At 31.2% G+C, this 52,553-nt stretch overlaps 1 protein-coding gene and 1 long non-coding RNA gene across 4 annotated transcripts; one reads left to right on the forward strand and one right to left on the reverse strand.

Annotated features, from left to right (window-relative positions):
- Positions 1-14,932: 14,932 nt before the first annotated feature.
- Positions 14,933-40,582, forward strand: LOC140434409 (uncharacterized). Of its 3 annotated transcripts, XM_072522652.1 has the most exons (7): positions 14,933-15,391; positions 38,681-38,913; positions 38,978-39,144; positions 39,194-39,301; positions 39,353-39,424; positions 39,482-39,728; positions 39,797-40,582. In XM_072522652.1, exons 1-7 carry the CDS (start codon positions 15,344-15,346, stop codon positions 39,801-39,803), a joined length of 882 nt encoding a protein of 293 aa, XP_072378753.1. In that variant the 5' UTR covers positions 14,933-15,343; the 3' UTR covers positions 39,804-40,582. The 3 variants fall into 3 exon arrangements, with proteins under 3 accessions (XP_072378753.1, XP_072378752.1, XP_072378751.1); XM_072522651.1 differs by having other exon boundaries at positions 39,194-39,424; XM_072522650.1 differs by lacking the exons at positions 38,681-38,913; positions 38,978-39,144; positions 39,194-39,301; ... (1 more) ...; positions 39,482-39,728; positions 39,797-40,582 and adding an exon at positions 21,382-23,339 and having other exon boundaries at positions 15,034-15,391.
- A 292-nt stretch (positions 40,583-40,874) lies between these two features.
- On the reverse strand, positions 40,875-42,681 carry LOC140433269 (uncharacterized). Its single transcript, XR_011949913.1, has 3 exons — positions 42,227-42,681; positions 41,986-42,175; positions 40,875-41,930 (listed from the first exon to the last, which is right to left on the reverse strand). It is a non-coding gene; the product is annotated as an uncharacterized lncRNA (long non-coding RNA).
- Between the last annotated feature and the right edge of the window lie 9,872 nt (positions 42,682-52,553).

Here is a 52,553-nt window from a genome sequence, read left to right on the forward strand (position 1 = left end):
CACACATCAAAGACATAAAAACGACTATTAATAATGTTACGATTTAAATTACTGTACTCTCGTGACGTAATTTCGGGCTTAATATTCATTGGTTAGTCGGAAGAGGCAACCGTAGTAAGTCTACGAGCCGTGATTTTAGAGGCAGTAATAGCGCTGACATGACCGCTCCCTAGTGGTATGAATAAGGAACTAAAATCATGATCAACTTTTGGGTTGAGTTTACCGAGAGTACAAGCTGATTATAACCGCAAATGTCAAACATGGAACAAAAAATTTCGGTACAGCAGTGTTGACATGTTTTGATAATGTAGATGTTGTTTGCTTCAAATATAAAAAGATAAAGCTTTAGAAAAGTACATTTTGTTTATATTATGTTATGAATTCTGCAATTTTTGATTTATATAAAACAAGAATCAGTAAATATTTGTTTCTTTGGAGATTAATTGCAGTTAATTATTAGAATTTTTTTTAGCAATTACCCTTTTTGATAGATTAGGGGATAGATTTGGCAATCGTCAAATCAGCAGTTGCCAGATTACAACAGATGTTTGCAATTAATCTCGAAAGGGACAAATATTTACTCGTTATTGCTTCATATAAATTAAAAATTGCAGAATTCATGAAACAGTATAATCAAAATGTACTTTTTAAAAGCTTTATCTCTTTATATTTGAAGCATACAACATATGCGTTATAAAAACATGCCAACAATGCTAAACCGAAATATTTTTGACATTTGCGGCTATCTTCAGCTTCAGCTTGTACTTTCGCTAAACTCAATCAACTTTTGTTTTGATGTTTTGTGACTTTGTGTATATAGTAACACAGTATAGATAACAACCAGTATTCTCACTCTACCGCGGTACCTTTGATCTTTTTAGACAAAATTCGGTGACCTTGACGCCATATTGTCTGGACGAAAACCGTGGACTGGCCCTGCACATATGGACGCGACAGAGCCGACTTTGATTTATTTAACAAAATTGATTTTAATTTCAACCAATTTCAAAACTCTTCTTGCTACTCTTTCATTCTTCGAGAAATTAAAAAAAAAACCTAAAATTGTTTCTTTCTCTGCGTTGTATTTATGATTTTGTTTTCTAACGTTTCACAACTATTTGTTACAGAACTGTCTTATACACTATCGAAAAAAAAAAAAATCAAATTGAGAGTTATGCAACAGTTTTTAATAAATATGCTAGTTTTAAAGCTGTATGGTTATAAAGTAGAATAAAATGCAAAGTTTCATTTCAAAATTCAAATACAGAGTTTGAAATCAGTTAATATATTTTAATTATATCTCACTAAAAACACAATAGGATGTGAACAAAACTCCTAAATATGTATATTGATTAGTGATTGATCTTCTGTTCATTGTAATAGACTATTTTGACTTGTTATTTCGATATAAACGATTAAATAATCGTGTTATTGATGTTTCCAAATAATCGTTTTATTATTTTTTTCTTTTAGTTTTATTTTCATATTTTTGAGTATTGAAATTTCTGTTGTTGAATTTTAATAAATAGTACAAACGTATACGGCTAAATAAAGTTGTACAATATTTTTTGAGTATTGAAATTTCTGTTTTGAATTTTAATAAATAGTACAAACGTACAAGGCTAAATAAAGTTGTACAATATTTGAGTGGTCTTTGTTCAAAAGGTGACTAAAATTTATGGTACTAAATCGAAAAACATGTTTTAATAATATTCGGTTGTACAGCTAATATTTCAAAATTCTTTTGAAATAGAATGTCAAGTATACCTCCTTATAAAGTCAACAGAATCAACAGTAGGGATTTTTAGATTATCAAATGTGTCACCGGTTCTATTTTTATATACATTAACATATGAATATACAGTTTTATCCGACAAATTAGTTACACTTTTTGAGTAGCTGTCTGGTATATTATTTTTAAATAATATATTAGGGCTGGGTAAACAAAATTTGCTACACAAAACATTTTTGTAAAACTTTTGGCCCCTTGAAGTACATTAAGAGACATCCTGTTTAAACTGATTACTGAATCTTCTACCTCTTGCCTTTTTTCTAGACTAAAATTTGAACATTTATGAAATTAGCTAAATTTAACGAAGGACAAAATTTAGATGTAAGTGCCATGTAGTCTTCAATTGTCACATTATCGACACATTTCTTTTCTGTAGAATGTACAGAATGTTTTCTGAATTTTTTATTTAAATAATGGTTTTCCTTCCATAATTTTATAACTGTACTTCATAGCACAATTTTTCTTTGAGTTTTTTCTTACAATCCTTGTTGATGTACATTAGATGTCTAACGGAATCGTACAAAGTGCTAAAAGTAGCGTCATCCTGTTAATGTTAAGAATGTATTTGTGGAAATAAAAAATAAATTTTTAAATGAACTTCATTTATTATTAAATGTTGCATTAGATATTACATTTATTTATTTATTTAATAATAACAAAGGTGACAGACCCACTGTCAAAATTAGACAAAAATACATTGTAGATAAATACAATTACAGATAAAAATCAAATATACATGTATAAAACAAGTACACATTAAGTTTACAAAGTATCATTTTGTAGTTTAAAATTTCAGAAGTTAAACAAATTATATCTCATGATCAATGATTTGCATGTATGAGAAGTCAGATCATACCTATATTTGAACCATAATTAGTTCTGCGATGAGATACATGGAAATGTAAATTCTGAAGAAGTGACCGGGAAAGAATATGAAAAGAAATTAGCTAAAGCAATTTAGGAGTATGGACTATTCTCTATGGATAATTAATTGCTTTTGTTCAAATGTGATTTTGAATGATATTTTACATTGTTGTTTACTTGATCTTGATTAATGTCAATATTAATGTCAATTATTAATTAATTAGAAGAAACGCTCTAATACATTTTTATGGAATATGATCAGATATTTTAGTTACATCTCACTAAAAACATAAGATAATGTGAAGAAAGCCCTTGAATGGGTATATTAATTATTGATTGATATTATCTGTTCATTGTAATAAAAAAGAGTATTTTGACTTATTATATTGTTATAAACAAGTAAATAATGTTTTATTGATGTTTCCAAATAATCAATTATTATTTTTTCTTTTGGTTATATTTTCATGTTTTTCAATCTTGAAATTTCTCTTCATGAATTGTAATGAATAGTACAAACATACACAGCTAAATAAAGTTATACAATATTTTATTTTAATAATATTCGGCTTTGCAATTAATATGCCAAAGGAATATGAAAAGAAATTAGCTAAAGCAATTTAGGAGTATGGATTATTCTATACACAATTGTTTTTGTTCAAATGTGATTTTGAATGATATTTTACATTGTTGTTTACTTGATCTTGATTAATGTCAATATAATTAATTATTAATTAATTAGAAGTAATACTCTAATACATTTTTATGGAATATGATCAGATATTTTAGTTACATCTCACTAAAAACATAAGATAATGTGAAGAAAACGCCTAAATAGGTATATTAACTATTAATTGATATTATCTGATCACTGTAATAAAAAAAGAGTATTTTGACTTTTTATATTGATATAAACAAGTAAATAATGCTTTATTGATGTTTCCAAATAATCAATTTATTATTTTTTCTTTTGGTTATATTTTCATGTTTTTCAGTTTCAAATTTCTCTTCATGAATTTTAATGAATAGTATAAACGTACAAAGCTAAATAAAGTTCTACAATATTTTAGTGGAAATTGTTCACAAGGGTGGCTAAAATTTATGGTACTAAATAGAGAAACATATGTTTTAATAATATTCGGCTGTACAGCTAATATGTCAAAATTCTTGTGAAAGAGACAGTCAAGTATACTAATAAAGTTAACAAAATCACCAGTAGGCATTTTTAGATTACCATATGTCTCACCAGTTCTATTTTCATATCCGTTAAATATGAATATACAATAGTATCTCACAAATTAGTTACACTTTTTGAGTATCTGCCACATATTTCACAACTATGGAATTCTTAAACATTTTTTCATTAAATATCCACACAAATATGTTATAAAATTTTAATTTTTCAATTGTCAATATACTTCTTTTCTGTAGACTGTAACTTCTGAAGTTTTTTTTTTAAATAATGGTTTTCCTTCCTTAATTGTATAACTGTACTTCATAATACATTTTTCAGGGAGTATTTATTGATAATTGTTGTGACACTTGAGTTGAACTTAGTGTTACTGGACGTGTAGTTACATGTTCAGGTTCTCCATGGAATATGTTGTTTTTACCAGGAGTAATAGTAATATCCTGAAGTACAGTTATAGTGGATGGTTTATGTTTAATACTAACATTTTTCTCTATATCCATAGCTGAACTTTTCACTACTTCTAAAAGAAAAAGAGAAAGCTTAGATATGTGTTACATCTTAATTATTTATTTTATTTACCTTCATTAATAGGACATCTTGGAAGACATATGTTTTGGACTACTGCAGAATAAGTATGATCAAAAGTTGATGAGCCCTCCATTAAAGGAAAATTTGTGGGAACTGCTGAAAAATCGATTTTGTCATATCATTCAGAAACATCTTATTGTCGAAATCGATTTTGTCATATCATTCAGAAACATCTTATTGTCGAAATAAGTACCACAAAGACGATGACTTCTATGTAAATGGGTATTTGTTTACATTAGTGAGGGTCCCTAAAAATGCGAATTTTTGTTGGACTTAGCCTGAAAAATAGAAAAAAGGCAAAATTTTCATGTTTACGTCTACGGAAATATACAAAAAGTGAAAAAATGTAACAAAAATTGAAAAAAAAATCATAAAAAGCATAGGAAATCAAAAATTAACAAGAGAAAAATGTTATCAAAAGACGAAATAGCCTTAGTAGTTACATAAAATTTATGGTATATGTAAAGCTTCCAGCTTTTCATAAAAGTTATCAACGTTGTCATCTACATTTTGATGACAATTGTTTCTTAAATTATCTCCGTAACAGGCTTAAGCCTACTGCAGTCCCTACCATTTTTTCATGTATGCAGGGATCCTCAGACAATCACTGTGATCATTCATATTCACTTTTAGGTAAGTCATTTTCTATTAGTGTTTTTTGGTAAATACTTATCTATTATTTTTAAAACTTCACTGTCCAAATGGTAATAGCTACGAAGAGTCTCCAAGTCCAATGTTATTTTAATATTAAATATTTATCATGACCTACTCTTGAATCACATTTGAATCATGAATGGATTATATATAATCCATTTAGCATATAACCACGCTATTTGAATCATATGTGATTCATTGGACAGTGAAGTTTTAACTATGTTGTTTATCCCAAAAAGATATTTATTTTTAATATCAGATATTAATGTTTCATTATAAGACATCAAGTGCAAAACGTTATTAAAATTAAAAGGAGGTTTCTAAACTATTGAAACCTATGTTTCAATTTTAAATAGTGTTCCTTATGTCATTATATATCAAAGTTAAGAATGCTCTACAGGTTATACATGGTTATTTAGTCTGTTTGATCCACTCTATGTATAATCCTATTTTTAAAAAACAGTTAAAAATAAAAGTTGTTGAAAGTTATATGAATTTTAATACTAGTAGTAAACATTCAGAGGATTCATTCATAACAAGTGATAGAATTAGCACTCTTTTTCCAAAAGAAATATACAATGCATTATAACATTTCTAAATTGGACTTTTTTTCTATTATTACAAGAGTATTGACTTATGTATAATACATTTTTTTCTGTTTACAGATAATGTAGATAAATCAGCTTCACCACTGTCAGAATTTTCTCCAACATTGAGCACTCAAACACCTTTACTTCTATCTTCCCATACTCCAAGGAAGGAAGTTCTCAGATCAAAAGTAAAGGAATTGAGAAATGAAAATTATCGTTTGTCCCAAAAAATAAATGAACTTGAGAATCAAGTTATAAAATATTTCAAATAAATCTATAAAAAATAAATTAATCATTTGGATCAATAAATAGATTTTTTTACTACTAACATGAAAAATTACTATTATTTATTTAATTACTACAAGAAGTAAATTTTCTCTCTGTAGGTAAACAGTATTTACTTTTTTACCTAGGTAAATAATGCAAAATAAGTGTTAGTATAGTGCCATGTAGTTGTTTTGATTTGTTGATTTACTTCTAATAAAAGTATTACAATGCCTTTAACTTCTTTTGCCGACACTGTTCACAATAGTGAAGTAAATATTCCCTCAGAGAACTCTGTTACAGGAAATGCAGAAATACATAATGGTTTGTAACAATTGCCCAATTAATTATAATTTTAACCAAATTTCCATGTTCCAAGTCTGGTTAAATACATGTTCATGTTCCAAATATTACAAATAATAGTTTTTTTATAATTGTTTGTTTTTCAATTTTTTTTGTTTATAATAAATTAAGCTAACATTAAGAATAAGCTAATATATAAATGTTAGTAGCAAAAAAATACTATACAGTTGTGGTAATCTGAAAACTGTATATAGCACGCATAATTAGTGCGAAAAGAACAGTATGAGGTTGTTCTACTAGCAAAGAGAAGCCGAATATAGTATGAAACTAGTACCGTCATACGAGCTTGTTTTAACACCCATTAGATTGAATTGTAGTTTTGTTAAAGTGACATTCAGTTTTGATAAGGGAAAAGTCAAATATACATCTACTTTTTCATTAGTAATGAAATCACAATCAATCTAGGTTTCATCACAAGAAATTCTCGAGATATTTCGGTACCCACATATAGAATTTTATATCTTACTTTTATTTGTGGCATCCTGTCTTATGCTTCTAGAGAATGGTCACCATACTATTTTAACCATATTTACACCCTCGAAAAAATTCAAAATAAGTTTTTCCGGATTTGTGCTTATAGATTAAACTTACAGAACTTCGTCTTTGGTTGAACTAAGGTCAAGGCTAAATATCAGTTCCTTAGAAAACTATAGAACTAAAATGCGATCTAGTCTTTCTCTATAAACTACTTAATCATACAACTGACTGTTCTGATTTATTAGGTCCTATCAACTTTAGATGTAGCACTAGAATTCTTAAAGAAATTCTTTGTTCTCTATAAAACACTATCACACTAACTATGCCAAATTCCCATATCAGAATTCAGGTACTGGGAAATGACTTTAGTCAATCTTATGATCTGCTGGATATTTCTTTCTTTCTCCCCTTCCTTTTACCCTATCAGGGTGTCGGATCTGCTGGATATAAAATCTGTAAGATTCAAGCACTGTTTGACTGAGTATATTAGGGATTGAAGATGAGTGACCTTCAACTTGGGAGTTTTCATATAATTTTTATAAGAACTTGGGGGTATTAATTTCATTTTAAAACGATTCCCAGGAAAATTTAATTTATGTAATTTAATAATAATTATGTAATTTAATAATAATTATTGTTTAACAATAATTATTTAATATTTAGTTTTAGTATTTGTGTTATGGTTAGGATATTTTACGTTGTTAATTATTTTGTAAAAAATGGGGTCATCCCGTTAATAAATAAATAAATAAATAATAATTCTGGTTTTATTCGCAAAAAAAATAATGCAATTGATATTTCCAATTAGGAAAATGGTAACCTTTACAACTGAACATAAAATTCAAATTATTAAATGATATTATTCTGGAAGTAGTGCCAACGATATAATCGGTACGTTTTCGTTTTCATTCGAAGGCCCTGTACCATCAAAATCTGCAATTCACAACATTATTTTTAAATTTGAAAAAACTGATTGTGAAAAAATAATTGTAGAAAATGCACGGATAGTGATAGAGATACATCAACCAGCTCGTGCAATTAATCAAGAACAGGAACAGCGTGAAACTGCCTTAAGTAGTCTAACTGAAATCAATTTTCCTTGTAACAACACCCTAATTTCAACAGAAACTGGTATCACTGCTAGAACTGTACGAAATACTTTAAAAACAAATAAGTACCATTGCTACTAAAAACAATTTAAATTCACAACTATTCTACTAGAAACTGTAGTGAATGCAATTTAAAAAGGCAGGTAAAAAACTTATAATAAAAAAGATGGCCTCTGGCTGTCTTTTATGTAATTTCAGATATAACAAGAAAAAATGCATGTTCTTTATAAAAGCGCAAATAGTCAATGTTCTTTGTCTCAAAAACATTTTACGATATTACTCGGTAAAAGTCTTTTGAATGAACATCTGAAAAGAAGAAAAGATATGAAACAGCTCTCTAATGATTTAAAAACCACAATCATAAAAATTCTTGGAACAGGTCAAGACAAGAGTTCAAGAAACCCAACTGAGGAACTTCCAAATCGACAACCTGCTAAGACAAGATGTCCGAAACATAAAGACAGAAAAGTGAAATCGTGTGATGACTGTAAGAGAGCAAGTTGTAAGGAACGTAGTGTCACCCGAAACTTTTGTTAAGATTGTTTTAGAAATTAAGATATATACGTATTCATCACTCCCTATTAATTTTTCCGATATCATTTTTACTTGTTAAAATTTTTTGTAAGTTTACTTTTGTTAAATTATTGTTAAAGTTAGTTAAACGTAAGTCTATTTAAGTTAGTTTACACAAAAAAATTGCCTCCCGAAATAATTGTAAGAGTTGTTTTTTACTTTAGTAGGAATAGAAGTTTTTCAGTTTCTTATTTGGTTATGGTAGAAAAGTTTTATTTTTATATAAAATAAATAAAACATTTTTAATAATAATATTTAACTTTTGTATTTTTTAGTTAATAATAAATATTGTATGAGACGTGTCTTCTTTTTTTCAATGCAGAGATAAATGCTGGTCACTTTAATTTTGGAGTATTTACGCACCCCACGATACCAGTTGTGTGTTTATAAAATAACGATACCAGCTGAGGATTAAAATTAAAACAATATATTGTCGATTGTAATTAATTCAAATTAACTTGTTTACTAACTTTAAAATAATATAAACACAGTTTATTTTTATACTATGATATAAACACGTCTCTGTTCTAACCATTTGTGCCAGTCCGTAACTGATTTGGTCTGTTTTCAATATGGCGTCTGGATACTTTTATACTTCAAAGACGCCGACTCCGAGTGTCCTAACTGTTTGTGGTTAAACTGTGCTATGACTAACAAGATAGGATCTTCCCGTAGCACAAAATCGGTCGTGTTCGCGCATGCCGTCATTGGAGAGCAGAATTTGAATTCTTGTTAAAGTTAAATGGGATTTTTATGCATTCTGTGATAAAATTATTCAATTAGCAAAATAATAATATTAAATAAAGGTTTAATAATTACAGTAATCGTACACAAAAGGATATCTCCAAACTATTTATTAAAGATTATTTATTCACACATACAAAAAATTGACATTACGAACGTGCAAGTCTCCAATTACGTCACGACTTATGCGCAATATCTTATCTTCTTAATCATAGTATCATGGTTATAGGGTTAAGGTTATTACTATCACAGTATAGACAACAACCAGTATTCCCACTCCGCTTTGGCGCGAAAGTTCGCGCATTTTACTCGCGCAGACAGCGACGCCATTTTCTCTGGACTCCGAAAAATTTGACGGCTCTCATTGGCCATTGTCATTTGTCATAGATAAATAATATAGAGGCCATTGTATTTGTTTACTTTTTGTGTATTTATAGATACAAATAATCTTTATACATTTTTTATTTCGCAATTGCGTTGTATAAGTACGTCGATATGTACAAAAATAAAAACAAAAAGACTTGCCACACTTGTGCAGCTATAAAGTGTTGTAATAATTCTAGAAAAAGTAATGTTAGCTTTTTTTCGTTTCCAAAAGATGTTAATAGGTGAGTGTTATTAGGATTAAAATTGTGTATTACAGATGCTAAGATGTTATATTATTTATTAACGGTGGATTTTCATCGTGTATTAAATATATATATATATATATATATATATATATATATATATATATATATATATATATATATATATATATATATATATATATATATATATATATATATATATTATATACAAAAGTAAGTACACAAATATTATTTTAATAGTTGTAGAGGTACAGCAAAAAGTAGGGGTCTTCAAAAATGAACCTGTCTTAAATGATTTAAACTTGTAATTTACGTTTATTAGTTACGGATATTGACAAAAGAAATACATACCTTTGAGGATCCTTGGGAAACGTAAAAAACGTACCTACCGTCTTCGAACGTGAATTTTTGCAAGTGTTCACAGCACAATGGTCTCCAGGTATAATGAAATTACAAATATCTCTTGGAAACCACAAAACTAATATTTACCTACGTATATAATATACGAAGTTGAAATTTGATAATACAATTTAGTTCTAAAAAGAATTATTTTTAGACTTAATTAAACGAAAAATAAAACGACACAGAAATAAACAAACAAATCACGACAGATGACTACGTACACGTCACATTAATACCAGTCTGATGTCAGATGTCACAAGATTTCGGTCTGTTTTCAATATGGCGCATGGCGATATGGCATCGAGTTAGAATCTATGGAGAAGCTATGAGCATATTAACGTGTGTATTAAAAACGGCGTAGGTAGGCGTGGCTAACTGTGAAACCAATATGGCGGTGGGATCATGGCCGGACTCAATAATATTAAAACTACTATAAAAATATGAGTAGTTATTCAGGAGATTTAATCATAATCTACAAAGTGCAATACATTTTTAATAAACTATGATTTATTTATCCCGCGGTAAACACAAAAAACACGATATATTATACATAAAGATAAATTAATACAGTCAAATACTCTTAATTTATTCTCTGAAGTACGGGCCATTCCTTTGTTTACATATTCGTATACTAACCTGTAGAACGTTATTCCTGAAGATTTTTTATTAATATTGCTTCTGCCACTGCAACTACGTTGAGAACAAGAAACCATTATTATACACTATCACAATATATTATTACAGTTTCTATAAAAGTATTATAAAACTAAAAATATTCGAAAAATAACAAAAGTAAATAAACATATACGATCTGTCAAAAGTGGCAAAACAATATGGCCGAAGTGAGGTCGTTTTTAGTCACGTGATGCCCTCTCCATAGATTCTAACTCGATGCGATATGGCCTGCGCTAAATGATGCGCGTACTTTTTCCCGCCTGTCGAGTGTCCATTAGTATCATCAAAGAATATAGACGCTTATAGAAGAATTGTTCACTGTTATTTTTGAAAGTTAGCAAAAAGTGGGACATAGATAAAGAAAAGTGGGACGAGTGGAACGCACGTGTTGCACATGGTACCACTAAGGAGCGGTCATGTCAGCTGTGGCTCTACTATTGCTTCTAAAATATGAAAGAGTGGGGCAATAAATGCAACTTTATATATTTTTATATATAGATGCCGCGTGGTCGTAGAATAGGATTAAATTTTTGCGTTTTATAAAATTTTTTAGAGAAAATAATATTGTTTTAACTTTTAATTAATTAATCTTTTTAGAAAAATTATTATGATTCAAATTTTTAATTGAAATAATGTACAAATCTACAAATAATATAATTAAAACTCTCTTTTTATAAACTATAAATAAAATTAATTAAAAGTCAATCACCGGGAGAGAAAGCTCAAAAAATTGTAAGGTGTTTTGATCAAAAAACAATTCCTGATCTTGTTAGTACGCTAGGATTGCTTTTTAACACATACACAAAAGAATTATTTTTTACAAATGGAGAATTCGAAATTGTGAAGTATTATTCATTCATTCATATATCAATAAAAAAATCGGTTATGAAGATGATATTTTAGTAAATGTCATGCATTTCTAGATAAAATTTGTTTAGGCGTAGATGCAAAGTTACCCGTTCGTACTCCTTTCCCACTTCCCCCTAACTACATATTTCATTATGAAATTTTCGCCACGGCGCCAGGCTTTGAGTTTATGCAGCCACCCTCAGGAGGAGTGTTTTGAAGTATAAACCGTAACCAGGGCCCTGATTCTAATTGAGATTTCGACTCAAAACATGTCGAAATTAATATGGCGACGTCGAAATGCGACTTTGCGAACCTTGTGGATTTCAGCTGAACTAACCAAACGACGTCACTAAATTTCGATTTATCGAAATTAATTTCAACTTCAAGAAAGTGGTTGAAATTTAATTTCGAGTCGAAATTAATCTGACATGACTGACTGGACTGGGAGAAGTGAACTTAGGTTCAGTTTAGGTAGGCGGTGTTTTGATCCTTGCAAGGAAAACTGAGGCAAAAAGTATTAATATGGCTGTGTTTTACGGACATTTGCTAGTTTTGGAGGAATTAGAGAGGATAGATATCCGACGCTCATAACGGAGGATAAGAAGAATGTTACGGGATACCCAAAATTCTTTTTCACTAAGTGATGCTCAATTTAGGCAGCAATTCCGGCTTAATAAACAAGCTGCAAATTATTTAATAAGGGTATTAGAACCATATTTGGAAGAAGATGTTTATGCCTCTAGGATACCCAAAATGTTTAGGGTTAGTATTACTAAGCTGCAGTAAATTTAAAAATATATTAGAATATAACCACTAAGTGAAATCTTAGTGGTTATAACTTAAGGATCTCCCACATCGCCTTTTTTTTTCTTGCCATCTTTTCTTTCAATTCAAAATATAATTGAGAATGGCCACTATTTATGATTTAACAACTCAAACAAGAAAAAAAAGACGTTCACGTAACGTAAACAAAACAAACATTCAACAAGCGTAGTGCAGCCAATAAACAACAGGGCCAACCCAAATTTTCAGCAGTGTCAAAATGATAAAGTAAATATCCCCAGTTTTAACTACAATCGAAATGAATGAGAATCGCTAGCGATTGCGACTGTCATGGCGTAGTCGCTTTTAAATTTCGACATCGAAATGAAATAGAATCAGGGCCCAAATCGCCCATTTGAACAATTCTTCTATAAGCGTCTATATTCTTTGGTATCAGGCCTATAACCAATAACTATCACAACGTGTCAACGTATCGTATACGTATAACCAAAGAGTCTATATTCTTTGGTATAACCTTTGCCGACGCTGAAAAAGACAGTGAAAAATCCTTCTATCGTTCTACCAAAGAATATAGACGCTTAGCGTCTATATTCTTTGGTTCTACGTTCTATCTTCTATATGAGTCTGTATTCTTTGGTTGTATGTTGTTGTAAATTGTAGGTATTTAGCATGATACAAATACAAACAGATAAGATACCGCGCATGTAGGCGTGGCTTATGTGACGTCAGCTTGTGCTAAATTTTGCCATATTGTGTTTTGATATTTATGTACATTTACGGTTCATAGCCAATATTTAGTAAAATAATATTTTGAGAGTGTTAAAGGCTTTAAATTTTTCGTAATATGAGGTGTGCAGTATATGGTTGTGCCGTTGACAATATGTGCAAGAGTTTTGTACCCGGTACAGCATTTTATAGCTTTCCAAAAGGCAAGGAAATGCAAGCTGTTTGGAAACATTTTGTGTAAACGCAAGGATAGTTTTAATGTTAAATTTGCTCATGTTTGCTCTAAGCACGTTATTGAAAGTGATTATGAACGTAATTTAAAAAATGAATTGATGGACCAGCCATACATCGTTCATCGTACAACAGCAAAACATCGTTCTTTAAAAAAGGCGCTGTTCCGTCAATAAATTTATCTAAAACAAATAAACAGAACGAGAAGGCGAATTTTCATAGAACGAACCGACAATATAAAAGGCAACAAAAAAGACTTGTGGATGATTAAATGATTAAATAGGTACGTGATATTTATTATATTGAAGTGCTAAATAATCATGTCTAATGATTTCATTACTAAATATTTGTTTTTGTAAAGCGGAACTTTGTAACAATAGTGGAAACAGTTTTGATGATGGTGCGAAGGCTGGTGCTTCTTGTTTTATCCCCTAGAATGCTGATTTGGAAGAATTATCTACTCGTCAAAGTATTGGGTTAGTTTGTAGTTAAAAATTATAGCACAGATTATATATACTATCTTAACTAGTCTGTGTTTTTTTATATCTAGAATATATTATAGTCCTGTATACTTTAACTCTAATGACTTGTGTTAAGGGTTAATAGTAAAGAAGATAATCGGGAAAAAATAATACTTGCCCTAAAACTGCACCATACTGAAGACGACCAATAGTCAGATATAGGGTTACCTTCCGTCTTATGCACATATTTTATTGTATTTTTTCCTTTGTTGCGAGCTACGCCGATACCTTTTACTTATATATATATATACATATATATATACATATATATATATATATATATATATATATATATATATATATATATATATATATATATATATATATATATATATATATATATGTATATATATATATATATATATATATATATATGTATATATATATATGTATATATATATATATATATATATATATATATATATATATATATATATATATACATAAAGGTGTAGAAAGAGAAAATAATTGTAACCATATTTTAGCATTTTAGCATATACTGAAGAAGCGAATAAATTTTGCGAAAGCTATATAAAAGAACAAAGAGTTTTACTTATCCTGCCCTATTAATGGCTGATACCTCAAAATAAAACGTCAGTTTACCTAACGTGTTATATATATATATATATATATATATATATATATATATACATTGTCTGTAAAAATCACATTCCACGGTTTGCAATTTGTGGCATACGGCCATGGCTCGCTCCATCAAACTTCAACTCATGGAAAAAGTGTTATTTTCTACAATATACTAGTTTAAATACTTAAGCTTAAATTCATGTAGTAAATTAAACATCTACTAAATTATATTAGAATTGCAACAACTCGTTTCATCCGCAAGCATGGATACATTTTGAAAATTTAGCACAAGGTGACGTCATGCGCGAGATTTACGAGTTTAGTGCGTGGCAATATCATATCTTGTATCCTTGTATCATGGGTATTTAGTGTGTGTGGTCGTGGTGTACATTGCAAAGACGCTGAAGACAGATGGTTACGTCCTTACGTCAACGAATTTATATGTGGTGTGTATATTGTATTAATTAAACCACCATTACTGTATTAAAACTGTGTACATATGTAATGTGTGTACTTATAGAATTGTTATAGCGATTTCACTTATTGGGTGTAAAATTATTATTGAAATACATAAAATCAAGTGTATTCAAATGGAAGTAAAACAAGAAATTAGCGATGAAATGTGTAAAGTAGAAGTAGAGTATAATGACCTGGATACTTCTCTTTTGGATGGTTTTAAATGTGAAATTAAGGAGGAATCCAATAGGCAAAGTACAGATGACACAAATGATTATTTAGACTTCAAGGAACATCCTATAAATACTAAAATACATCATGGGAATAAATTTAACCCATTTGAAGAAAACCAAAAAACTGAAAAAGGTTAGTAACAATATATTTTCTTGCGGTAAAAGTGTATAGAACGTTCTGGTTAAGTTAGCTACAAATGGAACATCAAATTTGCTTTTGCATTATTGCCATGTCTTTATTATGTATATGTTTTATCGTTTTATGCCTCAAATGTGTTTTGAAACAGTACATTTTTATATTATTTTATGGAAACTGGTATTTTTTAAATTAACATAAAACACGAAAGAATGAATATTTGTTTCTTTCTATATTAGTTGCAGTTATTAGAAGAAAAAAATTGTAATTGCCCTTTGGTAGATAAGCGGATAAATTTGGCAATAGTGTCAAAACCTTCAAAACAATAGTTGCCAAATTGCAAGATAACAAAGTCAAAATATATATTAAAATCATTACAGCAGAATTTAATTTGTTATTCACTTTCTAACTTTAGTATTTATATATTACTTTTCTCTTTATTTTACCATTTTATGTTTTTCATGTTTAGTAAAATAATAAATATATCACATGCTCTTTCGCGATTTATACAAACGACATGGCAACACTACCAAATACAAAATTTCATTAGTTTGTAGAAAACTCAACAGGAAAGTTCTCTTTACTTTTACCAAAGAATATAGACTCTTTCTCGCTTATTTAGAATTAGTATAAAATAGAAATTATTATATTATATATACTTACTTTATATAACTTTGACCTTAAATACAATTTAAGGATGTATGACAATTACAAATTTGTAATGTAAGTGCTTTCTTTTAATGATATTTTGTTAACAAAAGAAATATCAAAGAATATAGAGGCATATGCCTCTCCTTTGGAAATATGAACCACCAAAAACAACAAATCTGCACCAAATATAGGCAATTTACAGAGTTTTCTTATGGTTTGGGTTGGTCCAGTAATGAAATATGCTCTTTTCTATTCTTACTTTGACGTATGTTTACCAGAAAATTTCAGTAAATGCAGCAAGCTTTGAGCCCATTTTAAAGCATTATAGCTTAAGCTCATTTAAAACAGTGTTTCCCAAAGTTTCTTTGATCAAGGACCCAGAAACCTCTACTCAACTATATAATGTTATCAAATTCTACAATAAAACAAATTGGGTGTATTGTATTTCTCTAGTACAGTGGTTCTTAACCTTTTCAAAGCTGGGAACACTTAACAAATTTTGAAAAAGTCGCGGAACACCATTGTATTATTTTATAGGAAACACTAAATAAGGGGTGCACATGTAAATACAAATGTAAATAAAACACGTTCTTTAACTGCAAATACATGCAAAAACAAAATATAAAAATAAAAACATATTCTAAAAATGGAAATTAACAAAAAATATGTAGATTAGTAAATACATTAACAAATTAGATGTATGGGCATAACTAACATAATAACATAAAAATTACACAAATTTAGTGCGACACTTGAGCCTGATGACTTTGCAAATTTTAGCAATGTCTGGTCTAATATGCGATAACGCTATCCTCATTTCTTCATCAATATTCCCAAGTCTTTCACGTTTCTTTGTTTTTATGTTTGTGAAGGTTGAAAAATCTAATTCACACAAGTATGAAGTTGCAAACTGTAGTAATACCTTTAATGCTCTTGTAGAAAGAAGTGGGTGTTCAGCTTGCACAGAAAACCAAAATTCTTCAAGTGACATTTATCAAGAAAACTTTAGTTTCAGAATGTGATCCTTTGACAAGCCTACTAACTCTTCTTCCTCTTGTAATGATAGCTGGTATTTTTACATAATAATCGAGATAAAAGGATTTCGAATCCAATTGTAATTATCTGTATTTAGGGAAGGAAAGTAGTGATTAATTTTTTCTTCTAATAGCGTCAATTGTTCAATGATAACGGATTTCATCTCTTCAATATTTGTGCTAATACTGGGAAACATATCCAATGTACCTTTTTCTAATATGCGATTTTTCCAAAGAAATATTTTCTTTTGAAACCCTGATAATTTGTCACTACAAGACAAAATATTTTCAGATTTTCCTTGGACAGTCCTGTTAATATTATTGAGGTATTTAAAAATGTCAGTCAAATATCCTAATTTGGCAAGCCAAATATTATTTTCTAAATATATTGCAAATTTATCTGTTGCTGCACCTTCTCCTTGAAAAAAAATGCTAACAATTCGCATTTAAGCTCTAAAACTCGATTCAAGACTTTTCCTCTATTTAACCACCTAACTTCAGTATGCAAAAGCAAAACTTCGTGTTGTGCTTCCATTGCAGAACAAAGCTGTTTAAAAGGCGTGTTTTTAATGGCCTTGATTTTATGTAATTGACCATTCCCACTACTTCATCTAACACAGATTTTAAAGCATTTGGCAACATTTTGCATACTAGTGATTCTCTGTGCAAGAAACAATGCGTAATTATTATGTTTGGGTTTCTCGTTTTCGCAAGTGTAGCAAATCTCTTAATAGAGCATAACATTGATCTGCCCCATCTGTACAAATACCCACGCACATATTCCATGATATATTATTTTCTTCAAAATATGATGTAATGCACTTAAGAATATTTTGACCCGTTGTATGCTCAGTAAGTTCCTTACAACATAAAAACTAATTTACTGTTTTGTTTTCAGAAATAAAACGAATGAATCCTGTTAAGTAGGCTTTGCCACTAAAGTCAGTGGATTCGTCAACTTGCAATGTAAAATTTTCTCGTGTCATAATACCAAAGTGTACTTTCAATATCGTCTGACATATTTTTAATTCTATTTCTTATTGTATCGTCGGAGTGGGGAATTTTGATAATTTCTTTTTTTGCATCCTCACCAACCATAATTTTTAGCATTTCTGCACATGCTGGTAATACCAAAGATTCAGCAATAGTATGTGGTTTCAACCTTATAGCTATTAATTCAGCCATTTTATAAGAAGCTAATTGTGCTTTCTCAGAAATTTTAACAATTTTTTCAAAACTTCTTACTTGCTTTTCTTGCATGTTCAACAATCTTTGAAAATATGCTTTGCTTTTAGAACTAAGATTGGCATGTTTTGTTGAAAAATGGCGTTTTAGTTTAGCCGGAACCATTGCCGAATTTGATAAATTTTCACCACACACAAGACAATTTGGCATGGGACAATCTTCATCACCTTTCCATGTAAAGCCATAACTCAAATATTCTTCCGAATACTGGCGATTAACTTTTTTGGTTGGTTGAGAAATGGGAAGCTGTCCCTCCACAGAGGTACTGGTATCTGCTCCATAGTTTATATCTTGTGCATCGTCAGAACTACATTTTCTTTTAATAAGGAATTTGTCTATTGCTGCAATGCGAAACAAATTTTATTTTAAAAGGTGATTAGTTACAAAAGCAAATTAACAATATTCATCGTTGTTGTTAGCTCTAAGTAACCTTATTTTTCATTGCACTTGCTGTTAAATCTTAAATAAACTAACCTAAATTACTTACCCATCAACTGGAACTTAAAACTCAATAAAAATAGTGCGTCGTTTTCGGCGAGAAACGGTTGCGTGCACGTTACAAATAGGGTGTATTCAAGCAAAACAAATGAACAATCTTAAGCTTGGAGTTCGCACCATTCTCGAAGACCGAGACCAGCAGCGTTGCCAGGTACACCAGAAAACAGGTAACCGAGTAACCGCGACAATAAATACACAAATAGCATGCGCCGATGAGATTGTCAAGAGAATTTTTCATTCTTCCTGATCTCTTGGAAACGACACAATTTCACGGTGGTCTGCGAGATTAACGTATATTTTTCGCGGAACACTTGCAACACATTGGCGGAACACCTGTGTTCCGCGGAACACTGTTTAAGAATCACTGCTCTAGTAATTAATTAATTGACCCCCTCTACAAATTGAAAACTTTTGATTTATTGGAATGGGGCCATTACTTGAACCAACAAACAGAGACAGAACTTCAATAATTATATAGAAAATATGAAAAAAATGCCTCAACCTGGAATCAACAAGGAAGTTGGATATTCGCCTGGGTCCTCTAGTGGCGAGCACTAGAGGACCCAGCAACATCTGTCCCAGTAGAAACGCTATTCTCCAGGGCTGGTTTGACCATGAGGAAACAAAGAAGCTGGCTCAGTGAGGATTCAGTGGAGGTGATCCTTTGTGTCCAAATATGAACAAAAGATAAAATGTTCTTTAATTTGTTTAAAGAATACTTGTAGATATATATAAATGAAGAAATTGAAATAAGTACTTTTTTCTTCAGGTGTGGCTTGTGACTATTATAAACAGTGTGTCTGCCTGTCCAATTAAATTGACACCAAATGGGAGATTTTTTTTATCTTTATAAAAAAAGTTATTCTTTATAAGGTTCTGCATGTTCTAAAACCTAAAATACAATCAACAGATATTAAGATAATTTTTTTCAGTCATATACGCAGTTTGTTAAAAACATGAATTTTATGAAGAGTAAAGTAGGTACCTTTATTTTTAACAATATCGATAGTCATTTTTAAGAAAATTTTATTCCAATTAAAAACTGCTGTCTATAGCATCCATCCAAACCGCAGTTTGTACATACATTAAAGGAAAAATATTATGATAAACTGTCTCAATTGTGTGTTAATAGAGGTGTCATTTTCTTACAAGCTTACAGCGATTTTCAGTCTAACCAAAAGTAATAGTCAATAAAAAGGTACTAAATTAGAAGGTGGAGTAACTTTTACCCTCCCCTTCTGGTCTAAATTTTCAAACATATATGACAATAAAACATTGAAAACTTTTAATTAAATTGTTTTGTGAATGATCTTATATATATATAGTATAGTATCTGAAACAAATGAAACGGGATTAACTAGAAACAAAATTTTTACACAATACAGTGTACTGGAAAATATGCCACTTGTAGAAACTGAAGTAATTATTAAATTGGTCTAATACTATAATTTTGATGTAAATATAAGAATTGTCTTTATACCATTATTATAAAAATATATTTAAGTTTAAATTTAGAAAATATAATTTAAGTTAACTTTACGGGACAGCGAGTCGTCCCGCGGGACACGGGACGCGACGGAACTGCCAAAATAGCTGCGGGACGTGACAGATGAAAAAGTGCGGGGCGCTGGACGGGACAAGAGCCTGCCCGGCGTCCCGCTGTGCCACGTGAAATCCTAATTGAAATCGTAAACACTCTACTGGTAAAACTTTCATTTTTTAACGGATTATTTAAAAAAAGAACATTAATAATTACAATAATTGTTGTATATGATAATATTTCAAACTATTTATCAAAGTAACAAATAATGAAAAATTTAAATGAAAAAGTTGGATACATTTCTTTTAAAAATTTTCAGCAGTTTCTTAATGTCAGATTTTTCTTTTGATCAGATGGACATTTTTAAGAGTTCTATAATTTGTAGCTTCTTTAATAGAATATTGCTAGTGGATCAGATAACTTCAGTATATCTAGTTGATAACAGTTTATAAATCATTGACATATTGTTTAAGAATGGGTAATATTTGACATAAGTACCTATCTTTATAGTAATACATAAGTAAACATTATTTGCTTATATTTATTTTCTAAACTCACATACCCGTATAAGTATAGCATAACTTTTATTTTTATGTATTTATGGAAAAATAAAAAAACTATTCCGCAATATAGAATTTGCTAATTTATCTTTTATTATACTTTGAAGGCTTTAAAGAACTACATTATTTCATAAACGAGAATCATTCTAGAGCAGGCTACAAATTTGGAAATAGGTAATTCCCTAAGTCAGATTTAAAAAGGTGACTCATAGAAGTTTCATAGTCATTCTAGACCTTTCCTATGCACCTCTGTCTTTATGTCACAATATTATTGGTTTTTTCGTGTTCATATGCTTATATTGAATGCATTAAGGTGAGACTATAACTAAAATAACTAAAGACAAGCGTACTGTCTTGCATTTTAGGAACCTTTAATTTGATTAGTAAATTTCCTTGTTTTTACATTTATTTATTTACTTTCTTATAGTCAATATTTATATTAGTCAGTTTCATTTTTAGATTATCTCCAAGAGAACAAAATGGAAATTATGGAGGCAGTAACTGAACTTTTATCTCACGAAGAAAATTATATGAATAAAAATTCTGAAGAAAAAACATTAAATAAGAATAGGAAAGTGGTTACTGAAAAAAAGCCTTACAAGTGTGAAATTTGTCTTAAGCAGTTTACTTCAACTAGTTATGTAAATCAACATTTGAGACTTCACACTGGGGAAAAACCTCATAAGTGTGAAATTTGTTTTAAGCAATTTAGTCAAGCAAGTGATTTAAAAATACATTTGAGAGTGCACACTGGGGAAAAACCTTACAACTGTGAAATTTGTCTTAAGAAATTTAGCAGTGCAAGTGATTTGAAAAAACATTTGAGAGTGCACACTGGAGAAAAACCTTACAAGTGTGAAATTTGTTTTAAGCAGTTTTCTCGAGCGAGTCATTTGAAAATACATTTGAGAGTGCACACTGGGGAAAAGCCTTACAAGTGTGAAGTTTGTCTTAAGCAGTGTACTTCAACTAGTCATGTAAAACAACATTTGAGACTGCACGCTGGGGAAAAACCTCATAAGTGTGAAATTTGTTTTAAGCAATTTAGTCAAGCATATGATTTAAAAATACATTTGAGAGTGCACACTGGAGAAAAACCTTACAAGTGTGAAATTTGTTTTAAGCAGTTTTCTCGAGCGAGTCATTTAAAAATACATTTGAGAGTGCACACTGGAGAAAAACCTTACAAGTGTGAAATTTGTTTTAAGCAATTTAATCAGGCAAGTGCTTTAAAAATACATTTGAGAGTTCACGCTAGAGAAAATCCTTACAAGTGTGAAATTTGTCTTAAGCAATTTACTTCAACTAGTCATGTAAAACAACATTTGAGAGTGCACACTGGAGAAAAACCTTACAAGTGTGAAATTTGTTTTAAGCAATTTAGTCATGCAAGCGCTATAAAAAGACATTTGAGAGTGCACACTGGAGAAAAACCTTACAAGTGTGAAATTTGTTTTAATCAGTTTTCTCAGAAAAGTAGTTTGGAATATCATAATATGATAGTGCACACTAAGAAAAAGCCTTACAAGTGTGAAATTTGTCTTAAGCAGTTTATTTCAACTAGTCATGTAAAACAACATTTAAGACTGCACACGAGGGAAAAACCATATAAGTGTGAAATTTGTTTTAAGCAATTTAGTAAAGCAGGTGATTTAAAAATACATTTGAGAGTGCACACTGGAGAAAAACCTTACAAGTGTGAAATTTGTTTTAAGCAGTTTTCTCAAGTTAGTAATTTGAAAATACATTTGAGAGTGCACACTGAGGAAAAACCTTACAAGTGTGAAATTTGTTTTAAGCAATTTAGTCAAGCAAGTCCTTTAAAAAGACATTTGAGAGTTCACACTAGAGAAAATCCTTACTAGTGTGAAATTTGTTTTAAGTAATTTATTGAGGCAAGTAATTTAAAAAAACATTTTAAAGTGCACACTGGAGAAAAACCTCAATGATCTCAATCATCCTCTCTGTCAATTCTATCGTAACGACCGGATCTCCGAATTTTATTAATAATCAGCTGAAACTCAAAGTACGTACCTAATGAGGTTGGTTCAACTAGCTAACGCAAAGCATAGAAAGCATGGTAATGTTAGGACCTGCAGGGAATAAACCTATTACTGAGGAGAAAAAAACCAAACTTACCGGCCACGATTCCTTTTTTAAATGACGAAAAGCATAAAGATTTTTTATGAATATTTCTTGAGTCGCACTTAGCTCTTTGTTAACAGAGCAGCATATGGCACTTAGCCCTTTTCAAATTTTTTAAACGAAATTATTTTGTTTTTCATTGTTTATAAGAATGTTTACTGTTTTTTGTGCGGGGTGTTTTTTGCGTAATCGTTTACATTTAAGTTAAATTATGTTTCTTAATTTTGAAAAATGTTAATTAAATATTTATGGATAATGCCTGTGTTTTGTTGTTTTGGGACTTAGCCTGTTTTTTACCCATGGTCTTTAAATAGTTGACGTATTTTTTAAGAATTGATAATATTTTACGTAAGTAGCTATCTTTATAACAATGTATAAGTATAACATAACTTTCATTTTATTTTTATATTTTTATGGAAGAAAAAAGAAATATTTCGCAAAAATATATAGTATTTGCCCATTTATCTTTTTTTATACATTGAAGAGACCGATTTGAACTTCTGGGCTGTTTTTTAAAGGGGTACAATATTTTATAAACGAGAATTATACAGTCTACTTGCTGGCCATCTAGAAAATACTTTTCAACCTAATGAAGAACAAGAAATAATTAACTGGGAGCTTCCTAATCAAGTTGAAATGGAGATTAGCCCTGTAACTCCAAAAGAAGTATTTGGAAATAAAAGAAAATATAAATCCAAAGAAAGCTCCTGGATTTGATCTAATTACTGGGGAAGTGTTAAAGCAACTTCCAAGGAAAGCTATAATAAAATTAACACATTTTATAAACGCTTCCTTTAGGCTGAGGTACGTACCAAAGTTATGGAAGGTGGCAGAAATTATAATGGCACTAAAACCAGGAAAACCTCCACAAGAAGCTTCTTGTGGAGGTATTCATTGTATGTCTATTCCTAAACCTATAGACAGAAGTGATCCATGTGAAAGACGACAACATCACTTTGATAGAGAGAACCACAAATTGAAACAACTGGAAAAAGACTTTCTCAAACAAGATTTAATAGACTCGTTTGATAACTTTATTAACAAATGCAGCATGAAGATTACTTTAAATGAGTGGAATCAAAAAGTGACGAATGACAGTGTATGTTTTTATTTTTTAAACATTCAAGAATGTAGTGACTCATATGACATTGGTCTAAAGATATTAAGTAGTGTTAAAATTTTTAAAAATTTAAAAGTTACTGTATATACCTATAGGTGAAAATTTGTTTATAGGTTTGGTCTAACTCTTACCTTACTTTAACGTGGATAATATAGTAGCTAAGGAGCCACTCAGCCCCTGTTTTTAAATGACCGCCAAAATCAATATTGTTAATTCTGTAATATTTAATAGGTATTCTTAGTGATAGTAATTGTAAATGGTCCTTGCATACTAACTCCTGAAGTAAGAAACTAGCCTCAGCTTGCTTTGCAATAAGATCTGTGTCAATCATCTGCAAAAATGGCATATTTCTCATTGTTCGAGTCTCATCTTCAATATAAGTTTCCTTTATGGGGTTTTAGTAAAGCAACCCAATTTGATACTATTTTTAAATTACAAAAAAGAGCAATTCGTTATCTATTTGGTCTCAAAAACATATGTCATTGCTACTTTAAAAAATCACGGAGTTGTGATGCTTCCCTCTTTATATATTTTAGAAACTGTTTGTTTGATTCACAAACATCTAAAAATTTTTCCTGAAAGACCTGATTATGGCTACTCCATTAGAAATTCTGGTTATGATGTTGATTTACGGATGTTGTCCTCTGAGTAAGTAAATAATTCTATTCTATATAGTGCAAAAAAGACTATATAATCACCTACCGTGACAAATTAAATCCGCAACATCTTTCACCAAGTTCTGTAAAATAACAAAACTCTCTGAAAGATCATACCATGAGTTTCTTAATGAATAACAAAGAAACAAAATTATTAGTATTCTGTACATTTACATTTGAGTGTCTCACGCAGTAGGTACAATTTGTTTTGTATTTTATGGTTGCCTGTACAAATTATGTAAGGTGTACAATAATTTTACCAATTTAAGATTGTTTTTTGTTATTTTATATTATTTTACTTTTTTGTTAGCTTTTGTTTGCTTGCTAAATTATGTTATAAGAGATAATAAAATTATGTTATTATAATATTTATCCTTTATAAAACATAGATATCCTTTATAAGACAAGTTTTAATTATCTTTTATTACACGTAGGTACAGGTTAATTAACTTTTCGATATTTCAGATGTTTAAAAAGATACAGAAAAGTGGTAATGGAGGTACACAAAATTTGTACGTACCTACTGAACTAAACACAAAATCAAAATAAATAATGACAAAGTCAACTTTATTTATATCGAATGAGCTAGCTGGCCATCGAATATGAGTGTAGTGAGGGCACACAATATTGCACAACATTTAAAATGACATTTTTGTAATATTCACACCTAAAATGATCTTGGTATTGTTTATAATAGTGATAACATTGTATATTTTAATAATAATAACATGATTTAACAAAGAAAAATATGTTATTTTGGAAGATGCTAAATTGATTTCCTCCGAAACAGTTCTTATTGCAAATTGCATAGCAGGCTGAGGCTAGTTTCTTACTTAAAAAATCGATATGAAAAAACCATTTAAGGTTTCATGACTAATAATTAATAAAAATAAAGATTTATACTTACGTCGTTGACCTAGAAGTAGGAAGAAGCTGCTCAACATACTTTTTGGACTCTCTGTGTTCGCCTCCTTGTACGCGTTTCTTTTGGTTGGTTAAAAGGGTAGCCGACGTTGATTTAGGCAAATAAAGACTAGGTACTGCCTCAGGTTTGAGTTTTAGACCCTTTTTAGAAACGTAATTTAAAAGTTCCTGTTGTGGATTTCTTTGGTAATCTTCAGTTTTAAAATGTGTATAACAAATTCTTGCAGTATTACAATTAAAATTATCCTTTCTACAACAAGATATAATCCACAGTTTTCTGGTCACACTGTCTTTAGGAAATGTATGAAACCTAAAGATTTTATCTTCATTGTCACTATTGCAACAAGCAATTGCACAGCGTACTTTGAAAAAGGTACAAAACCAGATATACAATGGCAAATAAAAACTTTCAGTTTTACAAAAAAATACTATACAGTATAAATAAATAGTAACTAAACACCATTTGTATAAAGACACATATATAAGCATAAATCTAAATTATTTTTCTATTCTAAAATACATGACTCAGTCAGTATTGAGTTACTTTAAAATATATTTTATTATCTCATAATTTGCAATAGTCACCATTGATAACCGATATTATTGTTGAACTTTTGTTTTTATACAAGCTCTCTGTCTTGCCGGTGTAAAGTCGTCTGAAGTCGATATTTATTGTGTTTTGCGTTTGAACTAATTTGTGTCTTATTTTCATATTATTATATTGTTTGATAAGTAAATTTTGCATATAGTAATCGGTAGGTTATAGTAATGTGTATATTTTTTATTTTACTAAATTTCATTATAACTCATCTAAAATACCATATTGAATTGTAAAACAGATTTTTCTCTATTGTACTCTATTTTGTTTTTATTTCAGTAAAACTGCTTGGAAGTAAGTGACAGTGAATCAGAATAAGCAAATCTACTATTATTTACCTATTCACAGTATTTCCTCTGCAGAAAATTTTTAAATTTCAAGGGATTTGCATACAAAAAGAGTACTTATATTATTAGTATATGTATGAAAACAAAAATAAATATTTCGCCTGAATCTCTAGGAGAAGTAAAGGTTTTACGCTACTGAAAATATATTTTTTATTCAATTATAACCAAAACAAAACATTTAAAAAAAATTAGATCACTTTTTAACCATAATTTCAAAATTAATGTACGTTAAGCTGTAATAAGGTTCGAGCATTTTGAGGTTGTTCAGGCGATCTTAACTACGTCACACTCCTGGGCCAGCTGTCAAATGTCATGCGCAATATCATACCTTGTGTATTCATTGTACAGTTCATCCCAAACCCTTCTTTCAGTGCGTCATAGTTGATCGAATTCTCTCTACCGCATTAAGCTAGAAGTAACAGAAAAAAACGTAAGTCTGTGATTATTATACATAGAACTTAGAAAATTATGTATCGTTCACGGGTATTTGCATATTAAAGCGAATTCTACTTACGGATATATAATTGGTTGGAGTTTAGAATGCGCTACATAGATATCCAATCAATGATGCGCATAAATATAATTTGACGCAGATGGTCTCAATAGTGACAGTACTATGATAATGTCAACTGATAAAATGATAATTGTCATTCCAGGTTAGTATTTTCAGAAATTTTACAGTGAAAATTAAATTTTGTATTTATTGTCATAAAAATATTTTAAATATGCCGAGATATACCGAGAAAGAACAAAGCCTAATATTAAAATTATTAAATTATTTTCAATTAGAAGATATTCGTATTAAAACGGTTCTTTTTAGAACCACATTTTATTAAAATATAAGATATAATTGATGCCAGCCACATATCCCCTGTAATCATTGATTTTAATGAATTAGGTTCTGAATCGGATTGTGGATTGTTTGAAATATAATATTCATTTTTGTTATTCATAAAAAAAGAAGGTAAACTTACATTCGGTATCTTGTTTTTTAACTAAACTCCATTAACACTATTTCATCTGCATACTGAAACTGGTAGATTAACTCAAAAATCGACTGCTTCACTATTTAAACTATTTACATAAACTTACATTCGGTATCTTGTTTTTTAACTAAACTCCATTAACACTATTTCATCTGCATACCGAAACTGGTAGATTAACTAAAAAATCAACTGCTTTACTATTTAAACTGTCCATTGTTTTTGTACCTAAACTTCATAAAACTCTTTCATTTGCACACCCAATCTAGTAGAATAACTCACTATTTAAACTATTTTCACGATTTTATGATAAATCTTCACAAAATTAAACTAATGACTGCCACAGAAACTTTCCGAATATGACTGATTTCAATCGATGCTATTTTATCACAGGAATGTTTGCTTTGATACCTTGCAATTGCCAGTAAATTTTTTTATCTTGCAGTCAACTCTTATAAGATTCTATAGGAGGAAGCATTATTTTAAATAAACAAACATTCCAATTCCATAGTGTTTATAATAAATCCATAAATAAATCTTAGCTAATTAAGCACTTTCTTTGGAATGTATAGAATAGCAATTATGACAAAATGCCGTTCCAATAGAATGCGCAATAAAAATTTTTATACAGGAAGGGACCTCTAATATGTAAAGTAAAAAAAAATTGAATTCTTAAAGTTTTTACTTCACATTTTAAAAAAATAATCTTTCCACATTTAGCCGATTACAATCCTGCAACTGTCAGATTTAACTAAAATGTCATGCAATAATTCTCGACATTCTTAAAATCCTATATGACGTCAAAATTAGTGACGCACTGAAAGAAGGGTTTGGGACTGGGACAGACTGTACCATGGTACTAAACAAGTAAGGGCACTTATTGATACTCAGTGGCGGCTCGTGGCTTGAGAGACAAGGTCGGCAAGGTATTTTTTGTCTCCTCAGATAGGTATACCGTCTAATAAAGACTTCAATCATCATAGGAGATTTTTTGTTGTCTTCTTTTTTGTTTTTTCCTATAAATTTAGAACCTAAACATGTTTATAAATTAACTCTAGTCTACGTTGTTTGGAAGTAGCAAAATGGGTTATAACGTCATCGTAAAATTTATTAGAGTTTTGGAGAGATTTTAAAAGTTTTTTTTTCTATTGACATTTGAGACAAGCTTGACATTCTCTCTTGTTTCATGGTATTTCGACAATACGTTTTGATTCTTTTGAGGCAAGAGAAATCTCGTTCATTTGAGGCAGACGTTGGTGGTAATGAGAGAATTAATGACAATAATTTATTCATTTCGGTAACAGTTTGTTGTAATGAATTACAGTATATAAAATTATACATATCTTGTAACTTATCCCATCTTCCGAAAATATTTGGATCAGCATATAAAACTTTTAATTCATTTAAAGAGGTCAAAAATTTGCAAATCTTCAAAATTCGAAAAACGAGTATCTATTTGCATAATAGTATCCAAAATTTCAAAATACACTCGTTTTTCGAGATCTGTTTCTGTGTCATGCCTTTGTCTTTTTTTTGGGGGTTCGGAAATATCAAGCGAGTCCAAAACGTCACTGCGTATATACTGGAAATTACTATCATTACGAAAATCTCTGAGATTTTGCACCAGTCTTGTTATTCTATTTTTGGAATGAATAATGTCAGTTAACTGATTTTGAACAATATTGAATATCAAATCGGTTTGGGTAAACACTTTCTTAAAAATATTTAAAAGTATGTTAAAAGAGTAATCATTTAATAAAGTTTTCAAACAGATTGCTTCACGGATCGAGATATCATCACTTTCAAAATCGTCGCATTCAATAATAAAATCAAAAACTTCCAAAAGCTGTTTAGGAAAATCTGCTACAGTGAAAACTAACCGAGATCTAAAATTCCATCGCGTCTGACAAACTGTTGGCATTTTTTTCGAAACAAACCGTTCTAAAACATTAGTCCGTTTAGGCGAGCTTGAGAAAAATGAAGCAAATCCGCTTAAACTGGCAAAAAAAGACGACATTCTTTAATTTTTTTACATGTATCCTAAGGTTCCGTTCCTAAGGTGTTTATTCATTAAATAATAATATAATGTTTTAATACTGTTATATATAATATTGATAATATTTTAATACTAATATATTTAGCAAAAAAACAATTAAAACTTTCACGACTAATGTTGGTTAATATATTATATTAATAAAAATAAGAATTTAACCATTAACAATTTTGTAAATAAGAATACCTTATCTCTTTGGATATTTCAATACTAATCTTCGCGTTTAATCACTTTACTAGAAAACCTGGAATTCATATCCGAAGGTACTATTCGTTGCAAGATAATTAAGATGGAATTCCTCAGATTTTTAATAATATAATTATATTCGAAACTTAACTTGAAAGGGTGAAGTTATTACGAACGAAAACAATTTTTTTGTTTAGTACGTTTTTGATCGCATGTAATTTACGGCTCGTCGGTGTTTCCGCGTCTACGGCAGTAATTAGCGTCTCGAATATTTCTCTTAAAATCTAAGTTCAAGAAATACGTAGTTGACAAAATGGCGAAAAGGCGAAACATCACAGTCTTTAGACACACCAAGTACCCAGCACATGAGTGGCTCCACATCTACTGCGATGGATCCTCGATGCCGGACTCGGGAAGAACAGGAGCAGGATATGTCTCATCGTTCTTCAAAGGCTCTATAGCTGTGGGTGCCCCTCTCAGCAACTACGACGGCGAAATTGCTGCTATACACGAAGCTGCAAAAAATCTTGAGAATTTCCAACACCCCCAAAAAGTTGCCTTCTTCATCGACTGCCAAGCCGCAATCCTCGCTCTGTCGACAAATCGATACACCGACTGTGCCAAAACAATATCTTGTCGTGTCCAACTATCGAACTTGATGGAAAAAGGGTGGCTGATTACTCTACAATGGATCCCTAGTCGTGTCGGTGTTGAAGGAAATGAAGCGGCGGATGAACTTGCAAAACAAGGCACTACTCTTCCACAGCCCCCTAGCTTCCAATCGTACACATCAGCAAAGTCCACCATTAGAAGAGGAATCAAAGCGAAGATAAAAGAGCAGCAAATACAAGCCGGTGCTGGAAAATCTTGGGCCCACCTAATAGAGTCACCAATCCCTCGCAACTTGCCGAGACCCATTAGTGTAGCCGTGTTCAGAACAACTACGGGGCATGACTACCTGGCCTCCCATCTACATCGCATCGGCGTCCGCGAAAATGACAACTGTCCATTATGTGATCAGCCCCAGATGGATGCTGCTCACCTTCCAGAGTGCCCAGCCCTGAAAACAGACCCACCCGAGGAGGATGAAGATCGCCTACGAGAAACGGCTCGTCTATACTGGTCAGCGCGCCACCAAATGGCTAACATGCCAAGGGTGGGCGTTGGCTAGTAAGTAAGTAAGTAAGTACAGTCTTTAGACTTCCACCCTACCACTGCGAAATAAATCCAATTGAACTCATTTGGGCACAAATGAAAAGTTATGTGGCTAGAAAAAATACGTCATATAAAATACAAGCTGTACGTGAATTGTTATACGAGTCTTTATAACATATTACAAAACAAAACTGGAAAGATGCAGTAAGACATGTAATAGAAGAAGAACAAAAAATGTGGGATCTTGATAACATAATTGATGCGACCGTAGAGATTATTAACCTAATTATTAACCCTCAAGACGACTCGGATTCCGAAGTTGATCCTATTTATTTTGAATTTGAATAGTTTTCTAATCGTAATTATATAAGGTAAGTAATAGTAGTTGTAATCGTAAGGTATTAAAGGGGAAAGGCGCAAAATATCGCCTGTCAAAATGTTCAATGTGTTTTAAATGTATCCATTTTTTTTTCAAATCCTGAGAAAACTAAAAAGCATTTTTGAAAAATTTAAAGGCAGAATGAAATATTTTTTAGAATAAATAATAAGTTTCTTTTGCATGCAATATTTTCAATTAAAAATTATACTATATTTTCTCTTTTATTTTCACCCCTGTTACATAACATATTAAAATAAACATTGTAGAAGTTTTCAGGGACTTTCTGCCCTGAGTAATAATGTAATCTTTTATTCTGCGTTTAAATTTTTCAAAAATATTTATTAGTTTTCTCCGGATTCGAAAATAATGGATACATTTAAAACACATTGGAAATTTTGCCAGGCGACATTTGGCGCCTTTTTCCTTAATTAAATAAATGTATCTTTTACAAATGGCAAGAAACTTTTTATTTTTGAATAAAATAAATAAGTTTTATTAAAAAATACAATTTACATAAGTACAATTTAAAAAATATATTTATTTAGTTCAAATAAATGTTTCAATCATATACTCTACGACACTGGTCGTTCATCTCTAACCATTCAAAATACCCCCGTAATAGGATTATAAGGTATTGTATTCCTTCAGATATAAGGTGGGTTAGTCGAAAACGTCTTAAACCGTCAGTTTTAGGTTGGTTTTTACTATTATATCGTATTACCTATCCTCTCTGTATTTCAGTTTTCTAATTAGGGTTAAACTTGTAGTGAGCTATCAACAAATTGTGAACCGACTATATGCGCATGACAGTGAGTAAATAAAGCTTGCGGTGCAATAGTTTTAACTTTTGCCTGGAGACCATTTAATTCACCAGACATCACAGCAGCGCCGTCATAGGTTTGCCCTACCAATTTATTTTTGATATCAAAAAATTTTAATCTGTCCTTTAAAACTCAAAAATATATTCTGCCTTATGGCTTTTACTCACGTCTGTAAAACCTAAAAACCTCTCATAGATATTACCACGTAACGCGTATCGAACAACAATTGATAATTGTGAATGACATGATATGTCGGTAGTTTCATCTACTTCTTAGTGAAAAGCAAATGGTTTCCTGAATCTCAGATTCAATAAAGTTACTCAAAATGTAACTAATTGATTCTATTAATTCATTTTGGATTGTTTTAGATACACCGCTAAATGTCTTCGAGTCAGAAAGTAAATTAGAAAATTCCAAATCGTATTTCTTAAACATTTTTATTAGTTCTCTATAATTACCTTGATTTAACGAATGCTCCGATTCATCGTGTCCCCTAAAATATAATTCTTGACAACTTAAAACAATTACAATATCAATTAAACGACGTAAAACTGCGTGATTATTTTTTACAATTTCGTTATGTTTAATAGCATTTTCACATTGGGCATTATCTAATGAAACATAGATATTTTGTTTTTCAAATAAATCTAATTTAATCTGGCTGTAAGTATGATCTTTCGAAATATCATGTTTATGTAAAGCCCTAAATAATTCATTTAAATTATCGTAACCAGATTCACACCACGGATTTTGATATTTGCCCCTATTTTTCATAAATAAAATTCAAGACCAACAGAAAAGTTTGTTTTTTATTTCACTCCCGGTAAGCCATGAGTACTTGCTGTACCAATTATCTGAAAATGATCTATTACTTCCCTTACCCGCACTAATATTTATAAGCCGGGACATTTTAGGCAAAGGACGCCCCTTATTTTTAATAACAATTTGTTCTTCGTATGGAATAGATGAAAACCCATTATGCAAAATATAATTTACAATATCAGACTTATCAATACTTCCAGTTTCTCCCATGGCTTGCATTTTTTAGGTTAATTTACCTGAATTTGTTTACACTTTAATTTCAAAAAAAACTTCTAATATGTCAAAAAACCCTTTAACCTTTAACTATTTACGGCAGACGTAACGTATCACAGTATTACTTTAGAAAATAAAAATTAATCACAGAAAGAAAGGTTAGTTCGTGCACTGAATATCACTTCACTTTACTACCATAGCACACTACCACCTAGCATTGAAACTTCCGTGTTAAGGAATAAAACAATGATTGGCGCATCACCTAGTGATCGGGCGCGTAACTATATATACATGGCGCTAAATTCAAAAGTTTAGTAATATTACCTAGGATTGTGAACTCATTTTAAAGTAAAGGAAAATCGATATAATCCTAAAATAACAAGAAAAATCCTTATCCTATACGATAATAAATATTTTTCGTATACTTTTTGGGTTTTCTTGTTATGTTGGGACTATATTTATTTTCCATTACATTAAAATGCCAAAGTGGTTAAAAAAATTAAAGAATAAAATATAGAATAAAATCTTTATTTATAAAAATGTCACAAGAAATGTTATATGTGTTACAAGAAATATTAATAATACAAGCCACGTGTAGTATAATTTAGTTTAGACTTTAGTACTTTAGACCAGATAAACTAGAGGCTGATCCAAACTGTCAAACTTCCACCAAAGAATTCAAACATTGGTAAGTATATAACATTCAAGAATTTTTTAGAAAGCAATGAATCTAAAGATAAATCCCTAGAAGATAAAGATAAGTACATGCTTTTAAAAAATTAATCTACGATTACATAAGCGAAGCAATCAATCTGGAAAACCAATTGCTTTTTTCACACATACCCTCACAGATTCTGAATGAAAACATTATGCAATTGAAAAAAAAGCAAATGAGTTGAAGTATTAAAAAAAATGCAGACATTATCTGGTAGAAAAGCAATTCTAACCAATTACAGATTAAATCACTATTTGGTTTATATAGAATGACGGTATATATCAAATCTAACAAGGAGAACTAGCTTTACTTCACAAGAACTTATTAATTATCTACACTCTAAAGGAATATATTCAAGTAGAACAACACCATATAATCATGAAGGAAATGGTTAAGTCGAAAAATACAATGAGTTATATGAAAATTGGTGAATCTAGCATAGAAAACCAAAAATTTAGAATTCACTTAATGGAAAACTGCTTTACCATGTGCTCTGCACTATATACGAAGTTTACTGTTGAATTGTTATATTATTGAATCAAGATAATGATGAAGGTCCAAATAACACACTAGAGAATTCCACTACTAAATAAATACCAGATGAGACAGAAAATTTACCTTACAATCATAATACAGTAGACTCCCTCTATAACGAGAACTGAAATGGCAGATTAATTACCTCGTTATAAGCGGATCTCGTTATATCCAACAACAATAATACTGTGCATACATATGAATATGTAGTTTTCTAAAACATTAACTTCCTATAGTGAAGCCATTCGGAGCAATATAAGATGCTAATAAATATTGTTTGAATGGCGTTTTTGAAAAAAAGTTGTTTACTTTTATTGGCAATGAAATACATTAAAACAAAAAAGAGTTGTTTACTTTTATTTTCAATGATATACGTTAAAACAAAAAATCTGTATTCTGTAAATCTGTATAAAGCGTATTTTCAAGAATAACATAAACTACTGCGTCTGCAATTGGAAGAAGTCTGTCATTTTTAACTGCTTTAAATTTTGCAGTATTCTATCTATCATATTTTCTAAAGATGTGAAACAGTTTTATGCTTCTTCATTTGCGTTTTTTCTTTGGATAAAGTTTCTGACAACCTTTAAAACACTTTCCACATCTTGTCTATTAGGACCTATATTATTAGGTGTGAATGGTCAACCCCCTACAATGACACTTGTGAATAATAAATTGTATATTTCCGACTAAGAATCATAAATTGTAAGAAGTTTATTGCGGACGGTACTTAAAAAGGGTATTTATTTATAGCTACGGTCGGGCCAAAACGTAAAAAAACACATTTTTCAATCTTATTTTCTCTCGTTATAAGCAAATTTACCTCGCTATAGAGGGTTATAGTCAATAGAAATTTCACGTTACATCTAATGTACCTCGTTATAAGCGAAAACTCGTAATAACCGTGTTCGTTATAGAGGGAGTATACTGTATAAGTTCCAGAAAAATATTCTGGTTATCAACAAAATTATGATTTTGATTAGATTAGCAAAATATTGCTTCTTGCAAAAAGAAAACCCAAGAATGAGGAATAACCGAATGATAGAAAATAGAAAAAACGAACAAAAAAAAAAGAACAATGGATAAGGTAAATAATTTATTTCTAAGGTATGCTTAAAGTTTTCACCCAGAATGTAAGCTTTGCTAAAACCTGATATAGTAACTTTATTTGCTCAGTATAAACTCCAAACAACAGAGGATAATAATGTTTTTATGCCTGAAATGACAAACACAATTACAATCAACAGATTTTTTCACCAGTATGTCATCTTAAGATCAGTCATCCCATCCCTATCATCAACAGAATAGGAAAGATCCCTGTCGACACATTCAAATTTATTTATTCATAACTCTGAACGCCTTACCACTGTCTGTGTGGATGCAGGCTAATATACGGGACAAGCCGATTAAATGTTACAACTTACAATATACAAAATAGTGGTTAAGTACACAGTATTTTACAATAATAAAATTAAATAATGTGAAATAAAAATATATTATGTACACAAACACATGCATGTACACACACACACACACACACACATATATATATATATATATATATATATATATATATATATATATATATATATATATATATATATATATATATATATATATAAAATTAAACATGTAAGCACAATAAAGGTGGAAAAATAACAACAAAAATATGTAAAGTATTACCTAGTTACAATAAAAACATGAAGTATTTTACACAGTTAAGTTTCCAAACTCTATGGTACCAGTAACTCTTCTACTAATATTTATATATTTATTGAGGGACATATTAAATATTTACATTTAGGTTGTTTAACAAAGATAAGTATCTATTCAGTGGGCTATTAGCACCATAGGTTGTTCTACAAAATGGAACATTAAAAGTACATAGATGAGGCAAACCATGGTAATATGGTACTCTAAGACCAATCTCACTCACAAGAGAGGGATAGATCCCTCCTCACACTTAAAGCAGGCAAGCTCATATACCTCTCCATGATAGTGTAGTCATGGTCTGCTAATCTAATCCAACTTTGAAAGGCGCACACCTGTAGAAATTTATGTCGAACCCTCTCTAAGGTGATGCTTTTTAAGATAGTTGTTGAACCACTACCTACAACTAATTCAAATACTAAGCTAAGTAAGACTGGTTTTATAATATATAATTTTAGGTTAAATTTATAAACTAATTTGTAAAAGGTCAGATATAATGTGAATAAAAATATAGGTCAGTGGTATAATAGTTCTTACCTGGTCCTGGTAAAAACAAACTCGGAACGGCTGGTCTCGTAATACCGCTATTTCCAACATTGACTATATCTTCCTCTTTAAAATGACTAGCGCATACACGAAATTTGTTATAAATAGTTTCTTTTGCAGCATTCTCTAATTAGGGCTCTTAACAGCATTCACCCATTTATCAAACATATCCATATAATGTCCTGGACTTAAAAAACGGTATCGCTTGCCAGTAGTATCCATGCAATCTGGAACACATCTTTTTTTGTTCAGTTCTTCGTCTCTACATTGTTATTCCATGTAATGTGTTCGATTCCATAATAAAAAATCGTCGAAAATTGTACGATTTTGCACTATTTATATAAAAAAATTTAAATTATAAAATAAATTATAAGAAATAAAACAAATACAAATATGGCGCCGTATTTGTCTAAACTCAACTTTGACTTGATCACAGCACACTCCCTCCGCACAGGAACGAGACTAGCAGCGCCACCAAACGAATGGGCGCCTAATCCGAACATGATTTGACCTTGGCTATCCCTGTTACCAATCTAGGTGTAATTTTATCTATGTTTACTACTTACGTTCTCATATGAAATAACATTTCATCCCGCGCTGGCAATGTACAGTTTGCGACCAATCACCAATCCCAATGAAGCATCGGCAAATTTAAATTTGCCGTACTTGGTAATTAAGTTTATATGGAAAGAAATGTATATTTGGTTGCTAATCAACTAATATTCCGTTGATTTTTACAAGTAAATCTTCAAGGTTGGGATCGGCTTGCCGAACACTCAAAACGTGCCTTTTTAAGAATTCACTGGCGGATGGATGTCTCCGATATCGGATCATGAATTTGAAAAGTGTCTACGCAGGGATCACTTAACGCTCAGATTGGACGAATTCTTTTAAAAACCATGAATAAAATTTAGTCTGGTCGAATTGGTCGAATTCTTTTAAAAATCATGAGTAAAAGTTTTTATTATCTCACAGATATTTTTTTATTTCTCAAAAACAAATGACATCAACTGATTACCTGCCACAATTAATTATTGAAATACTGATTAAATTAAATATTAAGAAAACTATAATATCTATAAAGGTGTGGGTCGGCACTGCCGACCCTGACCGGCCGCCACTGTTGATACTGGATTGCAGAGAACGTATATTTTACAGAGTACCGCGCAAGAAATGGGTTTTTCTGCTAAGGGAACGGAAAATATTGTACATGCATTATTTGGCGGTAGAAACACTTCTGAATAACGATTAAAGAGACTAAGCCCCGTATTTATAGTCGGTACTCAAGCCCGTGCTTGAGCATGTGCTCCGCCAAGTCGAACTTACGTCAAAGTCATGCTCAAGTATTTGTTGTGTTCTATAAACGATACTTCGGGTATTCTCGTACAAGGTTGATCTCAAGCACGAAAAATTAGTACAGTAAAAGTAAGTTTCGAATAAATATCGAATAAAAAGAAGATTCTGTCAATTTTATCATAATTGTGACTAAATTTTTAGCGCCAAATTTAGTTTATGCTTTGGCCCGCGCAAAGTTGGTTTATAGTATAGTATACTTACTGAAATTTTGTGTTTGGTATTAATATTTTGTGTTTGAAATTAAGGGATTTATTATTAATTAAGGAATTAATTGGATTAACTATTTTAAGGTATGTAATATATTATAAAAAATATTTATTCTAGAGAATTAATTTCCATTTTGTTACTGTGTCTGAGGCATAATTTTAGATGTTCAATATATGCTTACATGTATATTTGTTTTTGGATATATTTATATGTGTGTAATGCGTTACAATCATTATAATTATATTGTCTGTATAAGCCGTACGCTAAATAAATTGGTTATCTAAATTTTAGATGAGTGGAAATGGCATGAAATATGCACCTTACTCAACAAAGGAAAAAGTTCTCCTAATCCAGCTGGTAACTGAAAACGGTGTGGTAGAGAATAAAAGGACAGACGGTGCTTCGACAATGGAGAAAAAGATGGCTTGGGAGTTAATAACAAGAAATTATAACTGCCAGCCTGAGGTCAACAACATCAGGACCAGCGACCAGCTTCGAAAATTGTGTAACAACCTAAAACAAAGGTAGAATACTTTTATTAGTTTAAGCAAATGCTTAAGTATTGACCAATAATTTTTTTTATCATAGGAAACGCAAAGAAACAACAGCACTGCGTCACAGCATGTTAGCTACAGGTGGTGGTCCCCCGATAAAGCCAGAGTGTGATGCAGTGCTGGAGTTAGTTGAAGAGGCTGGTCCCAATATAGATGTCAGCATCGACTGTTCTTTTGATAGCACAGCAGTCTTTGAAAAAGGTAAATGTACTAAATTTGTAACTGTGCTTTACTCATAGTATAATTGTAGGCCAAAAACAGTTCAACCAGCTGGGAAGCTCAATAGCAGGACCATCAGTAGCCTCTGACCCCCCTCACTTCTTTCCCACTACAGAGTTCAAAGAAATGGACTTGTTATGTAAGTATGATGTAATAATTTTGAGCAGTCTTCCTGTACACTTAATAATAGTTTCAGGTAATACTTGTAGTGTGACACCTGCTGTTCATACAGAAGAGGATGATGATGATGTGCTTCAAAGTGGTAAGTGTTTTAAATGTAGTTAAAGCCATATGTACTTAACAATAATATCAATTTTAGCAAACACTCCTACTTCTAGTAGGGCACTGGGTGCTATACCACAAATATTGTCTGAAAATAAACAACGGTCCAAGAAAATGAGGGATACCATCAGACAGCAAGACGAGATTCACAGGATGAAAATTAAGATTTTGGAAGAAGATATGCTGAGGGCAAAAGCCTTAAGAGAAGCAGCTGAGAAGGAGAGGCAGAGAGCTACTGATGAAGCTGAATTAGCTTCATTGAAGTTAATAGACTATAAAAAAGGGTAATTATAGATTTTATCATGTTTGACTTGTTACTAGAATTTGGCTATAATTAATTGTATATTTTCAGGCGCTAGAAGATCTTTTTCCTTTGTTGGGTACTCTGCATTTTTAGAGAGAATGTTAGGAATAAGCCACAATATATTTATTTACATATTTTATTTACTGATTTTTTTCGATCTATATGACCAGAGGGCTGTTATCATAGATACAAAATTGTGATTTATTTTCAGAAAATAAATCACAATTTTGTATTTTTGGTAACAATATCTGGTCATAGACATCAAAACATCAGTAACTATAACATATAAATAAACATTGTGGCTTATTCCCAACTGAAGATAGTGTTAACTCAGTCTTACACTGGCCTTTTCACTTTCGGAGCACTGAATGTCAGAGGAGGGTCTGTTTTAGCAGGTAGGCATTTGACGTAGAATCAGCGACGAGAGGGCGTTTTAAAGTACCTCGGGAACTATCGCCGGGACTACGAAGAATGAATCCTGCACTAAGATCAGTCAGGCGGCGTACTGGACTGAGATGTCTTTTGAAGATTTCAGACCCCCCCTCTATAAAGACGAAAAAAAATTAAAAAAAAAATATACTTTGTGTTGTAAAAACATTGGTTATTTTCTTTCTATTCTCCTTCCTGTTTATTTTATTTCTAGATAGTATTTAATGTAGATTTAAGGTTCTTAATATTTTAATTTCAGCTGGTAAGATATGGTTTTACCTTTTTATTTGTTGTATAGTCTTTTGTTTTTAGATTATGTATGTTTCTCTTTCAGTTTTTTTAAGTATTGATTGCTACATAGATCATATTTTTATGTTGTTTACTGAAAATTATTAAAATACTGAGTTTGCATCATTTTTAGTAAATTGCTGCCACTGCAATATATACATGTATATATACATATGTATATATATATATATATATATATATATATATATATATATAATTACATCATTTTTTTGTAATGTTCTAATTGTTTACAGTTTACTCCTGATGAAGCTATAAAATAAAATAATCTATTTTATATTGTATTTAATTATAACTGTATAATTTTTTAAATAAAGAATATTAATATTCTAAATTTGTATAATTTTTATTTGGTAAGGAAAGGTTTTATGAAAGGAATAAACAATTAAAAGGAGGGAAACTCCTTGTACTCAGTAAAGACATACTTGCTTAAGTTGTCTGAGCATAGTGAGTGAAAAACCCTCATTTATTTTAAATTAAAACATAAAAAAATACATTTTTATAAATAAGACAAAAACATACTATATTTAACATAATATAAGTATTCAATAATGTATTCTCAAAATAAACAACTTTGAATTGAACTGAACAAAGATTAGATATAAGAAAGAAATAAAATAAAATATTGAAATTTTAAAAATAAAAAATTGGAAAAATAAATCATGAACAAAACGTGTAATCAAGCTAATGATAATCATTCTGACATTTTCAGAAATAAGATAAAACATACTACATCTAACATAATACAAATATTCAATAATGTATTATCAAACTAAACAAATGCCAATTGAAAAAAGCTTGTGTATAAGGAAGCAATGAAATAAACTATTGAAATTTTAAAAATAAAAAATTGGAAGAACAAATCATGAACAAAAAGTGTAATCAAGCTAATTATAATGATGCTGATATTTTGAGAAATAAGATAAAACATACTACAGCTAACATAATGCAAGTATTCAATAATGTATTCTCAAACTAAACAAACAAATGCCAATTGAACAAAGGTTAGATATAAGGAATACAATTAAATATTGAAATTTTAAAAATTAAAAGAACAAATCATGAATAAAAAGTGTTATCAAGCTAATGATGATGCTAACATATATCTACCTATAATAAGATAAGTATTCAATAATGTATTTTAATTCTTATGCAAAATATTGGTGAATAAAATGTCTCCTAAAATTTAAACCTCGTTCCACATCATTAACATTTCTATTTACTGGCACATCAATATTTTCTACAAAATCATCATCATTATTATTTTCTTGTAAACCTATATTATAAAGTACTGCTGTAGCACATATTATTGCAAGAGATGTATTTAATTTAGTTTGTAGACCTCGTTGAACACAAGGAAACCATCTTTTCCAGGTTCCAAATAGCCTTTCAACAACAATTCTTGTTCTTATATGTGCACTATTATACCTATTTTCTTGATCATTACCTAAAAAGAGATATCCATCAAATAACCTATTTTTTAGCCAATTATCAATAAATACCTGGCTGTAATACTGGAGTAAGTAGATAGTGTCTGCATGCATATCCACTGTCACCTATTAATAATCCTGGAATTTCACCTCTTTCCATTCTAACTCGTAATGCACTTTGATCAAATATCAAGCTGTCATGACTTGATCCGGGATGTCGCACAACAATATCCATAATCTCTCTTCTAGGACCTGAAACAACCTGCAATTTATTTATATAATGAGGGCCTGGATAAGAAAGATCAATCTATACCTGCACATTTAATGAAAAAAAGCCTTTTCTATTACGAAATACTTCCCCATTATTACCACCTGGATTAGATATCTTGATGTGGGTGCAATCAATACACCCAGAAACATTTGGAAAATAGGCAACCTCATAAAAACTTGTTATATTCCTCCTAAATCCTTGTCCAGTATGGGGAAACCCTCATATTCTTCAACTTCGTCATACATTTTTTATTGTAATGAGAAAAACAAAAAAAATATATTGGAAGCGAATCGGAAAACAAATTTAACAAATATAAACAACAAAAGTTAGGTTAGGATCCCGTGCTCAAGGCAGGTCGATCCGATGCTTGAGTACGAGCTGTCATTTCTGCGTACTCAAGCTCGATTTCGTACTTGAGAACGGTTTATAGAACACAAATTTCATTCAAGGTCGACCTCAAGCATCGACCGATACTTGAGCATCGACTATAAATATGGGCCTAAGAATTTTTTCTATGAGACTGTACGATGTGACAGCGAAGGCAGGTATGAGGTTATGTTACCTTGGTTAAACGAACATCCTTTAATTTCAGATAATCTAGTTGTCGCTAGAAGAAGGTTAGATAATACTTTAAATAAGATAAAAAGGTCTAATTTGTTTTAATAGTATAACTTTATATTCAATAAGTGGTTGAACGAGGATGTGATTGAAATAGTGAATAATCCCGAAGAGAATAATTGCGTGCATTATTTACCTCACATGCCCGTTATTAAAAATAATAGTGAAACTAAATAATGATAAAAATAATAATGAAAATTAGGCCAGTCTTTGAACCATCATCTCATGAGGGTCGTTCTTCTTTAAATCAGTGTTTGGAGGTAGGGCCTAATCTTATTGAACTTATTCCTTCTGTTCTATTACGATTCAGATAACAAAAGGTAGGAGTTGTGTCGGATATTCGAAAGGCTTTTTTTTTCAAATTTCTATACATTCAAACGACAGAGATTTTTTGAGGTTCCTATGGGCGAATTTGTATTTCGACACAAGAGGGTTGTTTTGGAGTTAATTGTAGTCCATTTTCTTCTGGGTGCTACTCTAGAGTTTCATTTAACAAAGGCACTGGAGAAATGTTGTAATGATAATCCGTATTCTAAAAACATAATTAAAAAGCTTATGACTGGGTTTTATGTGGATAATTGTGTGACCAGTGTTACTGATGAAAATGAGTTGAAAGTGCTTGTATCAGAAGCAACCGTCCTTATGGAGGAAGCTAATATGGACTTAAGAGGGTGGGAGGCCTCTGGTAATACAAAAGCAGTTGACCCTGTTCTTGGTCTTCTCTGGGACTCCTCAAGAGACACTCTGAAAATCAATAGTAAAACTTTTCAAAGAGTGGAATGGAAACGTCCCATAACTAAGAGACTGATGCTTTCTATAGCTCAGAGTATATTTGACCCTGTTGGTTTTACCTGTCCAGTATCTCTATTCCCCAAACTGTTGCTACAGAAACTTTGGGAGAAGCGCCAGGGATGGGATGCTCCAGTTGGGAATTATATGGCTGACGAATTTTGTAATTGGGTTAACTGTCGAGTATTGAGATTCTACGCTGGATTCAGACTGGACCCATGGAAGCTGATCATTGGAGCTTGCACACATTTTCAGGTGCAAGTAAGAAAGCTTATGCCGCTGTATTATTTTTAAGAGTTGTTCGAAATGATGATGTCTCAATTTTCCTTGTATCAGCTAAGAGTGGTGTGGCCCCCCCTTTGAAGTAGATTTCCCAGCAACAGACCCAGATTGGAACTGTTGGCAGCCACTAGTGCCAGACTTTATCAGTGAGTAAAAAGACAATTTTCTCAATATGTTGAGTCTTATTTTTGGAGTGATTTCACTACTGTTCTTTCTTGGATTCAACATAAGGATGACTGGTCTGTTTATGTTTTTAATAGAGTTCAGGAGATTAGAAATTTAGCCAATCCTGAGCGTTGGAAATATGTACCTGGTTCTCTCAATCCTGCCGATCTTTCATCAAGAGGCTGTAGTATTCGGCAATTGTTCGACTCTCAATGCTAGAAGGGTCCGGAATGTCTGTACAGAAAATAAAATTACTGTTCCCAACAAAAATTAGTTCATCACGATTTTCCACAGCTTGTATTCGAGGGTAAGATTGATTGCAAACGTAGATCAGGATGTAAACGATACCACTGGCTTAAAACATAAGAAATTGAAGAGGCTTGGGAACGATTTACTAAAAAAGACCCAAAACAGAGAAGAATTTATGCAAATCATTACCGACACTCAATTACTTTAGCCTGTAGACAAATGCAGCTGCCCGAAGTGTGGCACGTGGATCCATGACAGATAGGTGGTTAATTCAAGGACAACCAACAACCTCCTCCCGATAATATGAAAATAATGAAAATATCTCGTACTTAGTGTACATTTGAACATATTAATTTATATTTGATAAACAGAAGACAAAACTATTATTTAATCACAGCAACTATTGCATAATGACTTGTTAACGATATAATTTACTGCAACAAAACTAATTCTTTTATTGTAAGTTTAATGTTTACCGACCGTGATGTATATTATTAAAGCTTTTTACTGCATTTAACAGCTTTTTATTAAAATGAAGTTCCCCATTTAAGTTATTTACATCAATTATCTGATATTTTTATAACTGTCAAATAGGAAACATTTTATTACATTCAAATCATATCCTGCAATTAGACATTGTTCCATTGTTGACGCAAATATATATATATTTATGATAACTAGTGAGAAAAGACATAAATTTGTACTATTTACAGTTTTGGTTTAGAGTCTTCAACAGAAATATGAACAGTATTGTTTTATTTGCTGTGTGCCTGGTTATTGTAACCAATTACACGGTAAGTACCACTTCGTTTTTGTCTTAATAAATTTTGTCATTTTGTCTTAATAAAGTGTACATTTGGTTATTACGTACTGAACATTTTTTGATCTTTTGGTCTCTTGGTATTTTCTGTTTTCTCTTTTGTTTCATAAATTATTGCTCTATGGAAGAGTTTTATTTATTTATCTCTCTAGAATTATAATTTGTTGGTGCTTTTCATATTTTCATTTTATAATATGGGCTTTATAATACACTCTGGGCCAAAATTAACCGGCCACCTTAAAAATGGGTAATTTTTGTTGTCTTATATCTCCTAAACCTGATGTCCGATTTAAGTGATTTTTTAATATGTTATAGCCTTATTCCTTGATAATATCGTTATAATAATATGGTTGCTAAACAGGTGAATTTTCATTGTATACCGGGTGTACGAATTAAACTGTGTTTTTTTCGTAAAGTTTGCATCACCCTGTGGAATATTCTGGCATTTTTAAAATATTGAAATTAAAACTTAACTGTAGCCTCATGTTTTCTCAACATTTTGTTTTTTGATTTATTCGCTTATGTTGGATAATACAAAAGTTAGGTAGTTTAACAACTAGTCATGTTTTTCATCAATACAGACGATTTAACTCACCAACAAAATTAATCCCACCACCTTTATTATTGTTTGTTTACATTAACTGTGAAAGTTTGTTTCCTAAATTTGTGTCATTGAAGGATTTTTGACATATAGTCGTTGTACGACATTGTTGCAAATCTGTTTCCGAGTTAATAACAATTCTGGAAAATTTGTAATTAACATTAACAATTAAAATTGCAATTTTATATCATTGTGAGTGAATATTGTTTAAGTTTCGTACAACCGCAGGCACAGACAAGGTCAAAAACGGTGCACTTCAGTTCGAGGTGACCGCTTAATTGTCACTAAAGTATTGAGAAATCGCTTTTGCACCTCTCCTGAAGCTCGTAGGTCTCTTCTTGAGGTGAGAAACGTTAGTGTGAGTAGACAAACGATTAGAAGAAGACTGTCAGAAATAAACTTGAAGGCTTTTCACCACAACTGCTCTCACAACACCGTAGGGCTAGACTTCATTTTGCGCGAGAATATGCTAACTGGACTATGGCGGAATGGAAGAATATACTGTTCTCAGATGTGAGCAGAATAGCCCTAAAAGGTCCAGATGGACGCCAACGTGTCCATAGGCGTCAAAATGAAAGGTTTGCTGTATGCACTATAACCGAAACAGTGGCTTACCGGGGAAGGTCAATAATGATTTGGGGAGGTATTTCTTACGAAGCGCGTACTGATCTAGTTGTGTTCGGTAGAGGCAGTGTGAATACTCAAGTATACGTGCAAGAAGTTCTTCAATACCATGTCATGCCCTTTGCACCATTCATTGGTGATAACTTCAGACTAATGCATGACAATGTACATTGTCATATAGTAAGATCTACCTGTGTGTACCTTAATGAGGTCGGGATTCAAGTTCTACCATGGCCAGCACACAGTCCCGATCTTAACCCAATTGAGCATATCTGGAACAACCTCAAAAGACGGGTAAGGACAAGAGTACCAGCCCCTGCATCCTTTGAAGAGCTGAAGGCAGCTGCGGTAGAGTGGCACAATATCCCCCAATCTGATATCCAGGATATCATGAATGGATTGCCAAACCGGCTCTAAGAAGTCCTAAGGGCTAGAGGCGGCAACACCCATTATTGATACCCTTTTGTTTTCAATTAGACTTTGATTTCCAAATATTGTTAATTTGAATTTTCTTCGAAGATTTTATTCATTGGATTTTTACTGTAACAAATGACTTTTTTTCAAAAAGATTATTTTTTCTCTTCCGAGGAGATAAAAATTGATAATAAACATGTCTAGTTCTTAAAGCACCTAACTTTTGTATTATCCAACATAAGCGAATCAATCAAAAAACAAAATGTTGAAAAAGCATGAGGCTATAGTTACGATTTAATTTCAGTATTCTACAAATGCTACAATATTCCACAGGGTGATGCAAACTTTAAGAAAAAAACACAGTTTGGTTCGTACACGCGGTATACAATGAAAATTTACCTGTTTAACAACAATATTATTATAGAGATATTGTCAAAGAATAAGGCTATAAGATATTAAAAAAGTTACTTGAATCGGACAACAGGTTTAGGAGATATAAGAAATCAAAAATTACCCATTTTTAAGGTGGCCGGTTAATTTTGGCCCAGAGTGTATATTTTGCCTATAATATAGGCAAAATACTTATTTTGAGAACGAATTACGAAGTGGAGATTAAAACGTCAATAAACTTACTTTAACCTTTAATTGTGGCTTATTCCCATTTAAATAGTAATTATTAAACCAAAGGAAAGTTATTAAAACATAAATACTGAAAAATCAAGGACTGTCAATTTAAACTAGGTATTTTAAAGACAATTAATTTAAACCCACCTATCCTATGGCTATATAATCAAGAACAAACAAGGATAAATAAGTATAAACCAAAGTTAAGTAATTTAAACTCAATATAAGTGTAAACATTAATGAATGTATTAAACATTCCTAATAAACTCTATCTTATCATTAGATATCCGATATTAATTTGTAAAAACATTCATTTATTCCTTATTGCTATACGAAGTGGAAACATGCACTCTCGGAATTACAAGTATGAGGCGTATAGAAGCCTTTGAAATGTGTGTTTTGTGAATGATGCTGAAGATTTCGTGGATAGAGCACGTGACCAACAACGAGGTGCTGAGAAGAATGAGGACTGAGATAGAACTCGTAAATATTTGTAAACAACAGAAAAACGAGTTGTCTAGGACATATTTACAGAGGAGAAAAATATAACTTTCTACGACTCATAATGGAAGGGAAGGTAGCAGAAAAAAGAGGTCCAGGAAGAAGATAATGCTCCTGGTTGAAGAATGTAAGAGACTGGACAGGCATGGACACACATTCGATACTAAGAACAGCTCAAGATAGAGAGCAATTTGCTGTAGTTATAGGTACCATTCCGTAATGAAGAAGAGTGTAAACAGCATTTTATTTAAAATAATTTATTCAATAAAAAACATAATACAATTTAAGAATAGTTATTTCTATAATTAGGCATATTACGCTACAAGTGAGTGAAATATTTTTTTACTCGGTATTGAAAATTTTCTCACGAATTGTCAGCAACAGCCGGCAACGAGTGGCAAATAAAAGTTCAGTGAATAAAAATACTATCAGAATAAGATAAGTAAATATTATATAATTTGATAAAATGTACTCTTTTCGCCTATCCGATTTAGCAAATCGCTCTATGATTGCATCAACATCTAGAGAAATTTCAGTATGCACGTTGAGGGGTGCTAAACCATTTAACCTTTTCTCGAAAAACTACGCTCTGCTGTTGCTGCACTGCCTGGCAGTGTAATTAATATTTGCAGAAATATTCAGAAAACTCTTGTTCTACTGTGGAATATGCAGTAGATGGTCCAATAATATCCTGGAAGGTGTGAACAATTTTTTTTAATAAAACTTTATCTTCTGGTGTGTTATCAGTTTTAGGTAAAACAACTCGAAGAATAAATAGATTCTTAACTTTCGGCGAAAGTCGTTCTTCTAAATCAGTTAAGATATTGTCTAAAAGGGGTAAATAAATAGATCTTCCGAAATATTCTTCGCAAGAGTTAGCAGATTGGTTTTGACGACAGGTTTAACGAGAACATATACAGGGCATCTTCAATTCAATGTGTAGTTGTTCAGCTATTTCCTTTAGTTCTTAGTAAAGTTTGCTAAAAACAGATTCAGCATTTGATCCTTTCTTTTGAAGAATGCATTTAGTGTCCTCTATGGCCTCAGTAGCCTTCTTCAAATCTAATTTCGGTGACTGAAGAAGACGACTAAGTGATACAGTTGTACCTAAAACATCACTAAGACAAACTACTGAAATAAGAAATTCTGGGCTTCTAATAGTTTGCATTAATGAAAATGCATCAGCTGACATTTTACTGTCCTTCCAGCTAGAAATTGTTTCAAGAGCGTTGTATATTTTAATAATTGATTCGCCCTGGAACTGAAGATGACCTTCATGTCTTTCAACCCAATGAGTTTCACAAATACCTTGGACAGCAGCCCCCAGTTTCTTTATTTGTATTCACTAACTTATCAGACAGAGCTAATGCAATAACAATATTCACTTTGATATTTTTATTATAGATAAATTATAAAATGAAGCACACAGTCTCAACAATTATAATACATATTCAAATTACAAACAACCAATTCGTAGACAAAACTGAAGATAAGAAATACCTAATACAAAATAAAAATGTGCTGATTTCGTGCGAAAAGTCATGTCTATCTAATCGATAAGCGAACGATTCTCTGGCACTCAAATAACAAATTGACAAAATTTGAAAATCACGTAACTCTGAATTCGCGGAAGTTGGGGTAGCGTTATTCGAGGTATTACTGTATTCAGAATTGTTGATTTTTTAAAGAGCAATTTAAAAAGGCTTCCGCATAATTCTACACTTACACCTAGAATAAATGAGTTTGAATCATTTTCTCTTGACTTCCTGCTTATAGGGTTGATGGGTATTAAATTTTTTTTTTAGGATTATTTGATTGATATTTAATTTTGTTTGGGGGGGGGGTCATGATCCCCGTGACCCTCACCCTTGCATCCGCCACTGATTAAAAAAGGGCCCAAAAAACGCTGAAATTGGCTTTTTTCAGCTATTAAAAAAGTGGTTTCAAAGCGAAAAATTCAATTTTTTATAATTTGTTTAAAAATTGTTATACATAAATAGATTACCATGGTAAATTTTGGGTAAACTTTTCAACATAGCATATTCGCGTCATAATATATCGATTAAAACAAGTTTTGAGCATGTTTAAAATAAAATCGACCTTTTGCGACAAAAGTCACCCTCCGCATGTTCAGCAAGAAATAAAATCTAGTTTATTTGAGATTTTTTTATTTTAAAAGCAATACGTAAACTAATACTATTTTTAGAAATAATTAAATTAGATCATTTGTTTTTTTTTCATAAAATCTATTATAAATAAATTATTTACTAAGTTTATTGAAGAGGTATATCTTAATTATAAATATTTATGTTTTACAATAAAAATTACCTCAAATATTAATAAAAAAAATAAAAAACTGAAAAAAAAATTGTTTAAACAAATTAGATGGTTTCTTAAACAATTTATTAATTTAAATAATGCATATTTGTAATGTACGCAAAAAGTACATACACATTAAAAAAGAAATGTCAAAATCCATAAATAAGAACCAGAGAGATAGTTAACATCTCCTTCACCCTCCATCGCTCCAGTGAGTTTCAAAGTCGACTTATTTTGAGGACCACGTTTTGAAGCTTTGTAAAGGATTCCGTTGAAAGGTAATCTTTTTCAAATTTGTCACATTAAAACTATAAAGTATGTTCATTCAAATAACGCTACTTAGATAGCTTAATTGGGTATCAAGACAACTTAGAGGACGGTTTAAAATCTCTCGGAGTAAGAGCATTGATAAAAGTTGCTAGAGACAGGGTACAATGTAGGATTGTTGCAAAAAAGGCTTTGGTTAATATCGAGCTATGATGCCACTGATAATGATGATCTGATGATCATTTAAACGACGACCGTTTGAAAGATATTTTAGTTATTCTGACGTAAGGGCGCCATCTTTAAACAGGTCCAAAGAGGACATAAAATGAGTTCCAGAATTTGTAGTTTTCTATTGCCAAGAGAGTTTGAATATATCCTCTCATACATCATATTTATGATGTATGAGAGCACCGACAAAAAGCAAGATCAACCCCTGCCCAAAATCACAAACCAGGGATCAGAATTAATGCCAGAAATAACTCAATACGAAATAAAAACAGCACTTTTAGAAATGAAAAATAACAAATCCCCAAGCAAGGATACATAACAGATCTAGAAAAAACTACCGTCCTATCAGTTTGCTTTCACACGTACACAAATATTTTCAGAAAAATTATCAAGAAAAACCTGGACGCCAAATTAGACTTCTATCAGCCTAGAGAACAAGCTGGATTTAGATCGGGATACAGCACTAACGGCCACTTACTAGTGATAAAGAACCTGATAGAGGTTGCAAGTCTGCAGAATACAACAAATCATTGGCACTCATATTTGTCGACTACGAGAAAGCATTCGATACCATAAGCCATCAGAAAATGTTAAAACCATTCACAGAATGCCGAATAGACCATCGCTACACTAACATAATCAAATATATCTACCAAAATGCCACAGCTAGCGTAAGACTATCTGAACAAGAAACAAATAAATTCTGTATACAGCGAGGAGTACGGCAAGGAGACACCGTCTCTGCAAAGCTATTCACGATGCTTTTAAAACATACTTGTAAGAAGGCACATCTAAACGAGCATGGTATTAACATAAATGGAGAGAAGCTCAATCATTTGAGATTTGCAGATAACATCGTCCTTATAGCTGATCGTATGGATCATGCAATAATTATGTTTGAAAAATTATATCACGTTTCCTTGGAGGTCGGACTAAAGATTAATATGAACAAGACGCAAATAATGACTATTCGAGTGCTAAATCGAAATATTGCTGTTGATGAAAGGGATATTGTGCAGTCTACATCGTATAAGTACTTAGGAGATGAAATTCGGTTGGGCAGAGCTAACCAGACATGTGAGCTCGCACGTCGCCTAGAATTAATCTGGGCAGCGCCAGCCTTTGGTAAATTAAACTATGTATTTAAATCGGATCTACCCATATGCCTTAAAATGAAAATCTTTAAACAATGTGGAGCGCCAGATGTTGAGCGTCTCTCTGAGAGACCGAATTGAGAATGAGATAACCGATGGACAAAACGTATTGTCGAGTGGAGACCAAGACAAGAAGCAGTACGGAGCAGAGTACGCCCACCAACTAGATGGACTGACGACCTGAAGCGTGTTAATCCAAGCCGCACAAGACAGAGATAGATGGAAAAAGCTGAGGGAGACCTATGTCCAATAGTGGACGCATACAGGTTAATGATAATTAAATTTTGAAGCCGGAAAATCTAAAAAATACTATATATATAATAAACCTAAAGCTAAAATTAATACTATTACAGGTTAATGATTAAAATCAACAGGCTTCCGGATTGAACCGCGTTGATTATCACTGCGCCGACCTTTTAGTCTCTCCAGACCCCAGACACTACTAAACTGATCACTAATTAATGCATTACTGCTACTGGGAACAGCGGATGGTTGGTTTATACCGTCGTTAGTGAATTGGTTTTTGGTGGAGGTTGGCGTGTGGGTTATCTTGGAGATAGGCGCGGGTGATAGCGCGAACATTTCTGACGGCAGGATTTTGATTGTAGGGTGGAGCGGACGATATTTTCTTCATGAAAGGTCTACATGTCGAAGGTAACCGGATGCCGTCATCTCTTTTATTAAGACAATTTGGCATTTTTTCAATTTCTAAGA

Source organism: Diabrotica undecimpunctata, chromosome 2, assembly GCF_040954645.1.
Source record: "Diabrotica undecimpunctata isolate CICGRU chromosome 2, icDiaUnde3, whole genome shotgun sequence".
Classification (NCBI taxonomy): domain Eukaryota; kingdom Metazoa; phylum Arthropoda; class Insecta; order Coleoptera; family Chrysomelidae; genus Diabrotica; species Diabrotica undecimpunctata.

Excerpts from the sequence above, each read along its gene's own strand:
- LOC140434409 (XM_072522650.1), top strand. The coding sequence starts at position 15,160 with ATGGAAGTAAAACAAGAAATTAGCGATGAAATGTGTAAAGTAGAAGTA. Across the intron at positions 15,392-21,381 it reads AAACCAAAAAACTGAAAAAG|ATTATCTCCAAGAGAACAAA; the intron begins GTTAGTAACAAT and ends TTTCATTTTTAG.